Source organism: Pararge aegeria, chromosome Z (assembly GCF_905163445.1).
Source record: "Pararge aegeria chromosome Z, ilParAegt1.1, whole genome shotgun sequence".
Taxonomy (NCBI): Eukaryota; Metazoa; Arthropoda; class Insecta; order Lepidoptera; family Nymphalidae; genus Pararge; species Pararge aegeria.
The window spans coordinates 13,622,487-13,694,575 of NC_053208.1; the positions used below are offsets into that span (position 1 = coordinate 13,622,487).

Below are 72,089 nucleotides of genomic sequence, written 5' to 3' on the forward strand. Positions count from 1 at the left end.
AACAAATATAAATATAAATAGGTAATACTTAATTCTATGTTCAAGTTTCTCTTTTATAAGGCTACGTATAAAATGAAAACTTAGTGAATAGAAACATTCCGAAGGAGTTGTTATGTGGAGTCCAGTTCGGTCCAGCTTATAAATTCTAGGTATATGAAGTATAATTTATCGTTGCTGGGCATAACTTCTTTATAGGGATTCTAACATTTTAAGGGCTTATGATGTGTGTGTCCAGTGGTCCCATGAAACGAGTTTGATGTTTACGCATCTTCTAGATTTTACAAATTAACTTTGAACACACAAGGAAAATTCGCGTTTCCAACGGATAGTGATCGTCACGTCAATTTGTCCTCCAAGCTACGAGCCCAGGCGCGTTTTATGGTTATTTATGTATTTTGCGTGCCACTGAAATATCCTTAGAAAGTTGACGGAATCCTGTGACATTCTTTGTCGCATTATAAAAATAGTTTTATTAATAGAATGTAACATACCTACTGACATACATCGCAGTAGCACTTGATAATTCCCTGTTGTCGTTTTTTCAGATCCTCGAAAAACAAAACAAATTGAAAAATAATGTATCAAAATTAAGAAAATTGAGTTTGATTTACCAAAAATAAATAAAGGTACCAGTTATGGTTTCAATTATTGTTTGGGGGTGTATTTGCTACAGTACACATCTCGTCCACGCTGCAATGCTTTGTGTTTCGCGTGGATACACTACTTAAATTGCTTCGCTTTGTTGAACCCTTACAAATGGATGCAAATGAAGCATTCCTATTGGTTCCGAGCTACGTAACCTCTCATTTCTCTTATCTAGGTATCCTAATAGCTAGTTCACTCAATAACTACCTGCTTCTTTGTTAGAGATCAACTATTCTGTTCAATTTCTCGATTATGGATTTTACTCGTGCCCACTGGACTGATCAACTATTGTCCGGGCGCTGGGTGCGGAAGGCACCCAACAGAACTCTAGTATATTAATCTTATAAGCAAAAGTACTGGATGATTTATTAAAGAATTCACAAATAAAAAAATATAAAGACAAATTACAAGGACGTACAAATTAAGATATGGGTATTATTTATGTCATAACATTTAAGATACCTACGCTGGCTGAAACTTTTTCATAAATAGTTGATAGTTGTTTTCGCATTTTTAATTATTTAAACAATCACCCAGTTAAATTTCGTCCGGTGTACTATAACTGTGTATTTTTTTTACAAGTTCATGCAAGCAGCTGACGATTTTTTTTCAGGTCAGTATGACATCAATTATTTCAGCCGGCGTACTATTAGGTACCAATTTTTTTTTTACCTTTCGCAATTTCCAACACCCTTATCCACCACTATCCGAGCAGCTGACGATCGATTCACTGTTTGGTCATATAAGATCAACTGTCGATGTTATTATCTGTCGGCTTACTATGCCTTTTGTATTTGAAACGCTACCTTCCGGACTAAACAATATGATGTGAGTTAGCGGATGAATACAACGACATTTCATTTCCCGATCCTTACAAACTAGGTATTCGAAATTTATTTACTATAGATAACTAAGAAAAAGTTCAAAGCCTTATGAGAATATTATCGGGGCTCGACGACATCAGGGGAAAGGCGGGACGTCGACCCAAGGGTGATTCCTTGAAGGATTTTGACCTAGGCTCTGCTTGATGTTTCAGACTTGTTGGTGGACGATTGTAGGGACGACGAGTTTAGGCCGTCTCCGAATGAGGTCGACTTTGGGTTTGGGAGTATCAGTGGTTGCCTCGACCAATAGATGAAAAAAAGTAACCGTGCACATTGTAAAAACTGCATGTAAAGTAAAATTCAATCTTTGTAAGATGCATTTGTATTCATTCACAGCCTTGCCTATTCTGTTTTGCTCTATACCGAAAATTGGCAGGTGTCCAGCTTTTTATAGTGTAACAGCTATTGAAGGCCTTAAAACACACTAGCGGCACATAACTAAAATAATCTTCAATAGCCTATATCCTATATCCTATAGCCTATGTTTGACCACTTCCCTGGCGCAGTGATGTGGCGCAGTGGTGCCGGATTCGATGCCTGGCTGTCGCAATTTGGGAATTTATAATTTCTGAGTTTTCTCTGGTCTGTTCTAGTAAGAGGCTATGGCCGTGATTTGTTTCTATCTTAGACTGCATTATCACGTTCCATGAATTCGGACTGCAGTCAAGGGCTTCAAAAAAACTAAACGCCTCTCCCAACGGTAGGGATTGTTCACTAGCTGTTCCCAGGGACTTCGTCCGCGTTTGTTTTTGTTTATAAAATAACTGTTTTTATTAGGTGTACTCCTTAATTGTTTTGAACTCTATTTATTTTTTCTTTAGTCGATATCTACTATTAAAAGTCCGATTGGATAGATATATTCCCTCGCGTATTTTTTTGTAAATAATAATTAGTACTTTAATCATGTAGTACATATTTTTTATGTAACATCGATAGTTTTCTCAGCGCATGCCAAGTAATTAAATTTATAGGCAGAATTTTGATACTTTGGGTTACATTATTGCAATTTTTTTAAGGATCTCTATTTTTTTTTTTAAATTATATCATTGGTATTTTGTGATAGTTAGGCTTTCTTTTGACGAAGAAACGGTTAAAATCAATCCAGTACTTTCGTTGCCTATTGGGTACAAACAAACAAAAAATATTTTCCTTATATAATATTAGTACCTATAGATTAAATAAATCCTTACTGTTTGCATAGACTAGACTCGTTAAATTTAATTATTTTATATATCATTACTCTTTTATTAAATTTAAAGATTCAACTACAGATATTTCAGAAGAGCGTTCTCATATTTAATTGAAGTTATTAAAAAAATGAACTTCATCCTCGTTAGTAATCGGACACTTCGCATTAGTGAACAATGAACTTTACATTTCTTGCTTTGTCGAGCTCCCGGACGCAACGGTAAGCGCTGTGAATTTCAGTAGGCGGTCCCGAGTTCGATTCCCGGCAGGGGCTAATTGTAAATTAGAATTTCTGAATTTTCTCTGGTCTGGTCTGGTGAAAGGCTTTGACCGTGGCTAGTTACCACCGACAAAGACGTGCTGCTAAGCGATTTAGTGTTCCGGTGCGATGTCGCGTAGAAACCTAACAGGTCAGCCCGCTACATTTTTAGACTGCATCATCACTTACCGCCAAGTGAGATTGCAGTCAAGGGCTAACTTGTAGTTCAATAATAAAAAAACTTATCCCCCATGGATAAAAAAACCTATACAGTAAGGACCTAAATACACTTTGGTACAACTTTATCTGATATTTGGGTAAACAATCTCAATCTCGCTACCTGTAGCTACCTATCAAAGCTCAACAGTTCGTTTGTAGATATTATGTCTGGAACTAACAGTCAAATTGAGGAAATAGTTGAGTTTTTTTAGCCCATTTACCGAGGAAGGTGGAGAATATGTACTATTACTCTGCAATACTTATTTGATTCGGGTCAAACTGATGAGGGAGTAAGCTAGTGCTAAAAAAGTTTCTAAACTGTATAGTAAACAAGGGGTCAATGTAGTGTTTTATATTTTGGGGATCTTGTTATGGGGCAGAGCTGCTGATATAGAAACTATAGACAAGAGATAGTAGTAGACTACAGAAAAGAGCTGTGCGATCGATATATAACTTAGATCACGCGAATCCCTTTGTACCAAATTTAAAGAAATAGGTATACCCTACAGTAGCCTCGCAATATATTTATAATAATACTATCTTTATTAAACAAAACATAAGTAATTATAAACAAAAAGTCGATATAAACAATCGGCTAACTAGGAACGGACATAAATTAGTGATATCTGCATATCGTCTGAGAAAAGTACAGAAATCCTTTGTGGGGATGGGTGTATGCTTTTATAACACGATACCGAGGGTAATATTAGATCTACCTTTACCTAAGTTTAAACAATATATTAAAACACATTAAACAAATCGTGGTTACTGATTGATGAATTCCTTGACGACAAGGCTGCTTGGAAGCAGGCCACTCCGCTCTTATCTCTCACAAAACAGGAAAATTCTAAAGATTGTTTAACTTTAAAATTATGTTGGAAAAGAGCTATCTGCTGAGTTTCTTGCCGGCTCTTCTCAGTGGAATCTGCCTTCCGAACCGGTGGTAGAGTCACTACAAACAGACTGACTTGTCGTTTCAAAAGTGCTTATTAATTAGGCCTACTTGAAATAAATGAATTTTGAATTTAGAATTTATTGAATTTTATATCTGAAATTCTCTAAGAAACCTTTCATAAAGCTCGGTCTATTACTGGTCATTGAAAATGTAATTTTATCGTTAGCTAGCTTAGTCATTATATTTATACCTACTAAGTTTAAAAAAATATATTTTAGAGGTTAACAATACGAATAAATAGAGATCACTTTTTATAGTTTTTTAGGCTAATGGGGAAAGGCTTTTTAAAAAAGTTTGTATAAGTAATTGACTTGATGGTAGAGAACTAACGAAGTAGAATACATTAATGTAAGTATTGTTTCCGTGTGAACAATTACAAAATGAGTCAAGGGTTCATTTCGCTCAAGTGCTGTAAGGCAAAAGAAATGTTTCTTTTGCCTTACAGCACTCGTTAGGGGCGAACCACTAATGTTCGCCCCTTTTAACTAAGCTTTAGATGGAAATGTAGTATAGAGAAATTTATGGAGACCATTTTTCATCGGAATGTAGTTTATAATTCAAAATTATTTTGTTTGAGGGTTTAATGTAAAAGACCACCGGTCCCACTTCCCAACTTAATAGGCAATACGCATGCGTGGACTAATTTTCCAGACGCGCTTTTCGTTTGCTTTAAAATAAAGGTGGTGCTGCCGCCCCTGGACAGTTGCAGTCGGCTCGCGTCGCTCCCCGAGAGCGGACCCGTTGCGAATTCGAACTAAATTTGCAAATTAGAACTTACTTTTCTTGGTGAACTTTTTGCTAAGAGTACCGCCGCGCGCCGGCATTATGATTGAGGTACGTATGTTATATTTTCTACCAACAATTATTATTATTAACTGTCTCATTAAATGTATGCCTCGTTGGTGTAGTGGTTAAAAGGTTCGGCTACAGGTCATAAGTTCGATTAACAAAAAAATATTGTGCGTATTACGTTTTCTGTTGTAGATATTTTCAGTATTAGCCTGTAATGTGGAAATTGGTGCTATCTGCCCGTGTACTGATGAAAGCGCGTTGAGAATACTGTCCAGATCCATACGGATATGTTACGATATAGCTTCTTTAAACTCGCATTGTAACTTTTTTTTTATTGCAATAAAAGCAGATAGCCCACCATATGATTAACGGATGGCCTATAGCCTGAGCTATACTTCTTAGGGCATGCAAGAAACACGCCCTGCAGAGTTCGTATGGGTTAAGCCTAATGTGTCGGCAACCACGCCCTTTATACCGGAACACAGCAAAACAGCTTGACGGCAGTAATAAGCATGGCGGTAGGACTACCTCAGATGAGCTCCGTCCCAAAAAACTCTATTACCTTTCAAAACCTATATTTGGACCTGGGAGAGTCAGCCTCGCAAGGCGTTCTTGCAGCAGATACTAACACAAATTAACTTGAAAATTAAAACGTTGAACAAATTAATTTAACAAGCCCGACATTTATTTGTTTAATTCTATAACACCTTCGCTTAAATTTTTGATGAATGAAATGCGACAGCAATAATGCACGCTATAAAAAAAAGTATTTAAACGTGTTTTCAACATATTTTCTTGCGAAAATATGTTTATTTTTTCGCAACTCATAACAACACAAAATACGTAGAAATCTTTCTCGGAGTTCGGAAAGTATAATTAAAAGTAATAACTCGTATAAAGATATAACTTTTACAAGATCAAATTACCATATTTTTATACCAAACTCAAAATAAAAATATTGGGTATATTATGATACGAAAATCAAATACCTACTTATAATTTCTTATAATAAAATTCTGATGAATTACATCCAATAGAACCAATGCAAGAACCTCAACTTAGGAGTTATAAAAAATGCGAAAATGCTTTTATTTCACTACACCTATATACCTACACTACAATGGTTTCGGGATTCACAAAATATAATTATCTAGAATAACACAAAAATAAAAGTTTTAAAAGAATAAATGACTATATTTTTATACCAAATACAAAATTAGAGTATTTGATCGGAACCTTTGAAAAAATCTACAACAGAAATTAATTCTGTGATAACGCGTTCATAAGTAGTAACATCTGCATGAGCTTGATACGTGAGATGGAAAAGCAGAATCTGTTGGGTTCCCTACGTCATAATTGAGCGCTGAATTGCTAAGTCGATTTGTTGCATAAACAGGGATGTACGTGTTTCTAAATTTTCTGCCCTAGGGAGAATATGAGACCCCTCCTAAATACTGTCTGGTTATTCTAAGCACCATAATAATCACTCTATGTTGTACTAAGAACAATGAATAATAAATCATTATTCCTAGATGTTGTAGGAACTTAATTTAAAGCGAAAAAAAAGTGAAAATCTGAGAATGGTGGAGCATCATTGTAAAGTGTAACGCACAAGCACAACCGGCGCATTTTTTTTATTTTAGAGTATCCCTTTTTACTTATTAAATTACGTACCGTGATTTTTCAATTGAAGACAAAACGAATTAGAAGCACTTAAAATAGACAGGAGGAAAAAAACGATTGCTTCGTTTATAATACTGTCCAATTCAAGTGCCTGAAATTGTTTGTTATATTTATATAGAAAAGATTGCGGGGTCTCCTTACTTGTATGATACGTACTCATAACGAAACAAGTGGAAATACCTAAACTTAAATTATGCCCGCGACTTTGTCCACGTATGCTCCGGCATTATAGAAATTACGTAGGAACAGTTAGTGTTCCCGGCATTAAAAGTATCTTATTTCTAATATGCTATGCAAAACTTTATTGAGATTCTGCTGTGGATAAATCTTATATAGTAAGAAATAGACACACATTCGCATCTATAATATTAATCTGGATTGTACAGTACATTTTATCTCGCTAGAAATTATTCATCTCTAGCCTTGAGTTCCCCAGCATTGAAATATGAAAATACAGTGCATCTATTTGTAAGTTACATTTTTCTATCTTCGACTGGATGTTATTGTGGTCAACAGCATACATAAAGTAATTGCCTTACATACGAGTTCATAACATACAAGTTCCGCTCTATGCTATTTACTTCTTAAATTTGAGTTACTTTTGAGTCTTTCACTCGATAGTTACATTATAATTGCAAACCATTATTTTTTTAATGGGTTTTCCTTCGACATTGGGATCGAAGGCTGCTCTATATTGTGAAGAGTCTATTTATTGCTCATAAATATACTTAATTCTACTTCATTTTAATTTCATGCCAGCATAACGGCTTATAAATCAAGCTCAAGTAATACCTCCAATAATAGACAAGTACCCCCGAGCTCCGGCCATTCTTAGATATTTATAATCGCTATCGATCAACAAATAAGTATGTTGACTTCTGTAATATTTAAGTGCTCTTACAGAATAAATAGCCAAATACCTTTGTAAAAAATCTACTAGCGGCGTTAGCTTATTCGTTAGGGCTTCGGCCTCTCTTTCGAAGAACCGAGTTCGATCGGCACACAACTCTAGGTTCTCAAAGTTAACCCCCAAGTTCAATAACTGTTCGTGAGTCTGTGGCATCGTAATTTCCGAACGGATGAACCGATTTTGATTTTGTTTGTTTTTCTTTGAAAGGCGAGTTAGTCAGAAGTATTCTTAACTATTTTTCATGAAAGCCAGTACAAGATGGCTGCTGGCACAAAATGGCGGATTACATATTTTTCCCGAACTTCCTCAATATGGTTATGAAATAAAAGGGCCTGACTAGTAGAATACTATACACTATGATTAATTTCAAATCCAAGATGGCTGCCACCGCAAAATGGATTTTTTTTTCACAACTCCCTCAATATTAATATCACACGAAAGAGCGTTACTACTAGAATAATCAACACTATATACTAAGATCAAGCAAAAAACAGGAAGAAAAAAGACTGTTCTTGTACGTGGTTTATTATTTGTAGTTCCAGTTGCAATCAGAATGCAGACTTTGTGAGTATTTCAACTCTCTCAATATTACGGTTTTATGAGATATAGCTCGCTGACAGATATACGGACGGACCGGCAAATGCGGAGTAGATTCCTGTTGGCATCCGTTGGAACCCAAAAATAGAAAAAGGTTTAAAGACGAGCGATGTCACCGTGACACTGCATATTTGCCGGAGAAAATTGTATTCAGTGCCTACTCAATTCGCACGACCCATATTCATCCTAGATTATAATCTAGATTAATTTTATTCTAAACCTACATTTCATAATTTTATTTGAATTCCCCGACCATAAATAAGCTCGAGGTTAAAATATTATAACATGTAGCTAATTCGTCCCCCCGAGAATTCTTTACCGTGGAACTCCTGAAAACATTCTCATACAAATATTTTATATTATATATTCCGAACTACCGCGACTGGTCGCACGCCTGCACTATTTTGTTTGGTTTCTAAGAGTCGTAGCATGATGTTAAATACACTATAACCTTTCTCGAGAATTGAGCCATCAAATGCAAAAACGAATTCAAAACGAAACAATACTTCCTAAGTTTAGCGAGAATAAACTTAAATCCCATGAGGGTGCAATTGTCATAAATGCGACATTTATTTTACTTCTTTTATTGTTAACCTAATAACCACTTCGTTGATATAACAAAAAAAGAAGTTTCAAAGCCTTAAGCCGTCCCCCAGAATAATAAGTAGTAATAATATATTTCTTTTTTATGTACTTTTTTATGCAATTAAAGTTTATTCAGTCATTTATTCATTCATATACATTTTGATACTGAATGCAGTAGGTATCAAATATGTATATTTTTTAAATCTGAATGGTAGTTCCAGAGATCGCATTGAAACAAGAAAGCAAGCTTTGTTTTAGTACAAATATAACTATTAGGTCCGAGGTGCTTTGATTTCATTTGTTGGATAAAGTCGACCTACTTGCAACTAAGTTATTCACATTTTCAAGGACTTCGTTTGACCTTTTAAGACAAGTAACTCTGTGTTTTAAAATAATATTAACATACTATGAGAATTTAACGGGTTCGCTTATAATTTCATCAAAGCAAAGGCGAATTAAAATACAGTGAAATTACGAGGTTATGTAATATAAAATGGCTGTTTCTTTAATCTGTCATGTTATTTTATTGAGGTCAGTTAGGTTAATTTTTTGCCAATTTTTTGGTTGTCTAAAAGTTAGCTCTTGACTCCATTCAATATATTTTTTCTACATGGCATTGTACCGGAGCGCTAAATCACTTGGCCACTTGGTGTATATACCTTATCTAGACATAACAAAAAAAAAATAAGCAACGTTAAACTGGACTTTCTTTTCATTTTGACCATAATTAATTATTGAGCTAATCTTTATAAATCTCGCGAAGATATATAAGCGCCCTGAAGAACCCCACTAAACAAAACTTAGTCTAATAGACTTTTCGCAGAAGATGAAGCCGACGATAACTTAGCGCCATAGTACGAGTATGTTTATTCTTTATTATCTCACAATTTCATTAAAAAATATTTCTCCATGTTCCCGTCAAAAACAATGAAAATATGCTACAATGCCCAATTGACTTTTATTATTGGATCGCTGGGGCGAAGTTCTGTTTTAATTAGTCTGGTTGTTTGAATTGTGTACCTGTAGTATCGTATTTGAAGTTTGCATTTCAATTAAACTTTGATTGATTTCCACCTACGTCCGAAATTAAATGAAATGAATTCATATTCGAAATTTCCACTTCATTAAAACAACATATTTAGATGATCGGTTTATGTTAAACTGTCTGTTTAATTATAGCTCGCTTTTTGGTAAATTAAAAATGTTTCGTTAGTTTATCAAATTTAACAAAATATTATAACATAGTATAGTAACTACAGTCAATACCTTTAAATTAAAACTTTAATTATTTTGTTTAAATAATTGACGGACCAAGCAAATGGTTAATCTTAATGGTAAGCGGAAAACAACTACAAAGAGCAAATCCTCGAAATGCATGCACGGAATACGTCCCGAAACGTACCGCCCCTTGTCCATAAACCGGAGACATAGTTGTTAATCCTATTTGCCTGTAATTACATGGAGAACTACGCCTTCCATATCGGAACACTGAACACTGAACACTAAGCATTGCAACATTGCTGCTTTGCGGCAGAAACAAGTATTGCAGTAGCTCTTCCCCGGACGGGCTGTCTGAAAAAGCTCTACAAATACTGTTCTAAAAGCGGTCAAAGGCAAAAAGAAGCGCCTCCTAAAAACTAACTATTAACTAAAATGATAAAAAGGAACTACTGATATTTTTGCCGGCTTCTTCTTGTTAGAAACTGCATTCGAATCGGTTGTCTAGCCATTACAAAGAAACAGACATTCAATTTGAACTGTTGTTCGATTCTGCATGAATATAGATCGACGATATAAAGTTGCGACAGATGGTCATGGTACCACAGCTTTATATACAGGGTTAAATAAAAAATACAAGAAATATCTCGCTAGTTTTAATGTAAACAAATGAAACTTTGCTAGTTTTAATGTAAACAATTACATTAAAACTAGCAAAGTTTATTCTACGACTATTTTTTTAACTCGATAGTTTGTGAAATATTAAATATACAATATTTTACATAGACACTCTACTTGACACTTGTCAAATACCGAAAACCTTACCACCTTACCACTTGTCAAATAGCGTGAACCCCGATTCTGTCGTGCAATCACTGACCCGACTGCGCGACGTTCACGAATCACATGTATTTGATGCCACAGTGTAATGTTACTCTACAGAAATAACTTGATTTTTTAATTTTTTTTGTATGAAATAAATTATAACTGAATTTCGATAAGTCATAACAAAAGTTGTTAGTTTCAAAGATAGGAACTTTCCGGTATTTTTTTATTATACCATATAGTAAAGATCTACATTCTATTGATCCGAAATTTGGATCTATTATCCAAATTTCGGATTTCGGATATCCAAATTTAGATCTATAGATTATACAACTAGGTAGGCATAATATACTAATCCTTTCAAAAATAAGGTATTTTATAAGCAAGGCAATCTTATGTAGATAGAAAAATGAATGTTAAAATATAAAATGTAAATTTTTGATGTTGGAAAAGAGCAACTGCTGAGTTTCTTGCCGGCTTCTTCTCGGTAGAATCTGCCTTCCGAACCGGTGGTAGAGTCACTACACACGGACAGACTTGACGTTTCAAAAGTGCTTGTATTAGGCCTACTTGAAATAAATGAATTTTGAATTTTGAATTTTTGAATTTTGAATTTTTGATAAACATTACTCTTTATAGCATGTTATTCAGACGCATAGTTTAGGAACACGATCAATTTAAATACTTACGGAAGGGGAATTTACGTCTATGACTAATATACTCACGCAGCTTATAAAACCCCTATAAACTAAATAATAACTAAAATGATAAAAATTAACTACTGATATTGTAGCCGGCTTCTTCTCGTTACAATACGCCTATCGAATCGGTTGTAAAGTCATAACAAGCAGATATACTCTGCCTTTCCAAAGAGTAACTACCACGATACGACATTTAGATAGCGCGGATCAAACCGCGGGGTACAGCTGGTCTAAAATACAGTTTCCCTGATCGATTTTGGCCACGGTGGTATACGCAAACACAGGTGCGCTCCTTATTCGCTCATCGTCTGATGGCACAGCAGCTCTCTCTCAAGCATGGGGTTGAATCACCCGAATTTCCAAACTCCAGGCTGCTTAGAATTTCTTGATAGAGAAATCAACTTTCATTGGCCGGTCCCGGGTATCAATCACAGGATCTGGTGATCTGCAGTCGAATATTCTAGCCACTTAACCAACCAAGCAGTCTAAAATAAATGAATATATCTATGTGGATAGCGGTTTGTGTAGTACGGAAGTTACAGGAAAATGAAATCATGTTACTCCCACCAGTTTATGATAAATCCGCATCTAATTAGTTACAGGTTTCGTGTTTTTGAAACGTTCGAACTAATCATAATTTATTTAAACGTGTACAATCGAGATCCGAAATTATCATTTGCACGAGACTCCCATTTCTCGGTTATTATTAGATTCGTTTTTAAAGCATTTTACACCGAATGAATCCGAATCGAATAATGCAGTCCATGGTGCAGCGGGCTTGCTTAAATAAGGCACTGAAGACATAGGAGACAATAGATAATAGATAATAGTATCATGCTATACAAAATGCGATCTTATTTCAAAGATCCGGACTGTTGCTTTGTTTGTAAGTCCACTCGAAAGTCCAGTTCGCGGAGATACGACTGGAGTAAGGTTCTTAAGAATGTCTTTGTACAGTTGCTTCACAGTTTAAACTGAATTATGAAAGCATACCATAGCTGTTCTCGTATAGCTCAAAACACAAGAAAATGTCACTGCATTTGTTGGTGCGGAAGTATGTTGTCATTTATGAACTTTCATAATTGAAGTTCCAGACAGTAAATATTGTTTGTAGATAGGATAGGTAAGTTTTGACGATTGTGAAATCATATCAAACTTCACGATTTAGTTTTTTATTTGTTTCTAACAAACACATAAAAAAGTAAGCCCAATTCGAAAGATATTTGGATATTTTTTTATTTTACTACAAGTTAGCCCTTGTCTGCAATCTCACCAGCTAAAATGGTAACAGTTTAATATATAAGGGCATTGGCAGTTATATTTAACCTATAGGTTATTAAAAGGTTTCTACGCGATATCGTAACGGAACGCTGAGACGTGCCGCTAAGCAATTTAAGGCTTCGGCCGCGAAGCCACGGCCGAAGCTTCCCACCACACCAGAGAAAATTCGGAAATAATAAATTCCCAAACTGTCCCCGTCGGAAATCGAACACAGGCTAACTAATAAAAAAAATTGAGATTCAAAAAAGTTGCAATAATGTAAGTTAAAGTAGCAAAATGTTTTCTATTAAATTCATTATTAAGCAATGGCATGAGCTAAAAAACTATTGATCATATATACAATGCAAAATTAAAGTACTCACATCTACAGAAAAGTCTCATATAACTACATATAAGTTAGTAATAGTAGTTAATACTTTAATGAGGTGGACCGATGACATCAAATGAGTCAGTACCCAAGCGGCACAAAGCCGTGGTATTTGAAAATCCCTACCAAAGATGCTTTGGATGATGGTGATAATGTGTGCAAAAACTATAAGGATAAAAGGAAATCAAAAAAGTATAATTTTCAGAGTTCACTAAAGGTTGTAAAATTTGTATTTTATTTAATCATATACTTATCAAATCGAAGCCGTATTATAAGCCTTTAAAAGCTACCTCACTTTGCCGATTCTACGAGTATATTTGCCAATATGAATATTATTTAACTTCAGTCTGACATCGATTTTACCGTTGCATTATTAATCCGCATAGTTTCTTGCTAGCTCATTGTTATGAGGTGCATAACAGAAATATCGTTCTCGTTATCGATGGCTATGATATATATTTCGAAATAATAATAAAAAATACTTGACTTCTCATTTAAAATAATTATAATTAAAATTAGGCTTAACGAAACTTGGAATTTTTTGTTTATTTATTAATATCCTAGCGGTCCCTCGCGACTTCGTCCGCGTATAAGTCAATATTAAAAGATAGACATATGCTGTTCTAGACTTTTTTTTTTACTTTTAAAGGGGAACAACTTTGTGATACATGATTTTATCGAAACTTTAACTGTTCACGCAGCAGAAGCTCCCAAAAGGAAAAAAACCCGATTTTCGAACATTCTTCATAGGTGCTATACTCCTTTTGTCTTAGCGTGTTGGTATAATACAGACACACATTCACACACACGCACGCACGCACGTAAGCACGCACGCACACACAAATATGTGCTTTTTCACATGCTGCGACGAATAAATTTTTATTTGTTTATTATTAGATTAGTCTTAATAGTTTTCTTTGTTTCTTTACGTCTTGTTCACACTTTTATGTTATTAACTCTTTTAAATATTTATTAATTTAAAATACTTAATTATTTTTATGTTAAATCCGAGACTATTTCAAAATGCTATGTTTATGTAATCTTTGTGGCCTTAGATTTAAGTGAAAGTATTTATAAATATATTTTTATTGTAACGCTGTTGATTACGAATAAATAAATAAATAAATAAATAATATATCTTATAGCCTTCCTCAATAAATGGGCTATCCAACACTTAAAGTTTTTTTTAATCTTTCAATCGGATCTGTAGTTCATCGCGTTCAAGTAACCAAACAAACTCAACTTCAGATTTATATATATTAGTGTAAAATTAGATTTATTGTTATATTTTGGTACCAAATATTAACAATAAATCTAATTTTACAATAATATATAAATCTGTTATAACTTTAGGAGTAGAAGAACCCGATATAAGCTAACATAGATCTCTATCTCTAACAATCTATTTCTAAATAGATTCACATGTTGACAATATAAAAAAAACCGTCTAATAGAATTAATATCACTCAAACGACTTGTACATATCTCGTATTATCTCTTTAAACATTCGTCCAAATTATATGCAGTAAACGGGAAATATCTTTTGTTTTTAAATACTTAAGACGATGATACTTATTTTGATAAGAATCCATAATTTTTAATAATATGACCAATAAACATGACTTTACGATTTCAATTATATTTTTAATATAAAATACCACTTTTTGTAACTTAAATATAAAAGATATACATATACTGTCGTGCACCTTTTTGTAGGCAAAAGCAAGTTCTACAACTTTTCTATAGAACTCAATCATATATCTCTCATTGTTAAGGCAGCGTTCGTTAGAAACGTTTTCTCAGACTTACTTTGCTAATCGGACATGGACAAAAAAAAATTACCCAAATTAAAAAACGGACAAGAAAAAATTTACCCAAATACTGTTACCAGATAGAGAGAATATAACATATTGCTGTATGCATCTTGGATAATACTCAATTGACACGCAACATTCGATAACGCAAAAAAAAATACTTATAAATAATCCATTAGTATACTATATCATGTAATTAACTAACTAATAACCTATCTTAATACACTCTGAGTGCAAATAAATGAACTTTACCTGCCTCACAAATTATCATATTTTTAGTGATAACAAAGAACGTAATTTTCCGCTAATTTCATTTCGAAATACTCATGTATAAAAGTACCTACTAATAAAACTCACTGAGATATAACTCGATACAGAAATAGGTATTTTACCATAATTATCACCTGTAGGACCTAGTGATACATATAACAAGAAAAGTGTACTTATCTATAATTCCTATCGTAAATAGTTCTGTATAACAGACGTTAATAAAATTTGTTTGTTTTACAAAGGATGTAGAGGACCTCGGATATTATTAAGCTAAGAAAACGTTCTAAAATATAGAAAAAGTAAACAAACGTGGACGAAACACGGGATGGGAAAACAACTTGTAGGTAATGTAAATTTGAATAGATACATAGACCTAAAATCTACCAAAAATATCTAATGACGTCTGAAGGACGAAAGTGTTTAAAAAAATGAGAGGAAATATAAGATCATCATATCAACCCACTACCAGTCTACTATAGTGGACGGTACTGAAACAGAACTATTCCAGCAATGATTCCTCCTCCCACAATGTGGCAGGTTTCCTCACGATGTTTTCCTTCACCGTGATATTTCAATTGCTTAAAACGTGCTTGGAATCAGCCCCCCAAAAGTGAAACTGAAATCCTATATTTATTAAGATAGACCGCAACCATACCATATAGACTCATGAGAGTGCTGTTTTCGATCTATTTCTTGTCAAACTTTAAACTGATCTTATAAACTAAAAGTTGTTGAAGTCAAAGTAGCGCCTCAGTTATATTAATAATTAATTTATCGAACAGATTTAGTTCTGCTGCATTGCTAGTGTAAAAGATACGTCACAAGACAGACATTGAAACTGCTAGGCTGGTCTATTTTAGTAACTTGCACAGCTTTATGTCGATATTTTATCAATGGGCTATGCAGCTGATATTGACACAACTTATGTGCTCGAATAGAGGGTTGTTCGTACATTTTATAGTAGGTATGGGTGAAACAGACTCATTTAACAATAGATATAATACAAAGATATTTAAAAAATGAGAGTCCTAACCAATAATGATTAATCGAAAATTTTGTGTATGTAGGTAAGTAAAAATATACAAATTTAAATTTAAAAAAAAATTGCCAGTGCACGTAAAATAAGTAGTTCTTTTAATTGATACAATTTTATTCTATTTAACGATAAACCCGATGGATGACTTCTTCGAAAAGTCTCTCAAAATAAGTACAATGTTTACATTTAACGTAAGGCGTATATAAAATCCTAGACATCTAATTGGAATTAAGTTTCTTCTCTAAGATTGCTAATTAGTTTTGAGTGACTTGTGTGATAGGGATAACAAAACACCGGATAAGTTTCTAGTTGACTAGTTCTTACACCAGGCTGCGTATGCCAACCATCATTCATATCACCATCATTCACTGCAATGGAAATAATTGTATGTACTCGTATGTATCAAAAGCGCCTTCAATTGACCAACTTTAACAAAGTGAATTTTGAATTCTAGCCAACTTTACAATGGCCAATTTTTAACCAAAAAACTTTCTTTTTTTTGTATTCGGGGGTCTATTTATTTTAAAGTCATTTATCTTTTGATAAATCAACTGCAAAATAAAACTTAATAAAGTATTAAATAGAGATTTTGGGATCGTGGGGACCGGGGCGCGAGCTTTTTTAAAGACTTAATAAAAAGAGTTATTGATTCTATTGGTGATCCTAGAGGTGGCAGTTACCTTGGCCAAAGAATTAGTTTGGCCATTCAAAGGGGCAATGCTGCCAGTATCCTGGGTACTCACTGCGATGGTTTCGACGACGTTTTGATTTAATTTTAGTACATATTTTTTTAGGTTATTTTTGTTTATAAGATCTATCGACTATTCGTAGCTTTGTAAAAGTCAGTCGAAAAGCTAGATAAAATGTTATCACTTATAACTAATTGACGGCTGATTGGCGCAGTGGGCAGCGACCCTGCTTTTTGAGACCAAGGCCGTGGATTCGATTCCTACAACTGGAAAAATGTTTGTGTTATGAACATGAATTTTATACGCAGCATATTATAACTGTAAATATTCACAAACACACGCGTCTTTACGTAGATCTTTATGAGCTAGGTCAGCATTGCACCGATTGTTAAGAAGCGTCGCTTCAACATCATGTTTAGGGAGATACACAGACGACGAACTAATTAATTTGTTCTGATTTGTGTGCCCCATGTAAACCTAGACGGCGTGTATAACTAGCCTAGGTTTAGATAGGATCGCGACGTCGCGACGTACTTTACCTACACAAATTGCGCGCGCAATCCTGTTAACGACGCATCGACTGACCAACCATCATATTAATAGGTATACGATTGTATCGAACCTCTACTCGCGCGACGGTGCGCATTATGGACATCGCATAATCATCTTCGCCTCGCCATTATTGACAAGAATGTGCTTTACCATAAAAGTAGTGAAGTCAGACAGCGCAGCACAGTTTGTCAAACAGAAATAAAATTGAAAAATCCTTGGATAGAAGCAGGCGTTACTTTGCGGAATTCCGTGGTTATACAATTAACATGTAGTTTTCTTTGCTACGCGGCGCGAAATGCAGGAGAATCTGTACGATGTACTCAATTTAAAATTTCTTCAACTTTTATACCTACTCCACATCAAAAAGATCTTCGGCAATTAACTTTAAGTGGGGAGCGATGTTCGATCCTTGACAGGGATTATTTGGGAATTTATAATTCACGCAAATATGTGCTGCCAAGCGATTTCGAGTTCCAGTTCAATGTCGCGAAGTAACCTATTAGGAGTGTGAGCCTATGCCGTTGATGATATGATGTTGATAACCAACAAGGGCTGGCCTGTAGAGGGATTTAAAAAACAACTGGAACCACTGTCTGTTGTCAGTTTTTCCGCGAAAATATAATGATTCCTTAAATCTACTTCAACGGGTACGTACCATGATAATATTTTTGGATTTGTTGATATTTCAACTCAGTTGCATGGAACGTGGTCACGACGGGTTCCATTTCTTAAATATAGTTATTTAAGAAATGTTAATTAACCACGAAAATCTTAGTTTAAAATCTATAATGATTCCCTATTTTTTAATAACCAGTCTATATTTATTCATATGCATTTAGCAACAAAAAAAATGCTTTGCCTGGAACCGATTACCATAGTAGGTACATAGGCCCTACTCTAAGTTTTGCTTTCACAAAGTTTTTCTTTAGTCGGACCAGGGCTTTTGATTTTAAAAAATCTCTACACTCAACTAACTAACCCTTAATAAAAGTAGACTAATTTTGTTTCAGAAATAATACATTGCCTACACTACTAAACATGGCGCGGGTACCGAGACTTTGCGGTTACACATCGCGCCGTCGTTTTACGGCGTGTCTTCTGTTTCTCTTCTCTTGCGTCTCCATGACCATTTTTGTCTCCATCCTACGTATCTGTAAGTACCTTTTATATGTGTATAAATGTTTCATCGCTATCAATCCTTTACAGGCACACTTACACACTTTATAAGGCACATCGTCTGCTATAATAATGAGAAAGGTTTAGGTTTAGGTTTAACTACGCTGGCCACGTGCGACGTAGTAGACGTTTTCTAACGATGTTTTCCTTCACCTTTAAAGCATAATGATATATCAATTGCTTATAATAAAAACGCATAAAACTATGAAAAGTTACAAGTTCGATCCCTTCTAAAGGGAGGCCGAAGCTCTAACCTCTAAATAGGCTATCACTACTTATAGTAAAATAATAAGTTTTAAAGTTTCTAAATTATACCAGGAATATATATATAAATAATTTTTGCGGTCATCATATAACTAAAAAATTCACAAGGCGTATCTACCATATGGCATCGAAAGTTAACTGTGGAAATACTGAATGGCGCTAAAAGTATATTTAACACATTCAAAACATGAGAAAAATCATTAAAAAGTCCGAAATATCAATAACGGTTAATGATGTATCTTTAGAATATGTAAACAATATATATCTACGAACAAGTTCCTAAGAACACGAACATTTTAGAAAACTCTGTACACTTGCATTTTATTTCGTTTCTTATAGGCGTTGCTAACACAAAAAAGATTCATACAGAATAGCTCAGACGAAAATTTAATTTAACAGAAATAAGAAGGAAATCAAAAATTAATTTTGTCGTCCTGTAATGGATGCTTTGAAACATAATTAAAAATAAAATGGGGATGGGTAGGTAATTGCGAATGTATGACAAAAAATGAAGCAAGAATTAAGCTGCCTGGTCTGGCCCCTCGGTAAAATAAAAAGAGGCAGCTCGATTGAGCGACGGGCAGATGAAAGTACTAACAAAGCTGGTAACAACTGGATCAATAGAGTTCTAGATACCTAGTATAGAGTTATTCCAAAAATGGAGGAGGCCTAAACTCGTAGAAGTCCATAAAACTCATAAATGAAACAAAGCGTACCTACAAGTTATTTTGAACTTTAGGAACTGTATTTATGAATTCGAAATTAACAAAGTCAACTAATAGTAGTTATTCTGTACTAAAACTTCAACGAATGAATAACTCTAGAGGTATCTAAAACTCTATTGATCCAGTTGTTACCAGCTTTGTTAGTTCAATATATATATACGTAGCTGTGATGAGGTTAGGGCTTCAGCCTTCCTTTTATGGGGGAGGCTTCAGAGGGGAGCAATTTAAATATCATTTGCTTTAACGGTGTAGAAAATCATCGAGAGGAAACCTTAGAATTCTGAATGATGTCCTTAAGGGCATGTGAAGTCTAACAATTTGCACTGGGTCAGCGAGGTGGACTACGGCCTTAACTGTTCTCATTCTGAGTGGAGACCCATGCGCTGTAGTAGGCGACAAATGGGTTGATGATCATGACCAAGAAAATAAAGAGCTTTAAATTAATATTAATCTTTAAATGAAATAAATGGAAGGGAAAAACTGTAATGTTATATAACATTCCAAATATTCAGTAAACATAATATATTCCACTACAGAACAACATCAAAGTCAAAGGCTTTTCAGTGAAAATCTTTTATATGTGAATGTTTTCGATATCGATCATGCCTTTGTCCGGAAATGCATTGCAAACATTTCGAGTGTTATACAAACATTATTTTATAAACGCTCTTCCTAAAACTATTGATTTTGAAGTTCGTTGAAGTTTCCAAGAACTAAATATATGACAAATGCTTGAAAACCAAATCCCTGACGAAGCGAGTTATAATTAGTATTGCAACACCTATACTCTAAAGTTATATGCGTTTTAAGGTTTACTTTCTTTAAAAATAGGGAAAATATGGTCAGTAATCCTGAATGCCTGAGAGCTCTACATAATATTCTCAAAGACGGAAGAAGTCTACCAATCCATATTTGGCCAGCTTGGTGGAATACTAGACTAAAGACATTTATATCAATATATTCATCCTTATCATCATCAGCTCTACCGATTCACGTCCACTGCTTAACAGATATTTTAATAAGAGTTCAAAAATTCACGGGCCCCAGAGTCCCAGAATAAGAAGGGTTTAGGCCTTAGGCGGGGGCTTAGTTCGGATTGATGGACCTAACACTCTATTGAGAATAATCTGAAGAACGCACACGTAGGTATTCTAAATTTTTTTTACGGTTAAAGCAAGTTATATTTAATTGCTAACACCCCCTTACTTCGAAAGTTAGAGGTGCTTGTCGGTGTTCCAACTCGGTGCTCCAAAAAGAAAGGCCGGAGTTCTAAACACCGCTTCAACCAGGTTATAACTTCTATTGAATCTTTAAAAATATGATTATATACTTTTTATAGGTGGCCAAGTATAATTACTCAGTTGGCATCTGAAGTCTATTCAACCGAAGTATATATAAAAGAGACTAGCAATTTCCCGTGACTTTACCAGCGTACAATTGTTGATTTCCCGTGAGATTAAGAATTTACTCAAGCAGCAGCCATCTTCAGAGAGGAAGCTAAAACAAATGCCAAATTTCCTTCAGATGATTACAGTTGTTTATATGTTACAAACATAAAGGATTCAAAAGGTTATAAACCTTTATGCTTTATGTCAGTAAAGCTATGAAGATTATTTTTTAAAGTTTACCTATACTGAACGCGATAAGCATGTTGTAAAGAAAAGGTGTCAGCCTATGTGTATCGAAGAGCATGTTAAGCCGTCGATCTACTAACTTATCATAATTATTTTTAAAGCCCACCTAATCGCATTAGAGAAGCATGTTGGGTTTAAGTTCTTAAAAAATAAGAAAGAGGGGACATGTGCCTATTAGTGGGACTTTCATATGCTGCGGATGAGTATGATAAGGAAATATCAAATATATAAATTGAAACAACTACTAATTTCATCATCAGTGGTGTGAGAATTCCCTCCACAGATGCCTCATGAGATCAGGAGAACGGGATCTCCTGATCTCATGAGGCTCGTATCATGATGTCAAATAACGTTTAAACTTTCTGTTGGATTGAGCTTTCAAAAGCAATTTCTCTTTAAATCGGATGAATATACCAAGAGCTAGCCTAGTAAAGCATGTTCGAATTCTAATCGAAATTTAGTTAATCCTATAGTTAATCATATTGGGTTAAATGGGGGATAAAAGTTTGTGTTTGCAAGTTGAGTTGATTTTTGTATTTTATTTACTATTTTAATTGACAATCTAAGTACCAATTTTATACCATATAGGTATATAGAGACTTTCATACAACCTTCAATCACCTATACATTTAACAACTGCCTTTCTCAAAATTTCAGCTATTATATCCGAGTAAGATTTTTGTTAATCCGATTTATAGTTCCCAATTTAACAAGTTACAAAAAATAATTTTGATGAATTTATTTTGTTTTTTATTAAGTACAGATTAAGTGTTTCGAACGCTAACAACATTTTAATACAAATTTTCTCTTTAGAATTGAACTTACGTAAAGCCCTTTCTTAAATCCAATGCTAAATCCACGACCTTATAGAAAGGCAACTGATATTTTAAGCTCTCTTATATTATTAATAACATTGAATTTTCATACAAATTTAAATTTTCCAAACCCCATTTCACATCCTTAGGATGGAGTCCAAAATAGAAGTAGCGCAGATTAAATATAACATATTTAACCTAACTGCTTAAGAAAGTATAAAATTAACAAATTTCGATTTTTATACTTCGCTCAAATAGTATGTCAATGCCAATTTAATTATTATTATTATTAATTCAAAAAAGATTGTGGTATCCAAACCACAATCTCGGTAGGTGGAAGCTTCGACCACTGACCCAGTTATATTTTTTTTTTTTTTTAATAAACTTATCATTGAAATATATAATAGCGCAAAAAAATCAGTTATGTGTTAATTTAATTAAGCCAAGGATTGGGGTCCAGCATGATTATATTCAATATCGATGCGCCGAGGCTCTTAGCTAATAGGGAAGGTTTCGAAGTAATTATTAACATGGAGGCAAATTAATGTAATTGACTCGGCGAGTTGGTGCACTAATGGAAGCAAAGCTTTATGCGCCTTTGAAACTACAAGCGAAACTCCTCTCAGCAAATACGATTGCATAAGTTACTTTTACTTGCCCGTGTTTGCTAAAGAGAAAGACATATCTAAGTTATTAGTTTGAATAATACTATTTCTGAAGTCTTAAAACAAATATTATTACATTATTAGCTCAGCGGATGGAAAGTCTAGATGTGATAAGATTTTACACACATACCTATAAATTCTAATTTTAAAGGTATCCACTTTTAGGAGGACAGATCTCCAAGGCCAAACTATCATGAGATGATGAGAAATAATTATGATGTTTTATGTATACTTAAAGAAGATACAAACGCTTTGTGTAAGTTTTTGAGATTTGGACACCATTGGGATGAATCCCCACCCCATGTCTGGTTTATAATGTTATGTTATTAACTGACTTACAAAAAAAAAAGAATTTCTATTCTGTTGTATTCTTTTTGTTGTGTTTGTTATCTTAGAACTCTTTTATTGATTAACTGATTTGACCTTTGTAAGTCGGTGCCCAGTAAAATGTAAAAAATTACTGGTACTTTACTAGCTACTACCTATATAAAAAGGAATTCAAAGTATATGACCTATACATAGTAATTTTTTGTATACCATTACCTATATAAACCTTTTATTGTAATTCACTAGGAGTACCTATCTTTTTCTAAGCTTAAAACTCCATTCCTAATAAAATTCTGATAAGTATCTCTATAATACTATCGCAATGACTACTGTTTCAGTATTTTCAAATCGTGCTGCCCTCTCAGTTACTTATTGAAACTCAGAGAGAATAAGAAATCATGACGGCCAAGTTTTGTTGAATAAAAAATATGCGCAAATAATTCAAAGCCCGTAGAACCTCGGATGGCAGTCGTCGCAATGGTGGACTTTTGTGCCGGACGTTATCTAGTTAAAACAAGACATTTTTGCTAGTTTTCCTTGCTTCATTTCGCGGCTTTTGTTGTTTACATAAACGTATAACACATTCATAGGTTATCCCTGATTATCCCAGCAAAGGAAGCCAAAGATCTCACCAGAAGAAGGACGAAAGAGATGATGGTATTTTTACTCATATGTAATTGTGTTTCCCGTTCGCAATGGTTACGCCATCGAGTAAATCTGAGTCTAGAATAATTACTATCTTTCGAACGATCGAAAAAAGTTACAAAAAGCATCAGAAAATATTGAGATTAATTAAAAAAATATATCATATTCATTGTAAACAGAACATCCCAGTTCAGTTATTTTCTGTAATTGTAAAGCACACAATTAACATAGACTTTGTATCTGTGTAATGATATTAATTAATGAAGCTCTGATTCTATGAAGAGTTTGCATTTTATTTGTGAATGCGATGTTTATGTTTAGTTAAAGGAAATTATATGAAGATAGTCTAAAGGAGTACCTAATACATTTAGAAATAGTAGTTATAATTTGTATCCCTTTAATTAAAACATATTATCCTTACGATACTTCTACTTTTTATATATGTTAAATGACTGGACAAGTTGTAATGCAATGCATACTGGTAAAATGCATGCAGTTATTCCTCATTTAATAGGTAAGACAGTTGTTGACCCAACACGCGGCTCTAATATGGGCTGGTGGGCTGGTTTAATCAATTTACTCTTAGTAATTAATCACTGCATTCGAATATGGTATAACACAAATTACTGTCTCATGAAACCTTAACATCAAACATGTAAAGAGTTCAAATGCGGATGAAAAGGGTATGTGGATAATCTCCGTCAATGGAACGCTATTGAGTTTCCTCCTTTGACACAAATGTGTATGCAGGCGTTTACAGGAAATAGAGGTTTTGCGCATCAACAGATAAGCTGCAACTGATCTATTTAATTTACTAGTCAAGTTCTAGTATCACAACCAAGCTTTTTGTACACCTACTTATTATTTCTGCCGCACCTGATCGCTCTGGAAAGCGTCACGTTATGATCACTCTGGTGCGAGTTATTTTTCCTAACTATCTTTGAATATCCTACATGACTTGACATATTGCAATTCAGATATACTTTAAGTCCTGACAGAAGCATCAGAAAGCCAAATTAGTAAATCTAAAGAAAACTGGTGCTTTTGAATTCTAAAGAGTACCTATGGCCAAAGCCAAAATCAGTAGAAACATTTTGAATCAATGGCCATAACTAGGAGCTACAGCCGTAAAACCCTCGGGATGTACCGCTATTCAGTGAACTATTGTCTCACATATCAAGTATATGTGCATCAGTGTATTCAGTTTTAGTTCGGATTCGACAGAAAGCATGACATAGGCAAATGCTCAATTAGACAAGTTTATTTCGATGGTCGCAACTTACAGTACTATTGGGTTGGCTTTATGAAAGCAACGAATCATGTTATATTGCAAAAATTTCTTCATTAGATATTGGATAGCTTCATTGATTAGATGAGATAATTTCATCTAAAGTTCATCTGTCTAAAGAATTGTCATCGACATCACTGAATCAAGGTTGCTAGAAATCTTCAGCAGAGTCACGATTACTGACGTTGCAATCAAAGGTGGAACCTGTACCATAATTACTGTTAACATTAGTTCCCAAGTTGGCGCAATCTAGAACAAGCAAATAACACACTCAAAGCGTATCAAAATACCAAGCACAACAAGCAACACATTTATTTATAAAACATTTCTAAAATAGTTAGAACCTTTAGTTATTCTAAAATACCCAGTAGTTTAATTAATGTAAAGAAATGTTTATATAAAGCAGTGCTGTTTACAACTAAACATTCAAACTGGCATACCTACACTTCACTTCTCAAAATAATTGAACAGTAATGTTTGGGAATGACGTTCAATAAGCTCAGTAGGTACTTATTGGAAACAGTGTCGGTGACAAGTAACATACGTTACTGCAGAACTGCCGATATCTTTATTTTATGAATAATGTATATGTTGCCCACGTTCTTTGTCCACGTTTATTATATTTTTTTATAAATCCCGTGTGTTTTCCTGATATAAAAGCCTATGTTAGTATCGTTAAGCAATATCCCATCTCCCAAAGGACCTGTGCTAAATATCAGGAAAGAAAGTATCCAACGTCCTCATAAGTCATAGTGTGAACTCAAATCATGCTATGTTTCATTTCAAGTCATTAAGTAGTTTCAGCCTGATTCCCGGCCAAGAAACAGACAGACAGGCAAAAATGAATAAAGTTATAGTTTTGGATTGAGTATCGATTAAAATTGCCCTCTGAAAAAAAATTCCAAGTATCTTTAATGTACCCCCAAAATTCGACCCCTTAGAGTTTTATTCTTAGTATAGATGTCGGTTAGAATCATTATTATGAACTAAAGGGTAACTGAAAATATTCTGCTTTCTTAACCAACTAAACTCACAACTCGTGCTACGTGTGGATATAACAATAACATCTTTTACCTACAACCTTTCAGTCCTTATCTTTTCGCTACATTTTCACCAACAATTGCAAGTAAGGTAGTCCAAGGGTCTATTCTTTTTCACACAAAAGAGAGCATATAATGAATGGAAATACCTATTTATAAACCGCGTATTGTGATATATTTTGACGTCATTAGCTTTTCCCCAAGCAGCGCCTATTAATAGGCACAAGTTAATAAAGGGTACAAATAGTAAAAAAATTAACACTGAGTCTTACCTGGGTGGTTTATTAATACCCAACTACGGAAGGGCATTAATAGATTATGTAACCAGTGCTTATAACAATATTAAAGGAGAAGTTTATATCCCGAGCCAAAGGCGAGGGTAGATATTAAATAAAGGTTAAAGTGGGTATAATGGCCGACATACACTTTGCTTTTCACTTTGATTATTTGGAAATTTGTTAGTGGGTTTTATGACTAGTTAAACGCTACTTTTTATACAGGGGTATTGTTTGCAAACGTCGGTAATTAATATAAGTAATAAAAAATGCCTGTATGAAAAAAAATTATAACGTAGTGGAAGAATAGATACAGAAACCAACTACATGTAGTTGTTGTATGATTTCCCGCCAACCATGAATCACTCATAATGTGTGATCACACATAATGTAGAGCGTAATCCATGAATATCAATTACGATTTAGTATTTTTATTCATTGCTGTCAATAGATTTGTGTATGTGGATATGTCAAACAATCTATCTATATATAAATAAAAGAGAAAGTGTGTTGGTATGTTCCGTATAGGCTCCCAAACCGCTGGACCGATTTCAATGAAACTTTCAGGGAATCTCCGGATTGACCTGGCGAGTAATCCTGTAAAGTTTGGTGTCGATCGGAGCACTCCTATTTTTGAACTGTCAAACTGTCAAAATACAGCTTTTATTTACTATGATGATATTCTATTGTTGGGTGTACATGGGTGTAGATAATGATCTTCACCCGCTCGAGAAGAGAATAGAAGAGAATGAATACGCAGAAAAAGAAATGATTTAATATATTATAAGACTTAAATTAAAAATTTAATGATGTAAGTTTATTGTTTAAATAAAATAAAGCAAAATCTAGCCCGGCGAAGCGGGTACGCTAGTAAAGAATAAAAGTTTAATAAGCGTTTTTTAAATTCATATGTTTAATTCATAGAAGAACAGGCTGATTTTGGTAATAAATGATCATAGTTGTAGTCGAATGACCTCCCTTGGCTTTTTTAAATACCTTAGGTACGTTGTGAAATTAATTTAATTTTTATTGTAGCTATGTTTAAAAATAATATAGAAGAACGATTTTACCTTAATAAAATACGAGACCATCATTAAGATATTATGACTACCATTTATATCTATAGATATTGACGTATGAATGCATAAGCCGGTTTTTTTTCCATTTTAACAGTTACGCGTGAATTTAAACCTACATATTAAAAAGCTAGTTAGGAAAGAAAATTTTAAAACGCACTATGGAGGCCAGGCGTTGTATGTAGGCCTAGTATATTTATTTCTATTTATTTATTTATATTTTTCTCTTATTTCTATATGCTATATACATCTTTTGTTATCGACATTGGTATATCTTGCGCTTTACCTAGTGATAGAATCACTTATTGCCATGTTACCGACATTTCGTAATTCAAGTGATTGGTTTTGGAAATGGCGCTGTGCGTCATGATGTTGTCATCGATTAAAACTTCACTTACTATTTGAAATTAAGGTTCGCGGTAATTTACTTCTCTTCAGAACTATACCAATGTTTACCTTTTCATCTACCCTTTATTATCATCATAAGCATCGTGAACCCATTAACATGCTACTACGGGGCACGGGTCTTCTCACAGAATGAGAAAGAAGGGTTTAAGCCATATTCTACCACGCTGGCCATGACAGGCAGACTTCGCATGCCTTTACAAAAATTATGGGGGGAACTCTCAGGCATGCAAGTTTATGCATGTTATTTTTAATCGCTTCAATTAAAAACGCACATAGTTATTGCAGTCTGACATCGCTTCTTCATCTAAGGTTATATTATTTCTATCTTACTATAGGTTTTATTTGTCGGAAAAATAATTTGATGCCGTGAAGTACTTATGTGGCATCCTATCAACTAATAATCACTAAGATGAATCGTCTGTATTTACAATCACGTTTGCAACAAAATATGCATTATCTAAGTAACAAAAACCTAACTAGAATCAGGATCGCTTTCCATTAGGCATGATAACTTTAAAAGAACAAAGTAAAACAGACCAGCAACCAGCTATAATCATAACTCTTCCGTTGTAGGGTAAACACTAAGTGTATACATCACTCTTGCGAACTCCGTGGATATAAAGTTTCTAGTTGTTAGCGTACTTCAGTTAAACTTTTTATAGCCCTCTAGTCGGTCTGGTACTAACGATGGTGAAACACGCTAAAAAAGTTGGTAAAAGCAACAGGCCGGTAGGCAGAAACATTTCATGAATGACCGAAATGTTTCCACTGTTTTAACCACGTTTTTGTGAATATGCTAAAGATATGTGAGATATTAAAGAATAAATTAGTTGGGGACAGTATGGTTACGCAAATCGGGCCGTTTAGTAAAGGAACTTTAATGAAATCAGTAACTAGATGTAACTAGATTTAACTCCCCTCTAAGCGTTGGAGAGTGCTCACGATCTTTATTTGAAGAAGCGTAGGGCTCTCTATATCCTTCTCTCTGAGTAAGATCTCGATAAGTAAGTAAGACACACACATACATACACGCACACCCACACACACGCACACACTCAGCTCACATACTCGTCAAACTTATAATAAACCGTCGTATTTGCGTCAGAGAGTTAATGAAATGACTACCCGATTGAATGAATATCATTCACGAGTAATGTGTGCTTATAAACGTATGTGTGAATTAATGTCTTAATATTATCTAGGTCCATAACCTTTTGTCGATTGAGATAAGACTCCTTGCCCCCCATTTGACATTAAATGTAAACACAGCTAAAATTATGGTTATGGTGCTATGGTGCTACGGTGCTTTTTCACACTGCGTTTATAGATACGCAGTGTGAAAAAGTACTTTGCACAATGATTTCTCTAAAAGTTTTCATCTCTAAAAACTTGGAAACAAAATTTTTTTATTGCTATATAACGATCAATGGCCAAAGCCTTCCACGAGACGAGAGAAAATTGAGATATAAGAAATTTTTAAATTGCCCCACCAGGAATCAAATCCGAGACCTTCCACTTAAAACACCTGTGCCCACTGTTGTGCCAGGGTAGTCGTCGAAAGGAATATATTTGGTATTATTCAAACTAGCTCATCTCCAGTAGATTCCTTTCCATAATAAGTAGCGGCGGGGTTTTTAATTGGAAAACTTTCTTGCAAACTACGCTAACAATTGAATTGGCAGCTTTTAAGGGTTTTGTTTATGTACTAGTTCGATAACTGGTTTGTTGTAATATTGCATCTCTGTCTTAGTCTCTGAAAAATTGAAATTTAAAATGCTTTGATATCAAGGGCGTACACAGGTCTCTATAAAATAACTTACGTCAGGATCCATTTTAGTAAAAAAGTAGCAAAAGTAAACGGCAAAAAGTAGCGCACCGTGGCATGCTAATGAAAATGAAATATCAAAGGCTACTTTCCTATAATCATAATAAACAAAGGTAAAAAATATTGAAAAAGGGATGAGAACCTCGGTGCAATCTCAGTGGATATTTTTTTTTGGATTCAACGTACTCTATATGCTGAAAAAGCGGGAAATGTGAATTTTATTAAGTCCTTAATATATCAAAGACTCTAAGCAGACCGTGTTATATGAACTTGGGGTAGCAGATTGTGTGTGTGCGCGCGCGTTAGTGGTTTGTGTGTGTTATTATGTGGGTGTGTGTGATTGTGTGGGTGCGTGAGAAACATAAACCATATAGGTTTATTATTTTCAAGGGAAGCTAGCTGGCCATTAGAATGGAATAAGGAATTTGGCCTGGTGACGAAAACGTCATGGTGCCTACCATTATGCCATATTGATTGGATGTCAACTACTCGTTCAAGACTTTTCTCGCTGTTCCGTGGGAGAAACGAAAAAAGAGGAATAAGATTAGTAAGAAAAGTTGGTAATGTTGATGAAAGGGTAGTAGATTGTCTTCTATTAAACTAAATTAAGTAAAATTCGCCTGACGCGGAAATCTATGACAAGTCAAATGTTTCGAGCTGAGCAGATTACTGTAGTATACCATGTTTCTTCAGACTTCAGTCCTGGTACAATGTAGGGTGTGTCCAAGCTCAAAGTGCAGTTCTGCTGTAATACCAAAAAAATAATAAACGCCTTCGGACATACGTTGTGGTTGGTTATAATTAAAGGGTGGTTCACATATCACTCAGGAGCTGCCTACCCTCTGTTCGTTTCGATACAAAAATAACTGATACAATTTCTCACACAAACTTTCTACCCCCCTTTTTACATTTTGTGAATTGCCTTTTTTTTTTCATTAAACGTTTTACAAGGTAATAAAAGTTGAAAAGTTCTTTCAATTCATGAACCTTTTCAATTGTATACGTACTAAAATAGAAATGGGACTTTTGCCACTTTGTATACCTCATTTGTTAGCCTCATTAGTTAGGTACTCACCCCCTGATTGCTCTCATCAATTTTATTGAATTATTCTTAAAATAGAAACCTGATGGCCATAAATAAACTGGTTTCCAATCAACCTACATCGATATCTTATTATAATTAATGAATATTTATAAATATTCATACTATAGTCTGAAAGATTCTCTCGGTGTAGGCGTATTGCCTAGTCAGTCAGAAAGTGGAATCGTGTTTAATAAAATATTTTTATTTAAATATTTTATATTATACTATTCCTACAGACAGACGAAATGTATTCTTCGTTCACATTCATCCCCTTACCCGAGCAATTTGAGCTGTCGGCAAGCTGTTTCAAATATTGCCATGGCAGAGATCAGGGCAGTGAAGTATTCCCATACTGCCCAATCACTCACTTCGTGTTTGAAAGGGAGCAAAAGTCAGCGCTTATTTTTGCTTTTAATTTGTTAATTGAAGTATTCTATTTATGTTTTATTACTCTCCTCCACGGCAGCGCTCACCGTTCCGCCAGGAAGTTCGTCAAAACTGGCAGTTTTCCGCGGTTTTACCTCTTTTTATCTTAACATTTAAACATAATATGGCCTTACATTCGTAAATTCACCTCCCGTAACGTCATGTAGTCGTGCGACCTTTCTTTTTACGCTAATTCCTAAGATATGCCATGAAGAGCAAAATGGCTTTTTTGTAGGATTCTATTGCTCATAATGACAGTTGAAAATAACCTCACATTTTTTTTTAAATTTTCAACATAAAATAAGTTTTGCAACTTATTTACGATATAGATATATTTCTTCGCAAACTTTTCTCTATAGTGCAATGTTTATGTAGTAAGTACATAGTATAACGATGGATTATTTCCGGGTCAGCGGATGTAGATAAAGCTCGTTAGGGCTTTTTTCCTTGGCTTGCTGAACAAATACCATTACTTATTATTACTAAAATCAATATATGCGTACAATTAAATAAGAATCAAATCTTTCTTTATTATATTATTAGCATAGAAGTAACTTAAGATTCTATATATAGGTGTACAAAAATAAAAACTACTTAATAAATATTGGAATTAGTTCTAGTAGTTGGTGTCTAGTAACATAAAAATTTTTGTTTATTTATGATTAAAGTTTTAACATTACAGATGTGATGTTGTAAATTTAATCATATTCGATTTCAGCTACATTGATCTTAACCATAAATAAAAGACCGGACACAAATTTATCAATGGTTTGATATTTTGATCTAATTTTTAAAAAATGATATAAACTGTGATATTATTAACTTTAAATAAGTTTCAGATGAATTAGTCTTACAAATAATATTACTTATGTCTAATATTAAAAAGGTATGCATACACTGAATTACACATACCATAATATAGTTCATAGAGGAAACAGCTGTTGCGACTACGTCCGCGTTTGTTTTTGTTTTTAAACCAAATTTTTAAGTTGTATATTGTGGTAAAAACAAAATCGAGTTTTGTTTATAGAATTAACTCAAATTTTCAGACACGCGATAACTTCTACATTTAACGTCCATATTAAATCAATTTAAAAGTTTAATATTTTATATTACTGTTGTAAAATAAATAGTTATATCCTTGATGATATAACTATTTATTTAAATAAGAATTAATACTGCAGCACTAATGTAACACGCTCTTATTTCTACCGGCGCGGCGATCTAATTACATGTTAGCACATAAAAGCTGCTATTGTTACTGAACTAAGTATGATAGTTAGATATATTCCCTCGCAGACTCTTGCGGGTAATAATGCGTACTTTAATTATCGTCAATGGTTTTCTCAGCGCATGCCAAATAATGAATTTTATAGGAAAATTTTGCTACTTTCGGTTAAATAAGGTATAGCTTATGTTACTCTGTGATAGTTTAGCTTTCTTTTGGCGACAAAATGGTTAAAATCAGTCCAGTACTTTCGGAGCCTATTGGGCACAAACAAACGAGCAAAAAAAAAAACTTTTCTCTTTATAATTACCTATTTATGCTCTGTTATTTTGTTTTATTTAATGATTGATAAATCGTAATACCAATTTTTGCTAGTTCACATTTTTAAATAGTCCTTTTTATAACGAAATATCTGTCAAATAAATAAATCCGACGCTAAAAACATAGACTTAACGGCACCACTACGATGTTTTCCGGTGCGGTAAAAACCTGTTCAAATTATTTGTGCGGTTTCGAATTTCGCCAGTTCAACCTGTACTTCAGAGACGGAAAAAAATTTACACCACTTAGGAGTTGAACTCTAGTGTACATAGAGGTAAGGTGCGATTTTGAATGATGAGTTTTCCAATTTTTGTATGCTATTAATACGACGGTATTCCCTCAAGATCAATCGAGTGCAACCTCTGCACGTCTATCTGTACTATTATATACAAGACCAGAAAGAAAGAGGGAAACTACAACCTTACTACTTACTACCTTAAAAGTGTTGAATTATAATGGTTACTCTTAATTAAAGTAAGTAACTTATATGTAATTAAGAGTAACGATTATAATTTTAAATAACGTGTACAGTTATTTCTCTCTCTTTTGATCTCTACAAAACGGCTCTTATACGACATAGCCCTACTAGCCTTGTTTATATCGTGTCACGACTTGACGATACGTAGTAAAACATGACAGCTAATAATAGCCTTTTAATACTCAAAATCTTGGCGAGCTAAGACAGAAATCAAAAACTATACTTATAATATAAGTCATAGGTAGTAAACTTATATATTCTTCCGAATGACCTTCTGACCCCGAGCCAGAATTTATACAACTATAACATTAATTTCTTATTTGCGATGTTGACGAACTGTTGTAAATATTTTCATTTCTACAAGTGCATTAATATACAAGAAATGAATGCTACTTATCTATAATAATGTGACTCATCATTCGCTAGTTTATTGCAATGAAAATGAAATATCAGAGTAAGAACAAATTGGCCTATTTGAAAAGCTAGGTAGCTCATTAGAGACAAATAAGGGTTCCACGCATGTAGTTTTGATTTGAAAATAACCATGCTTCTCACAGATTTATCGGATGTAGTTATTTGATTGAACGTAATTTCTTTATTCTCGAAGCGGCACAATTGCTGTTCAGTGCAAAGTGGTAGTTACGCCATTATATCATTATATATTTATCAAGCAATGATATATCATTGAATTAAAATTATTATGTTTACGCCTACTTTGTAGCTAACTGGCAGGCTAACGTGTCATGTTTACAGTCCTGTAGCACCTGTAAATATGACACGTTAGTCTGCAAGAAAAAGAAGAAGAAGAAGTCTAAAGAAGCTAGGTTTGATTCTTGGTTCTAGACGAAAATTGTTAGACAGTTTACAATGCCCACCGTTTTGCCTTGTGGAGCTTACTAAGCCATGGGATCTAGGCAGTTGCAATTTTTAGCACATCTCGCTGCTAGAAACCTTCACGTAAGATGCGTTATGGGAGTCGTTTGAGTCCGGCCGGCGTAGTTTGGATATTATAATCAAACGTTACGGAAAAGTACGAGTCCACGCTTTAAAATCTATCACAGTTAATATCATTATTTAAAAAAAGGTAAAAATAAACTTAAGATTTGCTACGAACTGGAAACCTACACCTGTATAGACTAGTGGTTTACGCCTCGGATGTTGAATTTTGAATTTTTATTTGGATATCTTATTGTCGGGGTAACAATTTCGATAAAGCCGCCTTAGTTACACAAATTTAAATGACTTGTACCTTTGTTCTCTTTTATTTATTTCTGTTTTGTTCTTGTGTGGAATAAAGTATTTTTTTTTATTAGAACTACTACTTTTTATTTTTTTTCTACCTTTCTAGAGTAACTATTGGAAATAGCTAGTTCGTACGAAAGCAGCCCTAGAATTTCCACAAACATGAGCTGCGGCGAATTCGTAAAGACGATGAGCAGCGCAGTAAAGAGGCATACTCTTATCAGAAACTGCTAAAATTTAGAAATTTAGTTAGTTTTAAAACAGTTGAGACTTAGAAAGCATGCTTCCTCAATTGCTGCGCCATAACAGGGCTTACATTTCATTTGCCTCTGATTATTGTAATATTATTAAGAATAATGTTTGAATAGTGTAATGTAAAATGCAAAAAAAAAAATTAAATGGGTCAGTATTTATTTATTCTTTAAAATAATTGTTTTATAAATATAACCTAAAATAAACTATTTAAAACTAAATAAAATCTAAAACGTCTTCGAAACTACCGCAGCGAGGTACAGTTCCTAAGATGCTGGCAGCATTGCCCTTTTGGATGGCCAAACTAATTCGTTGGCCAAGGTAACTGCCCGCTCTAGGATCACCGGTAGACTCGATAACCCTTTTCGATAGTTCTTTGAAAAGAACTCGTGCCTCCAGACCCCACGATCCCAAAGTCTCTACTCCAAAAGGCACAAAAATGAAGCTGCTATCCAGGTTTTCATATTTCATATTTACGTTATCGACACAAGTTGCATCCCACACAAGTGATCTTCCCAGCCTCCAATGTATGAGCGTCATACCATCAGGTCTCTTGCCATTGCTTCGCGCCAAACCAATAGGTTTTAATACAGCTGGTACGTGAGCGGTAGCAAGAGATAGTCGGATGATGTCTTTGATGGTGCTATGGCGAGAGAAGCGACCAGCGCTTCTTGAACAGGATAGTCCATGGTGGAAAAGAGCAACTGCTGAGTTTCTGGCCGGCTTCTTCTCGGTAGAATCTGCCTTCCGAACCGGTGGTAGAGTCACTACACACAGACAGACTTGACGTTTCAAAGGTGCTTATATTAGGCCTACTTGAAATAAATGAATTTTGAATTTTTGAATTAGAATTTTTTTGACATTTTTTGACCGTAGGTGTCAACGCTGTCGCCGCAGTACCATCGATGAGGCTGAATTATAGAGGCGCCAAGCCTAAGACCAATCACCACCGACAGAGTGGTGTGGTCTAACATAGTGCCCAGGTTAGAAAACATGAAAAAAAAAAAAACAACAACATGGTGATAGAAATCATCATATGGTGTGACCTCTCCCAATCTACACGTGCTCGGTTGTGCTGGTAATAGGGTGATAATTAAGTTTTATATCACTTACTTATGCAAAGAATCGCTAAACCTACCAATCCGCATTGGAGCAGCGTGGTCGCTGAAGTAGGCGAATGATGAGTAGACTCAGACGGAAAGAGAAAGAAATCAGAAATTTTATCAATTTAAAATTTACCATAAATTAATATTGTTATGAGTTCAGCACTTAGCTTGTTTTCGCTCTTGTTAAATCAAAGATACGACGTCAGCGAGACGTCAGCGATGTCTAATTTGATTGAAAGAAATGTGTTTAATTACCCTCCAATTTTGAGAATGTATGAAATCCTTTGCTGAAATATTTCATTGTATTTACTTGTAAGCAAATATTCCAGTATACAACAGTAAATAGATAAAAGACAATGTGCGCTATATTCGTAACATGAAGGGTATTAAAAATGTCGCGTTTAAGCCTTCTCGTTATCGCCGCTCAGGGCTTAGTGCCTCAGTCGACAGTGTAACTTATGTATAACTTGGATGTACCGATTGCACATCCGACCTATTCGATAACGGTTATTTTTATTTGCTTTTAAGCTTGAACTACTAACGTCTGCGAAGGTGGATATGTAATATTTTAGTAGGTTTGTCGAAGGTAAAAGGTGTAGCATTTCTCCATGAGTTTATACGCTTACAACTTCTGATTTATTTTCCTTAGGTACAGACTTTTATCTGCAATTGTAACCTATATACCCAAACCACCATTTTTACCTTAGCCTTAAAAAGCCTTCCTCTAAATTAGGCTACACATGTGAAAATGATTTTCGAATTCCTAATCTTAGTTCCATTGATAAGCGAGTTCAAGCAAAAATAAAACAACCCCCACGGATTATTCATTCGCAAGCAAATAGGTAGGTAGGCAAGCTGTTGGTATTTTCATATATAGAGCAGTACTAGTACGATGATATGCGTCTTTACTGTGAGAGTTTCATCTCAATCGGTTCGGTGATATTCTTTATGCGCGAACTTTGAAATTAATTGAAATTACGGGGACAATAGATTTAATTTATCTTTATTATTCTATCGTATTATTTCTAATTTTTTGCCACTAATATTAAATAAATAATTACTATACCTATACCGCATCGAAAATAACCTATGAAAAAATAATTTTGCGCGCCTGTAATGGAAAAGCATGTTTGGTATTTTTTATTTTTTTATTAAGGTACTATTACATCCCTGTACCTATGATTAAAGACAAAGAAGTTAAGTTATTTTTAATTAATATGATATAGAACGCTGCTACTCATTATAAAACTTTTCAGTCAAAGTGTATCTTGTATGGTTCAATATGACATTTAGGATATCAATACACTCCCTTAATATTTGGTCTAGCAATTTTAAAGTTACTTATGTTTTATCATTCCCTATATTCATTTTTTTTTGTTGCAGCTCATTTTCCACATGAGGATTCGATGGAGAAAATTATTGCTGACATGCATTCTCGTATGCGTTTCATTGAATCTCTCTACAGAGCACGCCAAGAAGATGTCATAGCTCTACAGGTGAGCTCTCTTTATTTTAAATGTTTTTAAAATAATCACGATGAAACTACATTATCAAGTAATATCACAGAGATTATCATAGTGTAGCATACTATATATGCTTACGGTGACAATTATTTTGAAGATTTTAAATTTAAAAATAGGATATCTTAAACCCGCTAGTTTCAAAGTCATGATTTTCTATAAAATTACCAATTCATAAGATGTAACAATGTCTTAAAATGTATATATTACCTACATCCATGTTACTATACAATTAATAAATTCGTGAAGTTGCTTTGAAGCAGTACGCTCATGTCTTGCATTTCATTGAAGATAGAATACCTTCCCATTGCGATGTGTATGATGATGGTAAAACATTGATACTCGATTTAAAGCATTTGTAAGAACCGTTTATAGGGTTGTTACTGTATATTTATTACGACTTTGTACAGTTACTTCTCTAAAATTATTGATATCACCTTTGTACCCACAAATAATTTTCAACTTGTATCCAACAAGTTTTGTACATATATTTTTTAAATTTCGTAGTTAGTTGTTTTAAAATTATTTCCATTCAATATGTAACTTTCAGAATAAAGTCTACAGCGCAAGAAACAATACAACTTACAAACATCACGTAGTGAAGAGTAATTCACGCCATTTCACCGTTTCACCTGAAGTTGCGGCAAAGATAAAAAATCTCAGTGGTACGAACAGTTCTATACGTTTTGTTATTGTAAATATATATTTATTTATTTAATCATTTTAGCAAATATACATACATGGTGAAGGGTTTAAACATGTCAACCGATAAGTCTACTATTATATTTTTTAATCTTTTAAAAATAAATGGAAGTGTCTGTGCTATCATTTATATCGATTATATTTTTTTGAACATTATTAATTCTAACAAAAATATTTAAAGAAGAATTGTTAGAAGTTATTTAATTGGGCTACATTATTTCTCTATAACTATATTATTGACTAGCTGTTGCCCGCGACTTCGTCTGCGTTTGATTTTGTTGTTTGATGTGACATTAAATTTAGTTGTACATCTAAAAAAAATTAAAGCATTCTGCTGCATGTCTGCATGCTGCTGTCCGCTGAGGAGTTTTGTCCTCTATCTGCAACTACAGTTTGGGCTAAATTAAACACCTATTATAACCTCTATAGTAGAAAAATAATTATTTAAATCGGTTATAATTTGTCGGAGTTATGGTGTAAAATCGGCAAACACTCTTCCCCTCTCCCAAAGGAACTGGGCTAAATGTCGGGATAAAAAGTATCCTATATTACTTCTAACACTTCCAACAATATGTATACAAAGTTTCATGAGGATCGGTTAAGTAGTTTTTGCGTGAAAGCGTAACAAACAAACTTACATAGACATTTATAATATTAAGTAGGGATAGTAGGGATAGGGATAAGGATTTTATTTGTACCCACTTCATTATTTTAACATGCTTATACATGGCTTAAGTTCTAAATTAGCGAATATTTTAAATATTTGACAGCAAAATATTCTATTCGCAAAGGAAAAGTTCGAAAATAGCATAATTTTTAAAAGGCCATCGTGCGATCTTGTGCATTAAGCGACCGTTGCTAATTGAATTAACTTGTGGCGGGCTTGCCGCACCCTTATACCTACATATATTTCGTTGTCACAGTAAGACGTGTGCCAATTTCAAAAGTTTAAAAAATCGATTTAAACTATCAAGGTTATCAATGATGTGCCGTATAACAGGAACCTGTGAAATGATACACAGATTTAAGGTTCATAATAAATAAAAAACAAAAAAAAATGTTTTATTTCAAGTGGGCCTACCTCATAAGTACTTTTGAAACTTTAAGTCTGTCTGTTTGTAGTGGTTCTACCCCTGGTTTGGCAGATTCCACCAAGAAGAGCTGGCACGAACTAATTGTCACTAAGCAATTCATCGATTGCATAGAAACCTCGCTGTAACAAGTTTTTTTGTAAAAGTTCAAATCCTGATATTAGGGTATTCCATCATCTCTCGTTCTAACATAAAACGACTACTGTTAAATTTCTTTATCTATTCCCAAGTTTTTTTATATAGGTATTAAACTTAGGTAGACATTTTGCCATAATCCTTACCTTAATTCCTCCTCTATGCACGCCACTGATTAATATACATTTATTACCCAAAACTTCTAAACTTTTAAATCAATTTTATAATCACATCTAGATTACATACTCTCTCATCTAGATACTTATTTGTTTGTAGTTTCATTGTAAATATGCACCGCCAACTATTATTACCCTACTAGTTTTGTATTTTTTTTTTATTCTATAACTTTGACGTGCTGAGTTTCCTGCTAAGCGATACGGTCTTTTGAGTTATAAGTTCTTTTTTGTATATTTCTTTATGGTTCAAACAACGAAATTTTAAATACTAGTTCGTCGAGTATAAATAAATTAAATAATCGCTTTGTTGCCAACCTGTACATTAAACTGTGCGAAGCGAGCGAAAGTCTCGTTACATGTTTGCTTGCGTTGTATTAATTTTTTGGTAAACGTTTCTAGATATCACGTATTATGTAACCCTGCACCTTTATGGTACCTACTGATGTATTTTATCTACAACTTATAAGAACACTGCATTTTTTAAATATGTGTTCTTATAGTTAACTCTAAAATACACAGCTAATACCATCCCTTACAATATGTCGATAATAGTTTGGGACTTTCGCAAAGTACCTATCATAGATTATGTAATTGAGGTGTTTAGGATTTTCTATTTTTAACAGGTATGAAAGCTGTTTCCGGGTTGCAAACGAAAACTATATCCTTGATGCAGACTTCATTCATGTACCAGCTACTTCCACATCTTATGGCTACCCCGAATAGTCTACAGCCTGCTTATCATTTGAGAGGGGGGAGGCTATTCTCTGAAGTAGTCATCGGTATACCCACTGTGAAGAGAGACAAAGAGAGTTATTTAATGATAACTTTATCGGTAAGCTATAAAACTCTTTTGAAAAAAATAAAATCGCTATATCGACATCATTGCATAATATAAAATAAATACACTAGATTTTCTCTGTCTGTTTGTAATCTGTGTCTGTGTGGAGTAGTCTAAGCTTCCACGCCCCATTGTCTTTAGCTGCTTAGGTCGTGCAATCTCTGCGCCTCGCTTTATATTGCCTATCAATAAAGCGGGTGTATATCTACCCTGATGCGATTTTTGGCCTTGGTTGCTATTCAAATGGTATTGCTATGCAAACACTATCGGTGCTCAGCTTATGCGCCGCCCATCATCTACGCATTTCATCTATATCTGCATTGATTTACCTCTATGTTAGTATATTTTGTCTGGTGGAGTACCGACAAAGACGTGCCGTTAAGTTATTTAGTGTTCCGGTGCGTGTCGCGTAGAAACCACTTATGGGGTTGGCTACCATACTCCCTAACAGGTGAGCCCGCTGCTTTCTTAGACTGCATCATCACTTACCACCAGGTGAAATTGCAGTCAAGGGCTTACTTGTAGTAGAATAAAAAAAAAAAAAACTATCGTCTGTTATTCTACTTTTTACAAAGAGATCATTTCCAAAGAGAGTACTAGGACATCATAACTTTAAAAAGTATTGTTGTACTCAATGAAGAGAAATGTCATGTAAAAAAATATTTCAGTTAATTAACCTAATCTATACTAATATTGTAGAAAATTTTGTGGAATAAAACTTTTTACTTTCATGGATACTAGATACTGGATACTTCTTTTTGTTCTATGTACTTTTTGTGGTGTGCAATAAAAGTATATTCATTCATTCATTCATTCATACTAGGCTAAAGGGTCAAGGTTTTAGAACATTTTAATGCCCGCAAATTGACTTTCTTATAATTTAATGTAGTTATGTATCGAAGCCGTAAGTTACCTAGCTACATGCATTGCACATTTGTTCCTTTATCTAGTAATAAGTTATTTTTGCAGCATTTAATCAGTGGCTTGACTACGGCAGATTTGAACAACACACTTATAGTGATTTTCGTCGGCGAAACCGACTTGGAGTATGTCCTTAACATTGCTAGACAAGTTGAGACAACGTGAGTATATCTTTTTTTATATCATTATCTGTAATATTTACAAATAAAGTGTATTTTTTAAATACAAATAATATTATATAAGGATAAAAATCTGAATTCAGCTATAATTAAGATTCGTTAACATGTGTAACATAAAAAAAAGTACCGATATGCTACTAGCAATGCAAAACCTAGTCGGTCTACATTGCCTTAGCAAGCCTGGTAATTAATGGAGTAGGTAAGTATTACCGGGTTTGCGTACGTAATATAGAAGATATCTAATTGCGAACAAATAGTTAGTTTAAATAAAAATTTAATTAAAAAGCATTGACTTTTGTGAGGCAATAAAGCCCACAAATAAAGTGTACGGGCACTAAGCAAACCTTATTTGAGAAAACTTTATTTATAAATAATCAAAACTAAATAGGGTTAGAAGCCGGTTTATATTTAAGAAATGTATACATTTCCTAGGAAATGTGTGTTATAAAATATATTTTCACATTTCCTGTTTATTTTTGGCATTGTGTTTACAACTTATAAGTTGTTTGACAGGCAAGCAATGTGCTACTGCAGTGGGGTGCAATGTTGGCTATTATTATAAGACAGGCGTTCTTCTAACATTTTCTTATATATGATAATGTTCTTCGCGTATATATATTTACTTCATTCCCATCTTTAAAAAACATATTTATATATTTGCTTTATTGTCTGCTTAAACTAATATATCTATAGCTTATCACTAAATTATTACTGCGGGTAATTTTGTATATGCTGGGTTAAATTCTATGTAGTAAAGGGAGCTTTAGCGTGAAGGAATAACAAGCATTAAAACATACAAACTTTCACAATTATAATATTAATAAGGTAATCAGTAATATTACCCAACGAAGTGGCTCTTTCAAAGCTGCTTTCATTCCATAGCATCCTATTTTCCTCTAGGTTTCCAAAGCATGTGGCTAACGGTCTAATAGAAGTAATATCTCCATCTGCTTCATACTACCCTAACCTTGAGACTTTGCCGTTGACGTTGGGCGACTCTATCAAGAGAGTCAAATGGCGCACAAAGCAAAACCTTGATGCAATTTACTTAATGGCTTACGCGCAGACAAAAGGAACTTTTTATCTCATGCTAGAAGACGACGTCATCGCAAAAAATAAGTATATGCAGGTAAGAAAATAGCTGGAATTTTGTTATGGTTTTATATAATGTCTCAGTATATTTTCTTAATACACATTTTTAATAATATGTATACACTTAAGTATCACCATAAAATATCCTTAGCCTATTAGTATAGGTACCTACCTACCACTGCTTATCATAGGCCTCCTTTTAAGACGTTTGATTAGGACAAGAAATAGGGTTTGAAATAGGAATGATATTCCAATATAGTGGCAGTAGTAAGAGGTTTTAGGTTCTAATGCTCTCCGAGGTAAAGGGATAGATAGCGCCACTTTTCTAACTTCTGCATCAATCAATCCCAAAAGCAGTAAGCAACTGGCTTCTTAAATATTCTGATGGGGATGATGTTTAATGCAACTGAAAGGTGTACATAATATAGAATACTCTATTCATATAAAGGCAGGCACCTAATATAAAATTCCAGCGCAAAGTTTAAGCCTTGTCGACAGTTAACAAGTTACTTGAATAATTAAATTTATAGACACATAATAGACGAGCAAACTCTTCAATAAACAATGCAGCCATCTGAAACCCAATACTAAGGAGAATACAAAGAGACCTAGTCCCGACCGCCGTCATTACGTCATAATTTGGTTCACTGCTATACATTCAAATTTAATAATACAACTTTGTTACTAGGATAGGAACATCTATTGTTATATCAATTTGGAGTTGCAAGTTTATGACGAAGTTTGTACTCCACAAACAGGTCGTTAATATATTTTGTGCATTACCTAAATGCGTTAAAATGTGGTTATATTTTAACTAATTGGGTACTATTACAAAGTTAAGTAAAGATATTGAACAAAACTGCAAAAACATTCTTTCTCGTATTATAAACACTTTTCAAATGTGGTTTACAAAAGGGAATTTTACAATAAAATCTACATACTCGTAGTAACAAAGTCGCTTTCCCTTTCTGAGTATTTATCCGCTAACTCCTCCTACGGTTTTCACCATCGTTTAGATAATATTTACAGACGTATGACGATGTCTTACTTATGTTTTAAAAATTAATAAAATTATTGAATTAAAAAAAATGGCTGCGCCTAAACTGGGTGTACAAACGTTACATTATATAATTAGATTTATTTTGAATATTGTTTGATAAATGTAACATTATGTATTGTGCTGAATAAATTGAAAATTGAAATTGAAATGATAAAGCCTTCTTCTGTTGGGAGAAAAAAATATAGAAGACGATTGCAATATTGCCCACCCCTTACTTTTTCAAGAGTGTCGTACGAGGCCATATAAACTATTATACTAGTAAAGTATAGTAAACCTTAGTATGGGTATGAAATGGAAGGATATGAAGGCAGTCGTAAAAAAAATTGGCCTTTTTGTGATGCCAGATTAGAATTTTTCTCATAATGTATAGTATTCTACTAGTTAAGCCTTTTCATTTGACACCTATATTGAGAGAGTTGTGAAAAAATATGTAGTCCACCATTTTGAGGCGGCGGCCATCTTGGACCGATTTTCATCGAACATAGAGAAAGAAGATGATATCAGGAGCTAAGAACACTCCCGACTAATTAACCTATCAAAATAAAAAAAAACAAAATTGAAATCGGTTTATACGTTCGGGAAACACGATACACTCACACACACGTCAATCAAACATCCCGTCGATTTTGCATCGGAGGTTGAAAAAGCTTTCAATTTAGATTACGTAGCACAATGCTTTGTCAAAGCCTGACTGATCGCAATCCGATGGAGATATGTTGACATTGTCGTACGACAAATAATCATCGCTTTGTGCTGGAAATTCGAGCAACCGATTTAGTCATCGATCGTCTGTCAATTAGGAGCTAGCGTAACTGTATTAATCGCCCGCTGCGCTTCTGGGCAGCCAGCGCTCGGTTAACCTGATCCGGCTATATTTCCGAGCGATGTTAATATAGGTCTCAATTTATGATGACATTGCTTCACTCTATCAATATCTTTTGCTAAATATTCTTTTTATAGTTTATATATATAATAATGAAATTTTGATCGTTAGTATCAATAAAATTCGAGAACGGCTGGACTGATTTGGCTAATTTAGGTCTGGAAATATTCGTGGAAGGTAGGTTGAGAAAAATACTAAAAACTGCAGTAAACATAATTCTTCTGTATGTGTATTTGACACCCCCTAACACAGCAGGACTGATTTAGATGAAATTTTGTGTTTGTATTTTAATAGGTTCCTGGATGGTTTGAAATTAAAATTGGACCCGGGGCGCTATTTTACCGGGAAAGATGCGTCCATCTACCGCGTCCGCTAGTACTTAATATATTCTGTAATATATTGAAACTATTATTATAATGAAAGCAATTTGTGTTCGTTTAGTTATAATATAGTAATGCTACCAATTAAAAGGTACCAGTTTTAATAAAGTTCTTGTTAATTACGTTAACGAAAGATCAAGTGAGATAAATTCTTCTGCAAAATGTTTTTGAGAGAAAAGAAAACATAATTGGGATTGCTGATTTTTTTTTATTTTAACACCAGCAAACCGCCTCACAAAAAATGCATAAGATATTATTTTCATGTCAATATAATTGAAATATTTTTTCCCTCAACTCTTTATACATAAAAAGAAGCGGTGATAGATGAAGTGGCTAAATCTTCGGCCTCACTTTCAGGGTCACTTTCAGGAACTCCCCCCGAGTTCGATTCCCAGCACACACCTTTAACTAAAGGGGTATGAACTCCTAAAGAGGTATAAACCGCACCTTACAGTAGGCTTGTAATAGGTTGGTGATAATGATGACGATGAGTAAGACAAACAAGGCACAGCGTGTTTCAGGCTTGCTAGTCTCGACTCTTGTTGGGAACCTTTAACTTGCTAAAAGTCTATGTTTATTTTATGACGTAAACGCCCACACAAAGGCTTTTTAATTTAAATCCACACCCAAGCGGTTCAGATGAGGCGGTTTAATAAGAACAATAAGGACTTTAATTTTCCTATGCATACCCTAGAATATATATAAAGAGATTTTTTTTTTGTTTGCACTCAGTTATCCTCTGACATGGTGACAGAGCCCTTCTTTATGCGGTTTTTGCTCTGAACAAGTGCCAGCTCACGATTGTCGTGATATGGTTATGCTACATTGCTTTTTTACTGCCTTCGTGCGCGCGTGAGTGGCGCTGTCTTCAGTATATATAAAGAGTTACGTCCACACAGTTTTCATAAATTTTACTGGGGGTTAAATAAGAGATGAAACCCGTTAGGTTTAATCTCGTTAACAGGCTCTCGTTAACGGTACCACCACGGGCAATGCAACGCGGTGGGTCGTAGAATGTAAGGTTGTATGAGCCAAGATTACTTACAGAATTTACGTTACAAAGTCACGGGAAACTTCTAGTAATATATTAACATATTTTAAAGTTTTGCCTTGCGCTCTATTTACTGTTATTCTAAATTATTGCTTGATTGGAAACTGAAGCCGTTTAAAATGAAACAGCAAATCCGTGAACATCTTCGGTAGTTTTGGTAGGAAAGCAGTTTCTATAGCTCTCAAGACTTAATTGCCAGTAGTCATAGTGCACTCGAAATTCGATAATAATTACTTGCTTGCAGTTTTGTTCTATACAGACTTTCTTGTACCTACCATATTAATTTATACAAATCGGTTATTAATTTTGATATCTTAAAAAAAACCTATAATCTCAATGCAGCGCAACCTTTCGGGTCCAGTTTTATTTCACAACTATATGGACTATGGGGACCCACTCAAACTCATAACTTGTTATGAGTAAAAATCTAAAAACCAAGTCCAGGAAACCACTCAAACGTACCTCGTTAGTTTGCGAAAAAATGGAATTATGATGAAAACTACTGAGTCCAATTGAGATAAAAACGATTTTATATATATCTCAAGTTGGGCATAAAGTGTGTAACGTCTGCAATATTTTATAAAATTAGATTTTCCACTTTCGAAGTTCATCGAGACAAACACCGTGATACGTTATTTATATTAAACTGTAGCGCTGCCCTGCGACTTCACTTTCAAAAACTACGGAACGCAACCTGCACAATCTTCCCCGATAAATAAAAGTGTAAATGAAAAATAAATAATTGCATAAAACGTGTAAATGAAAACCGAAATATTACTTCACAAGCTTTAGATGTACCTACATTATTTACTTATCTGTGAAACCGAAACGCTAATAGTTTTTGAGTAAACCACTGCCATAGTTTTTACTGAAAGAAATCAGATATAGCCCTAACAGCACATGCAATTCATTAGGGACGCGTTGCGTAGCGTAGGCAGTATGCGCGTGTCGGTCTTTTATCTTCAATAGGATTATAATAAGTATATACTTTTGACAATCCTATAGAAGACAGCTAAATCAAACTGATAATACGGGATGTATTATCAGTCCAGTGCAAAAAGAATTAATAAAATTTGTTCACTTTTGACGAAGTTACGAGTATTGCGTGAAATCGTAAGAAATGACAAGCCCTCTCCCAAGTGAACTGCTACAAAAGCTTTTTTTAAAATATCTTTTTAGGTTTTATTAGAAGTATAGATTAAGGTGTAAAATCGTTAAAAAGGCGAACGCGTGTTTCATCGCTCGGCTTATATAGCACAAGTAAGCGGCCGGGCGGTATTTTTATACTCGTGATAACTTCTAAACGATAGGTCCAATTTGAATAAATTGAAAAGGAAGTTGCAGGCACATTACCGATCATTAAAGCATTAAATTTGGGTAGAGATTTATATCATGATAATACCACAACCTTTCGATTGTGCCTTGTTTTAATAGACAAATTATAATAAAAAACGATTATTGTGACTTAACTATACGATTACACATATAACCTCGCGGACTTTATCGTAGATAATAATGTTTACTTTAAACATGTACTACACTATTTTTATGTATCATCAATAATTTTCGCAGAGTTCGCCAGTAAAGCTCCATGTCGGTATGACATCTTTAACAAGCAGCGTTATATTTCAGACAATTTACAGAAACCCATAATAAAATATACACTCAAACCTTCCAAAGTGTCACTCTGTTCATTAGTAAAAACCGTGTTGAAATCCGTTCGGAAAAGCTTGATTATCTGTTCGTTTATGCGCAAATTTTAGAAACAACTGTCGGGACTCTGTTTCATTGATTTTGATAATTAATTATTGACAGCCAGGTCCTGTAGGTAGGTATAAATGTTTAAATAATGGTTCAGGGATTTTTTTTATTATAGTATTTATCTAAAACAAAAAAGTGAAAAATCTCTTAGAGCTATATAATTCTACTAGCTTCTGCCCGCGACTTCGTCAGCGTGTACTTCAGAATTAGGTCTAAAGCTTCGCTCGTTAATAATTTTTAATCTTACCACGGGAGCTATTTGAGAGATCGTTATAGGGAAGTACACGCCCTTTTCATAGCATAGGTGACATGCATACCAAATTTCAAAGCTATCTGCCCGCGGCTTATCTCGTAAACAACTTTAAATTTCGGGAAATTCTTAACAGATCGGGATAAAAGGTAGCTTATGTTCTTTTCCATGTCAAAGGCTACATGCATGCCAAATTTCCAACCAAATCCGTTCAACCGTTTTTGCGTGATAGGGTAACAATTATCCACACTTTTTCATTTATAATATATATATAATATTTGTTCTGCCAAGCTTAATCATCTTAACTTGGTGATAAATGACTAAAACCTTTTTTTAGGCAGTTGGCCTTTTCCCCAGTTATGTCTTTATTTAGGATGTTAGTAATATATGTAATAGACATTTGAGATGTTATGTTAGGATGACCACAACTTTGGTAACAGTTCTTTATAAAACCCAAGGTTTTTTTTTTCTAGCTAAGTAAAAACCCACTGTATTACTTCTGGAACGAAATCGCTCTGTTTTATAAATATAATGTGTAGGATGTTGAAGTAGGTACTTTAAAGATTAATTTTCTATTCCTTTGATTTCTGCGCCACTGTAAACTTATCAAGAAAGCTTTTACTGTGTTACTTTGGCGTTAGTCTTATGTACTACTACCCCCGAGACGTGTAGACCGCTATTTTTAGAATCAAATAAAAATATCCTTTGTTAGGACACGGCGCCGTAAAATATTATAGTTAGAGGTTGAGTAAAGTTAGGTTGTACAGTTGTAGGCATGTACTAAAAAATTCGTAATATTTGCTGTTATGAAATTTTTCAGTACATGCCAGAGTTGGAAAATTAGTTTTCCACCCCTTGCCTCGGCGAGCTCGTTTAGCCTTCATATTAACCCGTTACATACCCATTACTGGCCATTTACAGATCCACGGGTTTCCTCTAAAAATTAGTACAGTTTTAGTCGTAGACAACCACATTGGCTGCGGATCGACCAGCGTGGTGGATGCGTTCAGGTTTCCTTACAAGGTTTTCCTTCACCGTTAAAGCAAGGGATATCCCTTGCTTTAACGGTGAAGGAAAGAAAAACTATTTATTATTATTTAACTATTATTTTTTATCTTCTTTGCTTCAATTAAAAAAGTTCTTAAGTACGAAAAGTCAGAGATGCGTACCATGGATCGAACTAAGGCCCCCATGAAGAGGCCGAAGCATTAACCTATCAGCGAGAAATGAATAAAATTTTAAATAATATATATTTCAGTATTGTAAAAGTAACCTAATAAAATTTACAACTTCAACTAATTGCATAGAGAAAATGAGAATTAGCCTAGTAAATGACCTCCCATTCCTACCCTCAGGGGCGACTCCAAATGCAATGTACAGCTCCTTTTTCAATACCTTTAATAGACTATTTCATTCTATATTTACTAGTAAGTCGGTTGTGATTACTGATACATTAAATTTTAGTGAGTGGGCGACAGTTGAACTTCATAAAAATAGGCAAAAGCTGTACGAATTGTATGCTGAACGTCAATTTAACACTGGTGATAAGTTTGGGGATTATGTTAAATTGTTTTCCAAGAATTTTAAACGCGCTTGCCACTTAGAAAAGACGCGATACATCAAAAATAAAATTAAAAATAGCAGCAATGCAATCAAAACTACTTGGAACATAATTAATGAGGAGACGGGAAGAGTAACACCACGAAATATTAACTTTAAACTTAATGTAGATAATAAAGCCTTAACAACAGATTTCGAGGTGGCTACTGCTTTTGAAACATTCTTTACCAACATTCCCGTCTCCATAACAGAATCATTAAACTCTTCACCAGATATGGCTCTCTCTCTATTAAAGGAAAATGTGCCTGAGTGTAACCATTCTTTTAAATTCACGCATGTTAGTGGCTCTGACGTTATTAAAGCCTTTAAATTATTAATTAATAAATAACAAATGATCTGTGGGGCATTTCCGTAAACGTTGTCAAATCATTAATTGATATTGTTGCACCCGATTTAGCCTTAATATTTAATAATTGTATAGATTGTGGTGTGTTTCCTGACTTAATGAAACTTAGTAAAATAGTTCCATTGTTTAAATCGGGTAGTACTTCTGACCACTAACTTTAGACCAGTATCCGTACTACCCACTTTCAGTAAAATCTTTGAAAAACTAGTTTTAAATCAATTACTTTACCATTTTCATAAGTATAATTTACTTCATATTAAGCAATTTGGTTTCACACGGGGTCGCTCAACAATCGACGCAGGTGTTGAGCTAATACAAAACATATTTGAAGCCTGGGAGGAGTCACGTGATGCACTTGGTGTGTTCTGTGACTTATCTAAGGCGTTTGATTGTGTTCAACACGAAACGTTAGTTAGGAAACTACACCACTATGGAATTCAGGGTGTAGCTCTAGACTTAATGAGTAACTATCTATGCGATAGAATTCAGAAAGTCGACGAGAATGGAAAACGGTCTAATGGATCAGTTATGAAAATAGGTGTCCCACAGGGGTCTATATTAGGACTATTTCTGTTCCTTATTTACATTAATGACCTTCCTTACCTTGCCAAGGATAAACACGGGATAGTTCTGTTTGCCGATGATACATCACTGACTTTTAAAATAAATCGACGTGAACTAGCTTTTGACGACGTAAACAACTCTCTCGCTAAAGTGGTACAGTGGTTTGAAGCTAATAATTTGGTTCTTAACCAAAAAAAAAACCAAGTGTATAAAATTCACTTTACCTAATGTTAAACACGTGAAAACCACTGTACTACTTAATAATGAGGAACTGAAACTGGAGGATTCCACAGTTTTTCTAGGAATAACGTTAGATTCTAAACTTCAATGGGGCCCTCATGTAAATAATTTATCGAACAGGCTTAGTTCTGCTGCCTATGCGGTAAAGAAGATACGCCATATGACCGACGTAGAAACTGCGAGACTGGTATATTTTAGTTACTTTCACAGCATTATGTCATATGGAATTTTACTTTGGGGTAATGCTGCTGATATTAGCACTATTTTCGTGCTGCAGAAGAGGGCTGTTCGTTCTATCTACAAAATGGGTCCGAAAGAGTCATTGAGAGATAAATTTAAAGATTTTAAAATAATGACAGTGTATAGTCAGTACATATTTGAAAATTTAATGTACGTTCATAAAAACATTTCTAAATTTAAGAAAAAATGTGACTGCAATAATTTAAACATTAGAAGTAAGAATAAACTTACAGTGCAATATACTAGGTTACATAAAATTCATCATTCGTTTAAAGGAAATTGCATACAATTCTACAATAAACTACCAATTGTCATCTTGGAGATGTCTCTTAAAAAGTTCAAAGTTTGTATTAAACGTAAGCTTATAGAAAAGTCCTATTATAGTATAAAGGACTACGTAAACGATAAAAAAGCTTGGGTGTAAATTATTGCTCTAACCAGGTTGCTCTTCTAATAATTTAAAATGACATTGTGAGATGGTAATAACAAAAAAAAAAAAAAACACCCGGCTAAGTTTGTTGTGGGCTTCTTCTTAGACCAGGACGCGTTTGGAACCCTCGTAGCTTTAGTTTTAAGTTTACGAATGTGGTTATCGCCATCATCTCACTACCGTGTGGTTCTTATGTACGCATCAAAAGTGCCACCTGTGGGCCTACTTGAATGAAGATATTTTTGACTTTGACTTTGACTAATTGTAATGGCTTACATCGCTGTATGTGAGTGCGTATGAATTATTGTGTGTGAATTATTGTTTAAACATTATCGAGGACCATAATCTTTTTGCTGTTGTCTTAGTAGTCCTTGAACTCATTTAGCCTTTAAGGGAAAAAGCTTATGTTATTTATGGTTTTCACTGCTTATTTTTATGATAATTTTGTAAAGTTATAAATTATAAGTAGTTCTTTACTATAGTTATAAGATTATTTTTTTTTTAGGAATTTAATATTTCTAATTGTCTTAGTTCATTTATTTGTTACAATTACGAAACCTAGAAAGTTTCATTATTACTATAGGACTATATTGAATGAACGATTGGCGTCTTATTACTTGGACCTTTGCAAACGTCATTTTTATCTTCAGGTTGGCTATTATTGGCTCTTATTATTTTAATACGACGTCAGATACATAAAAAAATCGTCCCACATTAACGGTCTTAACGAATCTTATACAATAACACTACTTATTTTTTTTTGGTCCAGTTAATAAAGAATTGTGTAATGTAAATATTAATGAAAGATGAAGGTCAATATTCCACTAAAATAAATGATAAAATAACTATGCTTTTGTTTCAGGAAATTAAACACTTTACGGCCGCTATATCAGTTTCGACACCGAATTGGTATTTCATAGAGTTTTGCCATGTTGGTGGTATCGGAAAACTGTTTAGGTCTGCGGATTTAATACATTTTATAACCTACGTAGAGTTGTTCTACAAGAACATGCCGATCGACTGGCTTCTGGAGAGTTTTCTGGCTAATCGTGTGTGTAGTTTTGACAAATCTGCCGTAAGTATCTCAGTTTCACAGTTTTTTTACTAAATTTATCAATTTATATTATTTAATTCACCACAACACGAAATGTTTATATTTAACTAAAGGTCGTTATAAGCCTATCAATATCGCACCTCTGGTCAAAGGCTTTGTCTCTAATAGTAGAGAGAGTAAAGAGGGTATTAAGAGGCAAGTACAGGTGCGATTCTCCACACAAATGTATTCCCGTGTCCACCCTGGATTATGTCCCTAGAGAAATATTTTTTTTCGGTAAATAAAAGTCTTAGATATGTCGCTATCATTTCTTTTTCTTCAAGCGCTAATTACTTTGGAAATCTCACCCTTTAAATTGACCAATGATTCACCTTATGTACCACCAGCTTAAGAGGACTCAAAATGAATTGAAAAAAAAACACGAAAGAAGGAGGAAACTAGTCGTAATCTTTTTGTGTGTGTAAAATGTTCATGCCAAAAATAATTGAATCGGTAAAGTTTTGTGACGAAACAGCGATCTCGCCAAACGCTGCAGCTGTCCCTGTCACACTCTACTGGGGTAGATAGGCTCAGGGCGACGGCAATATTTTATTCAAATACCTATTCATCACATTTGTCCAGGCTATAGGTACCATCGTTTTAGACCATCGACCCACTACGCTATTCTAATGCGGGTAGGCCTTAAATAATTATTTTGCTGTAACACGTTAGTAATATTAACAGGGATCGATGGCTTAGTGGACGAGGTTGGAACACCAACTTTCTGAATAAGGCTTGTACTATATAAGTTCAGTACCAGCTGGGAGTTTCTTGACTGAAAATATACCTAATATTTTTTCCCCAATCCGGGAATCGAAGTTATTAACTCATGAACAATAGTGGAATACGTTTACAACTTGAGAAACAAGTCACCCAACGTCTTAATATAAATAAATAATAAATATTTTGGAATCGGTTAATTGAGTGATTCTATTACTGTTTTATTAGATACTAGTACCACTGTTACCGGCCACTTCAACAGTTTGTTTTTCTTAAAGCATATTTTTAAGTTGTGCATTCTTGTAAAAAATCGGGTGTCGTTTTAAAAAAGAAACTTTTTCAATTAAATTTTGTTTAAGTGCAAATAGTCTTAATCATAAAACTATTTATCTGAATATGAGTTAATATTGCGATACTTAGGTTTTGTTTCTACGGGCGATCTAATAAAATATTAGAACACAAAAGCTGCTATTGGGAGTTAACTATGATAGCTAGAGGTATTCTAATAGTTTTCTCAGCACACGCCAAGTAATGAATTTTATAGGCAAAATTTAGCTACATTACATTATTGCAATTTTCTTAAGGAACTTTAACTTTTTCGAGAATATATTGTAACCTGCGCTACTTCGTGATAATTTAGCTTTCTTTTGGTGAAGATATGATTAAAACCGGCCCAGTACTTTCGGAGCCTTTGTTTGTAGGTGGTGGTTGTACAAACCTACAAACAGAGAAACCAACTAAAAAACTCTCTTTATAATATCAAGTATAGATTATTTAGTATAGTTTTGAAAGTCACAATGAATATCAGACCACTCATTTTGTTGTCTGTCTATGCTGCCGATCTCTTACAGTACTGTTGTAATAAAGTTTCATCGTAGTGCCATGCAAATGTTACAAGTAAATCAATTTCCACATTTTAATTTCAATTAGTTAATGATTAAAATTAATCTATCTATCTATCTATATATATAAAAGAGAAAGTGTGTGGGTATGTTCCGTATAGGCTCCGAAACGGCTGGAACGATTTCAATGAAACTTTCAGGGAATCTACGAATTGACCTGGCGAGTAATCCTGTAAAGTTTGGTGACGATCGGAGCACTCCTATTTTTGAACTATTTTATATATACAGCTTTTACTTACTATGATGATATGCTATTGGGTGTTCATGGGTGTAGATAATGATCTTCACCCGCTCGAGAAGATAATAAATACCGAGAAAAATAAATGATTTAATATTTTATGAGACTTAAATTAAAAATTTAATGATGTAAGTTTATTATTTAAATAAAATAAAGCAAAATCTAGCCCGGCGAAGCGGGCTGGGTACGCTAGTGATTAATAAATTACACAATTGCTTGTTATCTGGTCATTATCGATGTCTCATTATACACAATAGTACTAATTAACATCTACAAGATATAATACACGTGCACACAGCTTCTGAACTATCGGTATCAGGTGCACCTATAATCAACAATAATTAGTTAATCGTGATCTAATTTCGTCGATATGGCATCCCCAATTGATCTAATTATGCACCTGCGGGTATATTGTTATGCACTTACATACATAAGTGCAAAATCACTATTGAAAGCGTCTTGTTTGGCGCAGCATTTATAATTTCTATAACATGGAGATAAAGGTTTCGGTTTTATTTATATTACCGGTTAAATACAGAAATCATTTCAATTAACAGTTATGTAACTCATTTTTTTTTTACCGTGGTAATAACCGGTTAACTTAGGTTATAAAAGGATTAGAATGATTTCGGTGAGTATAACATTTTAATCGGTTTAACCAAAATTTACTGGTTAATGAAATGCCCGGAAATGCACTGAAAATACTTCATTTAAATCTACATATTTCACAAAACATGTAATTTTTGTTATTGATACTACGATTAAATTTAAAATGTATTTTATGTTATTACTTACATTTCAAGGCAAATTGGTATTGTAGTTAATACCGTAAAAAAAGTTATATTAGTCTAATGCCATGAGGAACTCCTCTGAAAGGGACTGGAATGATATAATTTGAACGCCCTGAGAGGATGACTGAGTCTGCGATTAAAAGGGTATTAAAACCTTACCCCCTATGGACAGAAATGTGGCGACTATTACACCAAAAAAAAACATTTTCAGGGAGGGTTTATGTCAGACAGGCGGTTGGTCGTAAAAATATACCCAAACCAAAACAACAAGTTTGTAGATTCGTGTCGACCCCACATAACAGGGGATATTTCTGTACAAATGTGTAGATCTCTGTGCCTCCACATTATTCAAGAAATTTCCTAATCTTAAAAATCACCAGCGATCTTAAAATATGAATCTCAAGGAAAACCACAAATTCAATGAGCTCTTATATACTTATCTACTTCCATTTGCATAATCATGTTCTAGGCGAGAGAATTTTTCGAACATCTAATGCTCTTACTGCCATAGTGAAAAATAATCTAAATACAAAATCTGTCATAGTAAAAGATTGTGCTACAAGGGCTTAAAAAAATCCTCGACTTAAATATGAAAAACCTCGCCTTCGGCTCGGGTGATATCCATCTCTGATAAAATTTCGGGTTTAAGCTTTAGAAAAGTCGGTCCAAATAAAGTTACATAATATGTAAGCGCAGCGCGTTCCGTTCTAACGAAAATTATTGTGATTCGTTTTAAGAATTTTATGCCCCGAGAATTTTTAATAAAACGGGCGAAGTATTTTTTATAATCCCTTAATGAAACTTTAATATTGAAAAGCGAATTTTAGCTGCTACCATTTTGGATAGCCTCCATACCATACCTTAGCGTTAACTCTTACCAGTAGGTACCTAGAGTGGCAAAAAAGTTGTCGCTACAACAAAAAGCAGAATTTTATAGTCAATGGTCATTATTTGGTATACAATATCAAATCATCAATTAGTCTTTAAATAATATTTATGTACCAAAAATTTTGATTACAATCTTATATAAATGAAATAAACAAAGGAAAGCTTATCCCTATAAGAGATCTCTTCCAGGCACCCAAAAATTGATTTACGAGTACAGTTTCGTAAATTAAAATTTTACATTAGTATCTACTTTGTATTCCGCAGGGATTAAATAACAATTAAACGGTCATAAATTAGTGATATCTGCATATCGTCTGCGAAAGGTGCAGAACTCCTTTGTGGGGTTGAGTATACGCTTTTACAACATGATTCCTAAGGAAATTCTTGACCTACCAATGCATACATTTAAAAAATGTGTAAAAACGCATCTAGTACAGCGAGGTTACTATACATTTGATGAATTCCTCAATGACAAGGTAGAATGGAAGCAGCCAGCCTCGCTCTCATCTCCCGCAAGATAGCAAAATGATTGTAAATGTTGATGTTGGAAAAGAGCAACTACTGAGTTTCTTGCCGGCTCTTCTCGGTAGAATCTGCTTTCCGAACCGGTGGTAGAGTCACACAAACATGCATACTTGACGTTTCAAAAGTGCTTATAAAGTAGGCCTACTTGAAATAAATGAATTTGAATTTGAATTTGAAACAAATTAAATTATGTATATAAATAATTTATAATCATTTTTCATTAATTACAGAATAACTGTGGAAAAAGTAAGTTGCTAATACGCCCAAAGTATAAATCGTCCTTGTTTCAACATATTGGTTTATACTCATCGCTGCAAGGAAAGATACAGAAAGTAAAGGTATTATCATTATTTTATATGTTTATTTTTATTATAAGCTCATTATTTTGGTACAATTATTTAAAATAAACACGCAATCGTAAAGGGGAGTACAGAAAAGACGTGCATGACAGCTAAAGTATCTTCCATTTTTAACATACGGTCGCGCAAATACTATTTAGGGCTTTATCAAACTAGCCATTACAACCCAGTCAAGAAATATTAGATATTTCTTGACTGGGTTGAAATTACTGTGGTAGTGAAAAATATTTGAATTATATTTTTTTAGGATCCGCATTTTGGAGCTCTACAAACTTACTACCCCCATAACAACCCACCGGTGAAACGTATAACTTCGGACATAAAGGAGCATGCCGATCACACTATTAAAAGGGCTTACGAAGGCAAAACTTATTTCTGGGGCATCAAACCGAACGAAGGTGACGCCATAGTATTTTGGTTTGCAAAACCAACAGCAATTGCAAGGTAAATAAATAACATTATAAATACTTTTTTTTCTTAATATTTCTACTACAAGATATTTTTTCTAAGTATAGGGATTTTTAATAGCATTATAATATACATTAACTTAATAAACTGCCTCATTAATCTAATGATTACCACGTTTGAATGCATACCACGATGTTGAATTTCTTGGTCCGACGACGAATAAGTTACCTGCCAAGACAACAAATTCACAGTCCAGGCCCAACTCTTCACGTTTTGAAACTCCGGCTATCACTACAATTACAATGTGAAATAATTGATCAAGCCCGCCAAACCAGCAGTCCAGCAGTGTAAAAAGTTTGATTCCAAAATTCCTCTCTCCTACGTTCTGTCTACGGTTTTTTTTTTACTGCAAGTATTCACTAAATGCCATCTCACCTCGTAGTAAGTGTGTATGCCATCTAAGAAGGTAGCAGGCTATCCGGCTAGGGATATGGCATTCATAATCAGTGTTTATGCGGCGTCTTTTCGGAACTAAAGTAGTACAGTGGTTTGAAGACAATAATTTGGTTCTTCATGGAAAAAAACCAAATGCATAAAATTCACATTACCCAGAGTTAAAGATGTGAAAACCACTTTACTACTTAATAATGAGGAATTTAATTAGGTAGATATGGCAGTTTTTCTAGGAATAACGTTAGATGCTAAACTTCAATGGGTAGAAACTGCAAACATAGAAACTGCTAGGCTAGTCTATTTTAGTTACTTTCACAGTATTATGTCAAATGGAATTTTACCGTGGGGTAATGCTACTGATTTTAGCACTGTTTTCGTGCTGCAGAAGAGGGCTGTTCTTGCGATCTGTACAATAGGTCCGAGAGAGTCATTGAGTTTTTAACCAATACATATTTGAAAATTTAATGTATATTCACAAAAATATATCTAAATTTAAGAGATGTGACTTGAACATTAGAAGCAAAAATAAACTTGCAGTGCAATATACTATAAGTAGACTACATAAAATAAGTAATTCTTTTAAAAGAAATTGTATACAATTATAAAATAAACTACCAGTTGACATCTCTCTCTTATATTAGAGAGACATATATATATATATATCTCTCTTCAGAGTTTGTACTAAACGTAAGCTTATAAAAATATCCTATTACAGTATTAAGGACTACGTCAACGATAAAAATGTTGGGGTGTAAATTATTGCTCTAACCAGGTTGCTTCTTTAATAGTTTTAAATGAAAATGTGAGATGATAATAACAAAAAAAAAAACAACCGGCTAAGTTTGGTGGGCTTCTTCTTATACCAGGGCGCATTGAGAACCCTCGTAGCTTTAGTTTTAAGTTGACGAATTTAGTTATCGCCTTAAACCACTTCTATGTCATATTTTACATGTAATGTACGCATCAAAAATGCTATCTATGTGCCTATTCGAATAAAGAAATATTTGACTTTGACTTTTGACTTTGAACGCTAAATCGCTTAAGCGCCTGGCAGGAATCTAACTTAGGACCACCCATATCTAAGACCATAGCTGTCACCACTACGCCATGGGGACCGGACATAGAAATGAAAGAGATAGCAGGAGACTCGTGTCTGGGGAGGGATTAAATAGCTGAAAATTTTGCTATGCTAAGCAATTCCTCTGCAGTCGGGTCTTGCCAAGTTTTACCCTCAATAATTTTAAAGCTTTCCAAACCGGCATTTTCCCATCGTGGAGTGGTTTTTGTTTGAATTCCTCTTTTCAATAGTAGAGAAGTCTTGTGACACTTGCGTTATATTGGGTTTTATTATCTTCCAGATACAAATTCCGTAGCGGAAACGTTGAACATGTTTCTGATAAGTTCTACAATACTGTGGTTGAAGTGCTGCCAGCAAACGGGAAGAAGAAGTTCATTTCTGTTAATAATTTCGACGAACTTGGCTTAGCTGAAGGTGACCTAAAACCTAGCATCGGGCCTCTGTTGGCGATTCGCTTACGCGTGAACAAGGAAAGCTACTATTGGACCGTCCTGAGTGAGGTTAGTCCAAAATATAATAATATTTACAAGGATGTTATAAGAAAAAGATAGATAAACAGTAGTTAGGTTGTTTACTCTTTAACTGTCACACTAAGATTTCGCTTAGCAAACCGAACTTAGCGTTTCAAGATGTTTTTATCTCCAACTACAAGACATTGGCAAAGTACCTTGTGCAAAAGCCATAATAAAGAATTGAATTGAAGATGTATTTATATAATGTACAGTGTTCAATTTTATTCGATTAATTTGGTAAATAAAAAAAATAATTGACCGATTCAGCATAACCGTATAAAAATTATAGTTTTGTTACTGATATCAAAAAAAATATACTAGATATAATATTGTTATTAAGCTGATAAATATTATTGGCAATATGTTATCGTTGTACTGGCACTGCACTAGTAGGTTTGCTCTAATTAAGTTAAATTTTCAGATCGCTTTAACGACGTTAGAGCAAGCAAAGAAGACTTGACGGTCAGAGAAAACGTCTTGGGACCGATTTACAAAACACCGCGGATAAACAATTGCACAATCCACTGAAATGGCTTGCCTACCGGACTTTGATGAATCCACACAAATATTTCGCTAAATGTATACCTTAGTCATATATTTTTTGAATATTAGTGCTTAATTAAGGGAAGAAAATATTTTTAACGTGATACGCAAAATTGAAACTTTTTTTTTTTAGTTTTAGTGGCTTTAAAATTAATTTATTTAAATTTACATAAAACTATGCTTAGTAAACGAAACTATAGTTTTTGTAATTCCTATAAATTCCAGAGTATGTAGGTAGGACTTTTCATATATGTCTAGTTTAATAGCTTATCGATAATTTAATTTATTGTTTTTCTTTTGTAAGGCAGATTACATGCAATAATAGCGCTGAATTTTTGCCTGCAGTTGGGTTTGGAAATCTCTTTATTTCCTAACAGGTAGGGTAAATTTAGATATCATAATTATAATATCGATTTTGTTCTCTATTATTTCCTTGCACCGGTTATTAATTGAGAGCGCTTTCATTGAACGAAGTCCGTTAATCGACTACTGAGCGGTCTCCTTATTTGAACGTTAACTGAGTTGAATGACCGATCTTGTTTGATTTAGCGTAACTGAACGTACGGGCGTGTTCTTTCTATGATTCTTTACTCGTCTAAGAAACTGGTTAAAGATAGCTTTTATGAATCGATCCAAAATTAATTTGTTCAAAAACAGGTTTAAACTATCAGCAGATTAAACAAATATTGGTAAAACAATAAAGAAATAAATATTGGTTTGAAAATAAAGATTCCAATCCCTGTTGCGCATTGGGTTTAGTCATCTACATGCAAGTTCTTGTAGCCATCATATAAACTAAAGGAAAAAGGCAATGTTTCGCGTATTATTCTAAATATAGAAAGATAAGAACAGCAGCGCTCTTTTTGCGTCACACGACTTTTACAAAACGAAAATAATAATAATACATTTATTATACTTATCCTATATTGTACCTATATTATGAAATCTTAAAGCAGCATTAAAGGCTGTTGCTAAAATAAGAAATTAAAATAAGTCAAAGGACCTTCCTTTCAAAGGAAGTTCCTTTTTATTATAATTGTCTGATCTTTAACATTAATGTAACTAAATATATCATTATTCGTAGCGATTTGAATTGTTCAATAAAATAATCTTTAATAGTGTGTATAGATAATAAGCTAAAATTCCTGCGATTATTAACACATGCATAAAAAGTTTTAGTGAAAGTACATTAAAAATATCTTCATATTAAAATATCTTCGGGTTCTGAGCTCATATATATTATATATTTTTTTTTTAATATTATACATTCATCTGTTTTGTTTCATTAACAATATGTCAATTTAACAAACAAACGGATAAATGATATTAAAAAATATATGATTAAAGCAGTGGCGTGCACAGGGTTTTCGACCAGGGTATGCATAAAGCAGGTAGATGGCATACAATGGCGAAATTCCCCTCCAATACGAGTTACATAAAATAATTTGGGTATGCAGTGCTTTTGTGCATGTATGAAGTGCACGCCACTGGATTAAAGCATGGGCATAACGAGCATCTTTGAAGTTTTACGTATGTGTAATAATAGAACCAGGTCATGGAGGTACAAAGTTTATAACAATATAACGAAAGAAATAATCATTGCTGATGTACATACCGAATCAATAAGTAGTTATAAAGCTTTGGGCTCGTCAATTGTAGGAACATAAAACTCATACCTTTACCAAAATTTACTATCGGTCAAATCATTAAATATTTTTTAAGCCAATCACTAAAAACACAAAATATAAATTAAGAATGTATCTTAATATTATTCTATGTCTTAGAGGCAACGAGCTCAGACGATTAGAGGTAAGTATAACCAAAATATAAACACTTTCTAAAATTGTAATGTAGAATTTTTTTTTCGTAGTTATAATGATAAATGTCTGTACTAAAACTGCAACTGAACGATTTTGTAGAGTGAATATATTTTTAAAAGTTTGATTTACGAAAGCGGTGATGTCGAATAACTTCCCAGAAGAGTATTTCTTTGCTTGTGTGTCTTTCGATCTTTACGCCCATCACGAAAAACTTCTGAACCGATTTGTATGCGTTGATAAATTTATATTTAAATCTGGGTCCTAATTTTTTTTGTTTATTTTATCACCAGAGTTTCATATCCTAGCGGTTTGAAGCTATAATAGACTTAGAGGAAATAATATGGAATTATGGCCTGGAACTCATCTGAGTGTTGTTAAGACTACTTTAAAGCAGCGCTAAAGAAATCTTTGAAAAGCTATTTTAAACGATACTCTACTAGTTACAGAACTGTATAAGACTCGTTTATACGTGGTACACACATTTCCATACGCTATTTAATTTTGTAGCACCGCTAGATGTACACTAAAACAAAGTGTCTACAACAGCGTAGGCAAGCTTCTGACTCGTTCTTTAGAAACCCCAAACGTGGAACGCACTCTTTTAGGCATACTTAGTATCCATGCGCTGTAAAGCCATTATTATGCATTTCTCTCACAAAGTAATAATAGTATACTGAGTGGGGGGGGCTCACCGCCGTACTTTCTCTTGGCGGGTACAGGAAGGAGTCCACCGTTGCGCTGCGTGGGTGGAGCGCGCAACTACCTTTATTTCATTAAGAAATAAAGGTACCATTAAAGACTTCTTTCTCTACGACGAGGAAGAAGTGATACATAGTGAATCCACTATGCCTGCCAAATAAATGAATGAGGTAGGGTGATGAAACGGTATTTGGATTAATGGAATAGAATTTCCTATGAGATCTTGGATGACAATGTAAACGATGCTCTAGCTCAACGCTCTAGATTAGAGGGTGCATGGATGAGTTAGGTAAAGGAACATCACAAAACAATTATGGCATCATGTACTCGATAGCATCGAGCGATTGTCTAAATCCTAATTTTAGGTCATTGGAGGAAAAATAAAGTGAATTATAAATATATGGAACCATAAATTCATTCAATTATGTAGTTGTATGAAAGTAAGGCTACATTTTTCAAAATTTCACAACAAATTAGCTCTCTACTGCAACTCTCCTTTTTTTTTTTTTTTTAAAAGCCTCCCACCTACAAACATATACATATTTATTTATTAATTCATAAGACACACCAGCAATTAAATAAGACGACATTTATTAAAATTAAACAATTTTAGAATTTGTGTTCTGTCTAGGGCCGTTACAACAATCAATTATAGGTGTATACAGCGTTATAATCATTAACTCGGGTCTAAAAAAAACTAGAAGATAGACTACCAGTCCAGTTAAAAAAACCTTGCGTTTATTAAGGCCCTGTTTGGTATTTTTGTAACTTAAGTTAAACTTAACAGTTCTAATTATACCTACAAACTTATGTAATATGCAAATTCCTAGTATAATGCTGAATGTTAATACTTACTTAGGTAGATAAAAATCTGTGTTAACTATACCAAATATGTTCATCCGAAAGAAACGATGTATCAGAGTTTATTTGGGTGAAATTGCATTGTCCGTCTTTCCGTCTGTGCTTTTTATCCGTACTTATTATGTCCGTCCGTCTCTCCGTCTGTGAGAACCCTATATCTACTGAATTTTTGAACTTATTATCTAAATACTTTTTTTCTATGTAAACCCGTAACCCAAACCAAAAGCGTGAAAAAAAACCATATATCAGTACACAAAACCATTTTGTACTGAAACCTACATTATTGACAATTGGGGGACCATAAAAGTAACCCAAAAATCGGTATATCAAAGACTAATTACATAATACTTACTTATTTACTGATTGCATAATTTCAGTCCTTTCCTACAGAAAATAACTACGAAGAAAATCTAATTCATCGTAAAGTTTTCTTCGTTTAAAACCCACTCCAGACTGTGGCTCAGTTAGCAAAGCACTCTGTCACGAAAGTTACACATTTGAAAATTCAAATCCCAAAAATTCTAACATTTTTATTTGCGTTTTAATTAATAAATAATTAAGATTTTTATTTGAAGGAGACTAAGGCCGTTGGTGATACAGCTACCTCAGGGCATTAGAGTACCTACTTAAGGGCCCCTTGGTACCCTTTACCGGTGTACTACATGGGGTATGCCTCGAACTTCAAGACACTGTTTCGGAGGGCTACAGATTCCCTATTTGAAAGATCCTAGGAAATACTACTAAGCTTAAGTTTAGAAAGAAGCAAGGAATAAGTACTTCGTGAATGCACCGAATTTACAATCTCTGCCTTTTTTAGATAATTGTTAACTTTTACTAAGCAATGCAAAAAAAAAAATCAGGTTATTTTTGTCAACTTTGAAGATTCGATTTCAATAAATATTAAAAAATTTAATTGCTAGAGTACAATTACATTTTTTTAAATAATGTGTTGTTAATTAAATTAATGACAATGTGAAGTATTTCTATCGTCAGCAAAGCTCAAAAATCTTTATAAGTGATTGCAGCTGCAAGTTTACATAAGCTTCAGCTCTCGTTATGTAATATAATATTCCTAATTCCAATTTAATGATATGTTGAAGATATTGTAAATATATTTCAAAATTGTGCGGTTTAATGTTCCTACATAATGTAGTCCCAATTTCGTACATCTTCTGTAATATAGTGTAGATACATATATTAACTATAATTTCAATTAGTGTAGCATAGTATAATTTTATTTTATGTGTGTACTTATTTATGTACGTAAGAAGTTATACATCTTTGGCTTCAATCACAAATGAATTTCTTTAAGCATTCAGATCAATTTTATTCAATAAAATAATACATTGAAAATAATAGAACACTCAGTTCATTTTAACCGCGAAACTTCTTCTCTCTTTTCATTTTAACAAATTCCCACATCTGATTTTCATAACGAGCCAAAAGAAGTATAGCTTCATTTTTTTTATATACTTAAGACTTTGGAAAGTACTTGCATTTACTAAATTATTATTAAGAAATATTTGTATATAGATATGAAAGAATATTTGTACACGTAAATTATTTGTAGGTATGTAGCTACTTTTATCATATTTTAATCGTGATGAAAGGGTACTTAACTTTTTAAAGATATTAAACTTGTGAAAACAGAAGTAATCTAAATTATACTATCCAGATTGAATCATAAATTTATATTATAATACCTAAAGTAAAAAAAAGTAAAAAAAAAAGTTTACGGTTTAAGTAGATACAATGACAAAGAAATAGTATTATTTTCCTCAACTCTTTTATTTCATAACACACAACTATTATAAACTTTAGTAGGATAGCGATGAGGCCACGAAAAGATGCAAATAAACATACCATACAAATATCACTTTATTAATTTACTTTATAAACTATGACAATATGAACTTATCGTTTTACAACCTCGCAATTCACTTCATAACTCTCTCAAAGAACGATCCAACCCGCCAAGAAAAAGACCCCATTTCCCGCCAAAACTCCTAGCGTCCAGGTAGAATCCAAGCAATTTGATTGGTTCCCGCCGTTATGCGTCTACCGGCGTTAACCAATCGGAGAATGACAACCGATCGTCTCGTTCAAAAATAAGATTAAATTAAAAAAATAACAAAGAAGTGGAAATTATAATGCTATTTAAATTTAAATCCTAACACAACTAATGATTAATTTGGTTTGATTGAATATTTTGTTCTATCCCAGTAAATTTAGATGAATGTGTTAAAACAAAACCAAAATAAAAATAGATTATATAAGAATATAAGAATACGTCAACATTCCTTTGAAAAATGCCAACATTCCTTTTAAGTTATAATGCTTTGTATGTAATATACTTAAAAAGTATAAGTACATAAAATAAAAATGATAAGATAATACATAATTATTGTCTTTTTTTTAAAGTTAATAAAATCTATTAACGTATTGTAAATACAGTAAAGGAATATATAAACACAATGAGTGCAATCAAATTAAATATTGTGCTTTGAATATCATGTACATATATTTAGGTAAAAAATACGCTCCGAGCTGCGAGAACGCTGTGATGCTCTAGGTCTAAGCTCTATAGGAACTCAAGACCCAAAGGTGGGACATTACTTAGCCTAATGTAATGACATCTGCACGATTGTGTTATTTTGGTGTAGTTTAAGTATTAACTATTTGTGTAATTGTTATTTTTTTTTACTTGATTGGGTTGGCTATTAATCATTTGTTCAATATTTTTAAATCAACCAACCAAGATGTTTTCCTCGTCAACGAATTAAAAGCAAGTGTTTAATGCTACGATCGTTGCTTAGTATAAAATGAAATTTTCCTGATTGCGTAGGTAACAAAAATAGAACGACAATGTATTAGTGATATATTATGTCCCGCAATAAAAATATAGTTGTATTGCGTAAACAGTTACGGAAACTATTTGATAATTAAGTAGTAACATGCAATGCTCATTTTCTAATGCAGTGTTTAAAATGTGGATGATTTTTTTTTCTAAGAGCGTCACAGTCAAAATGCTTATATATTAAATTAATAGTTTTAAATGAAAAGATTTGAATGGAAAGATCTTTTAAAAAGTAAAAAAACAATCATATTTTTAACGGGCTTTATTTATCAAATTGTTGTGCCGATTCTGGCCTTCACGCATCCAAAACTCCTAATAATATCAAGCTTACATGTTATAATCCCATGAGTATTTTTAAGTCATAAATACACGCAAGTTCACACTATTAATAAACTGAGTACTGTTTACTGAGTACTGTCACTATTAATAAACTGAGTACTTAAACTGAGATTTTCGGTGTGTTACAAGGCGTATGCATGCCTTGTAACACACCGAAAATATTAGATGATTTCTATCAAGTTCAAGAATTTTCAACAACAGGTAGGGACCAAACTAATTTTGTGCCGTATATTATTTTATGAACTACAACATATTTATATATTTTTCTACGTCACGAAGAATGACTGCCTAAAAGCCTTGACTGGTGATCGGTGATCATACGTACTCAGTTTGTCGGTAACATTCTACCGGTATTCGGTCTTGTTGGTAATTTAGAAGGTAAATTAAAAACAAACACATGAATATGATTATAACAACTTGGAATCGTTTCGTCTTCTCGTTCTCTAGGTCCCTTCGATAGTTCTCTATCATATATACCTACATGATGGCCATGACCTGACTGAAAACCAGTGCTGTGCCTTTTAGCTATACTGAGCCAGCTCTTTTGTTACACATTTTTATTTAATTTAATTTTACAGAAATGTGTGACATGAAAGATGTTCTTTCTTTTTTTTTCTCTCTTCATCGATAGTCCTCCACTGCTGGACAGAGGTGTTTTGAAGGTTTTTTTCCAAATTCCACAGTCTTGTACCGCCTGTATAGTAAAAATCGAAAACTACATTTGAAATATTTTTTTTTATATTATTAAACATTTCGTGTGCCGTGTGGTGACGGCAGATCAAAATACAGTTGTCACCACCATCTCTTCCCGCTGTTGTCTTATTAGCCTGCCCAGCGGCACATTAAGTCCAGCAGTAAACTCTTAAAGGCTATAGATGAATATATTAAACACCTTATATATTATTTTCAGTTTTTTTCATCATTTAAATATAAAAGTCTACAGGGATGAGTGTGATGGATAGTACGAGTATGGTATATGCCGAATTCATAAAATATACTATTTCCCTACTTAATTTTAACTACTAATACATAGAATATAATCTATATATGTACTAAATAACCTTAAATATATTCACATGTGTGCCCTCTATATATATACATATGTATGTATTTTAAACCTAGTCATGACTTTATTGTATACCTATATTTAATAAGCTGAATTCATGGTACATTGAGAATGAACTCAGCCGTTTCCTGGACTGGAACTCGCCAGGATGTAATTTACTCGTAAAATAATTATAGAAAATTATTGAAAATTGTTTAAAAGCGTGTTGTTTAAAAGTTGTTTTCGGTGTAGAAGCGATTAATTAAAATAACGAAATTAATCATACGTACATTAATTTAACACATGTAATAAATCTGTATCAGCAAATAGATAAAATACAATTGAAATGGAATTGAAAAATTTAAATTAACTAAAAGCAGTTATTATTTTATACTACGATAGTTTAGTAACGTTAATTTACGTTTACACTAAAATATAAATAATAATGCTGGAAAAGCAGTGAAAAACTAAAAGTCTATGAAGAATTATGATGACTTAGATTAGATCATATTTCTCATTCAAAACAATTTTTTATCTTGTAAATGTTTAATTTACTTTATTTTCAGTGCTATTTAAACAAAAAAAAAAACATCCTGCCAAATTGAACACGGTCTTAGTGCAGCGAAACAGTGCTATGTGTAATGAAAATTTAAGGTGTTTTCAAAATTAGTGCCCACTTTATTGGAATAACGAGCACAGCATCTTTATACTTTAGGTAAAATTCGTGTTTTAAATGATAATTATTGATGTCTATTTAATTATTAAAGGATATTATCAATCATAAATACAGACATTAATTAAGTATGAGTGATATTATCGCTCGAGAGATGTATCTCGCCAAACACCATTCACAAGTGACTGACTTATGTAAATAAAAATGTGTACATTAAATAATAGAACAAATATTTATTAAAAATGATTTTTATTAAATTAAGAAATGTATATATTCATTATTAGTATTTTAAAATTTATATTTTGCAATTTAATTCAGTTGCCACCGATATCGATTCTTCAATAATGGTGCCTAATATTATGCTATTTAAGTTTTTCTTATTATCGTAACATTATATGACTTTATTTATAACAAAAATCAAACACTGTGTAATTGCGCAAGAATTTTTCTTCTTTGGCAGTATTCACAAATTCGCAACCCCAGGCGATGGCGATGTCGTTTCGCCTCCGATAAAAAGAATTGTATCTTGATAATTAGGTCAAAGTTCGCCGCAATTAGGAAGGTATTGTTGATTTTCGTTTGTTGAGTTTCGGCTAACACTAGGCGTACCAATTAAAAAGTCTTACAATATTTCCATCGTGTCACTCGGGAAAAGAATTTGGCTGCATATTTGCTGTTACGTCTACTTTGTTTCATTTGGAAAATATCACTCTCATATTCTGACTTTGATAACGTTCCAAACGAAGTACAACTTCAAAAGGTATAGCTGTAAAGATTATAATAATGTTAGGCTATAAATTGCTACGAAATTCAACAAACATGTTTGCGTCAGAGAATGCGTTTGCGTTAGCAATTTTGCGTGCTAATTGCGTTTTTAGTAACATTTCGTATTATATGACTGGGAACAACGATTTTAACGTCAACGACCTAAATATTATTTAAAATATTTTCAGTCAATAAACCAATGCATGTGAGAGTCAGTTCGCTTGTGAGATTTCAGCGTCAACTAAAATATTCATAACAATTAAAAGATGCATTATAATTTTGTAATGATGCCATAGTTGGTTTGTTCAATTGACGAAAGACTAACATATTTTTAAACGAATACAGCCAATAAAATCTACTAGCTTAAAATAATTTATAATGTAAGGAATCTTCCGACATTCAAAAAACATTTTGCTTAAATCTAAGCTAAAAGTAACACAAGGTGGTATTATTATATGACATAATAATATATTGTACAATGGATTATCCCTACACCAAAGTTTCAAGTCAGTTCTCTAAGATTATATTCAATCTTAATAAGGTATTTAATGATTTTTACATATTATATATAGTTATTGTTTTTTTTTTGTTAAAATCACAAAATTGTTTAAAATTAATTCAAAATTGTGTTTTTTTAGAATAATAAGTAGGTACCTATAGTAAGTATAATTAGCGTGTACTCCAAAATGTTATGGAGACCTTTTAAATATTTAAGCTACTTGACATACTCTGGAGCATACCGCGAAATCCAGCACCTTCTTAATTATTATTACTTTATCCGTGTTAATATGACCCTGAAGTACGAGTTAGCATTATTTTTATTAAATGTTTTAACGGTGTCTAAAATAATAATATTGGTGTCTATTTATTCATTAATTAATGAAATTACTTAATTGTAATACATTTGTATTTTTAAATCGCTTGAGAGATTTTACTCGCGAGGTGCCATTCAATATGTCTGACTTAGTAGAGTAGTCATTTAAGTGTATAAAAGTTTAAGTAAGAATATTATAAGTAAGAAAATATATAACATGATATATATGAACTATTCAAATTGTTTAACTATAACTCATGGATAGTATAATACGGTATTAGATAATGTTATCGTCATAATTTTTTGGCTTATTTCATTTCTACCAACCATCGAAATATATCTTTTAGTAGACATTGCAATATAAAAAATGCGAAAGTGTATGTTCGTTGATTAATGACCTTATTTAGCTAAAAACTTTATTAAATTTGGAAGATAATAGAATAACGCGGGATTTAAAACAAAACAAACGTGGTTGAAGTGGCGTAACATATATATAAAACAGTAAACATATATGTATGATTTACTAAATTAAATACTTATTTAATCATCGTTGATAAGATTCACCATTAAAGTTCACCCAGCTTTCTGTCATCGCTTTAAGCAGCAAAGTCTATAAGACACGAGCCAAGACATAACTTGTTGTCGTCAGCGTCAATATCAAAATAGTACCTACTACTTTAAGCCATAGAAGTTCGCGCTCAGGAACTGATTGGAATGACGTTACATTTTCAACAAGCTCAAAGTGCTGCTGGTACAGTTTTTGGTTTTGAGAAACTTCAAAAATATATAAACCTTTTTCAGACTTTAATAAATTCAACTTTTTAAAATTTCCATAAAATACGCTAGCATTAACTAATACTTAAGTATGTCTATTTATTTATTATACATAACGTATTAGTGATTTTATAATATTTTCAAACAGCATGAACAAACGTTCTCGAAATGCCATTCACTGATATGTCTGACTTATTAGAATAGAAGTTATGATAGCACTTGGTTATCATAATATTATATATGATCTATTAATAAATTAAAGGATAAAATTTATTATCAATGTAAATTATTATAATGATATTTTTAGTATTTTTTCGTTATTTTTAAAATTTTAGACCCGAATCGAATGTAATTTTGATATTTTGAGGGTATTGGTATCCAGGCTTTAATAATGTTTAAGGTTATAATTATTAGGTAATTATTGGTAACCTAATTTATAATAATTTGATATTAAATAATAATATAAAATTATAAATGTTCGATATTAATATTTAATACAGCCTTTAAACTTCGTGCGTAAATAAAACTTAAAAAAAATTTCATACTGAATTTCCTAATTTCACGCTTTTTGCTCTTTCTAAAGCGCAGGAAACAAACAACAATTGCATTATAGTCTGCAGCGGAATTTTTAAACAAATAAAGCCTGAGACACCATGCACTATCAAAATTTCGAACTGAAATACATTACGAATCTTTTTGTAAATACATTTAGTAAAACAATGATGCATTAAATCTGATCACTGCAGTAGTTCTTGCTCTTAATATACTTATTTATGTATGTTTATTAATGTAAAATCGATTGCTCTCATCCATAAACCTTTGACCACTATGCCTCTAAATGAAATGGAACCGGCATGATCGGATGTATAACAAGTTAGTTGTAATATAACGTTAAGTAAAAAAAAAAATGTCTGCATACTTTTGTAAACTTGATTTATAGTAGATCAATAATATTTGTTCTCGGTGTTAGATATGAAATGAATAAAAAATGTAAAAAAAAAAATCAATTGTTTTCTTTATGGACTTTAGAAAAAATACGAAGAATATCAGTGATGAAGGTAAGGTACCTTCTATACTAAATTTGCAAATCAACGATAAAATCCTGTTCTAAGTAAAACATCCTCAACCTAGCAACTTCCGCACTACAAAGCACAGACCGTTTCTCCGAGGTGTAAAAGTTTGGGAGCATAGACCCACCGCGTTTCTCTATTTGTCGAAATTGTATGCCGCTTATAATCGCATTACTACTGTCATATAATATATGGTTCAAATGCAAGTAGAATCTTTATTCCAACTTAAGATTAGTAAGGCTATTGTCGCTTGGGAAGTTACAGCCGTGGCTAGTTACCACCCGTTAAAAACGTTCCGTTAAACGATTTAGCTTTTTGGTACGATGCCGCGTAGAAACCAATTAAGTTTAATATAACTGCTATGCCCCTAACAGGTTACTCTATAATATTATGTCGTGTTTCTTATACAAAGTTCTGATATATTCAACTGTATAAAATAAGGTAATCCAGTCCACATTATCAAGGAAATAATTACGATCAATACCATCAAAATGACACTGGCGATCGAATGACTTCAGCCCCTCTAAGAGACAGAGATTTATTTATTTTATATTTTTTAATATCATAGAAAATATCACTGGAAATGGTATTCTTGTATCTTCTGACCTTTTTA

General features: G+C 33.4%; 1 protein-coding gene across 1 annotated transcript; it reads left to right on the forward strand.

The window, feature by feature from the left end:
• The first annotated feature begins 18,510 nt into the window (after nt 1–18,510).
• LOC120636365 (alpha-1,3-mannosyl-glycoprotein 4-beta-N-acetylglucosaminyltransferase A-like) lies at nt 18,511–59,809 on the forward strand. The gene is made up of 11 exons (XM_039907816.1): nt 18,511–18,623; nt 37,154–37,266; nt 37,841–37,955; nt 40,018–40,226; nt 41,202–41,314; nt 42,233–42,461; nt 52,112–52,324; nt 56,637–56,744; nt 57,013–57,209; nt 58,985–59,204; nt 59,638–59,809. The coding sequence occupies exons 1-11, from the start codon at nt 18,593–18,595 to the stop codon at nt 59,674–59,676; spliced, it is 1,587 nt and encodes a 528-aa protein (XP_039763750.1). The 5' UTR covers nt 18,511–18,592; the 3' UTR covers nt 59,677–59,809.
• The last annotated feature ends 12,280 nt before the right edge of the window (nt 59,810–72,089 follow it).

Excerpts from the sequence above, each read along its gene's own strand:
- LOC120636365 (XM_039907816.1), top strand. The coding sequence starts at position 18,593 with ATGACCATTTTTGTCTCCATCCTACGTATCT. Across the intron at positions 40,227-41,201 it reads ATTTAATGATAACTTTATCG|CATTTAATCAGTGGCTTGAC; the intron begins GTAAGCTATAAA and ends TTATTTTTGCAG. Across the intron at positions 59,205-59,637 it reads ATTGGACCGTCCTGAGTGAG|ATCGCTTTAACGACGTTAGA; the intron begins GTTAGTCCAAAA and ends TTAAATTTTCAG.